Source organism: Neltuma alba, unplaced genomic scaffold, assembly GCF_004799145.2.
Source record: "Neltuma alba isolate B1F8T4 unplaced genomic scaffold, ASM479914v2 tig00003392_pilon, whole genome shotgun sequence".
NCBI lineage: Eukaryota > Viridiplantae > Streptophyta > Magnoliopsida > Fabales > Fabaceae > Neltuma > Neltuma alba.
In genome coordinates, this window is record NW_021633263.1 from 497602 (window position 1) to 562689 (window position 65088).

Here is a 65088-nt window from a genome sequence, read left to right on the forward strand (position 1 = left end):
TTTTTAGCACTATTTTTAGCTTCTTATTAACAATAGCATTTGTTCATGTTTACTGATAAAATAATTAACCACCTAACAGCTACTACTAGGAAAGGGATATAGTTTAACTCATTTCAATTCCATACACAATGCTAAAAATGTGCTATGTCCATTACATGGACGGACCAAACAAGGGGGCGGAAACAGGAAGCATCCATTGGCTCATGTGTGACAGTGGTCTCAATTTATAGGCTTCTAAAAAGTAGTGTAACAATCATAAACACACACATATATTATACCTTCCAGCATTATAGTAGCACAACAATCACAAAACAGCAATCAGAGAGATATCTCGTCAAAGATGGATCGAGTTTTATGAATCAGAGGAAGCAAACAACTTTAGTAATTCGGTCACACACAGAAGCACCGAGTTTTAATCTACCTTTAGATTCCATTTTAAGCCTTTACCATTGCTTCCTCCACTTTAGAACCAACATTCACTGTTTTCCCCAAATAGAACCACTCCAATCAGAGAAGTACAAGACAGAGAGATTTAGGTGGCTTACCATGGTCGGAACAAATATCGGCTTCTTCCTCCACTAATGATGACCTTACAGGTACTCTCCCTCGGGATCTCTCTCTCTAGCCACCCCCTCTTCCTTCTAAAGATTGAAGCTTGTCACTGGTTTATTGCTTCTCATTGCGACCCACAGAAAAGAGGAAGAAGCTTGACGCTATGCACATTCCTCACTAACAGTATCCTCAACGACGGCAATGTGAGACTTGGGAGAACCATATGTAGTTTCACCGAGTGCAATGTGAGACTTTGGAGAACCTTATGGCCTATGTAGTTTTCCCGAGTGGAGAACTGTCAACCAAAGTGCAGTTCCGTTGCACAATATCCTGCCCTCTGATTCCCAAAAAAATTGAGGGTATTTCAGTCTTTATGTTAAATTGTCAAAATTTCAGATTGATACCTCATGCCCATTTTGTCATTTCAGAATTCAACAGTCACTTTCTAGTCATTTTCCCTACTTTTTACACCTTAAAATTACTTCGAATTTTTTTTTTGTTGATTTGAAGTTATATTGTTACAAAATGGTTCTTAAATGAAATTTTTCCTCTTTTTAATTATTAGTTTTATAACTTAGCTAAGTTACGACCCCAAAAAAAAATTAGATCATGTATTTCCTTTCATATATATATATATATATATATATATCATGTTTGATTCTCCAACCACACGAGGTCAAATGTTCTTTTTTTTCATGTAATTTTATAATTAAATAATAATATTTTAAAAACATGATTACTAAAAAATTAGTTTGATCATGTATTTCCTTATATAAATATATATATCATGTTTGATTCTCCAAGCACACATGTGGTCAGATATTCTATTTTTTCACATAATTTTATAGTTAAATAATAATATTTAAAAAAATATGATATATAACTATATATGATTGAAAAACTTGACATAATGAATATAAAAAATTTGGAGTTAGTATTGCCCTACTTTGCTAGATAAATTAGTTTCGCATGGGACAAAATTAAATGACTTTATGAGTGAATGTTGTGATGTAAGCAAGTGATTAATTATAGAATCCAAATCGTTGAAGATTGAGTCTAAATATGAATTATTGCCAACGACTCCATGCAAAGTATGTTATAATCTTGTCTTTGTGCTAAGTGAATGGCGTTGCGCATTGAAAAGGGAAAATCGTTTTGAAAGTACCTATATTTTAACGTAAATTTTAATTTGATTTTTTGATATCTATGTATTTTTTCTTAATTAAATTTTTAACTGTGCTACGGTGAAAAATTAAAATAATTTAATTAAGTGGTCACATACGTTTTTTATTTTATATTATATTTTCATCCAAGGCACTAACAAAGCCAAAATCTGATGTAGGAGACTAATAATAATAATAACTTACACGGAAACGCGTGGAGGATCTTATCTTATCTATCTTTTTTATTTTTTTAAAAATATTATTATATATCAAACGCGGACCTTTTTTGTTTTTTTTTAATAAAATCAAACGCGGACTTTATAAAGTATGTTCATGCCCTATTAATTGAGTGATTCTCTTTAATTTCTTGAGCAAAGTCTCACAAACAGACAAAATTTTAGGAGTCAGATTGAATTTGTAGGCGTAACCTAACGATTAATCCTAGAATTAGGCTTTAACGATTGCAGAAACAAGTGATTAATACCACCTCCGGTTCTAAATATAAGAGCTAGTTGGCTAATTTGAGTAGATTAAGAAAATAAGTTAAATTAGTTAATTGTAATAAATAGATGTTGTGTTTCCTAAAATATCTTTACTAATCAAGTTTATTAGTTAGAACTACCATTATTAGAAAGGCTATCTTAGAAAAAAATAGATAAATATAGGAGATAAAGTGGATTGAGATTTTATATTTAGGACCAAAATAATAGTCAAACGAAATCTTATATTAAAAACAGGAGGTAGTACCATTTTTTAATTGACATCAAGTGATTAATTCATTGACCCCGGGTCTTCTTGAAAATGACATTATATGATTATAATATTACCTCTGGTCCTTAATATAAGACTATGTTTGACTTTTATTTTGGTTTTAAATATAAGACCCCAATCCACTTTGTCTCTCATATTTATACTTTTTTTCTTCCAAAGTAGCCCTTTTAACAATGATAGTTCTAGTCAATACATTTGATTAGTAAGGATATTTTAGGAAAGACAACACCTATTTAAAACAAATAACTAACTCATCTTACTTCTTTAATATCTTCAAATTAGTCAACTGACTCTTATAATTAGGACTGGAGGTAGTATTATATTATTGTTATTATAGACTTTCTGGCTTTAGATTTTATGCGATGGTGTTAGAGTATTAGTGGCACATAAAGAGCAAAAAAACATTTTAATTAACACCGTTTAAAAGTACGTAAGTAAAAAATGACATATGATTTGAATCTTTATGCTGAAATCGCGTCCAAGCAGCCGACCTAGAAATAAAACTACGTGTAAGTATCCCAAAAAAGAAAAAAAGAAGACTTGATCGTGGCAGAAGAATTAATAATAATGAAATATGATTGAGTTTTTCTCGTATTCCTTCAATTTTTCTTTTTTCTTGACACGACAAATTTAATCTTTCAAAGTCATGAAAATTTACTTGCTTTTTTTTTTTGGTGCTGTTAGCTCTTGTTAATAAAGATTTACAATAAAATAACATAACTTGTACTGCTAAAGTTACTTTCTGATGTGGTGCAAAATGATACACCGGTCTTTTTAATATAAAATTTAATTTACAGCATATTTATATTATAAATAAGTCTAATATTTAATATCAAAAAAATATAGGGTTAAGGTGTAATTTTAATAATAAAGTTTTGTATCAAGAGCGTCTAGCACCATTTAACGGGGGTGGCTAATTTGTACCCTTCAAAACTAAATGGTATCAGATGCTCTTAACACAAAACTTTATTATTAAAATTGTATCTTAACTCAAGAATATAACATGACCATCACACTTTAAGATATATGAAACAACTGGACCCAGTGACTTTGGCATAACAAATTAAACAAACAGCTTAGCTCGTGACAAACGATAAAGCTTGTTGCATTAACAAGTTTTATGTTAATTGTCCGGTTAGTGAACGGCTATATAACATACAATACGCTACCTCTAATCTTTAATATAAGAATTAGTTAAAAATTATATTTGATTTTAGGTACAAAACCTTAATTTATTTTGTCTTCTATCTTTTTTCAAAATATCCCTATTAATTATAAAAAATTCCTACTAATGGATAATTTTAATCATCGAATGAATATGATTAAAAATAATAGTTTAGGAATATATTTTTAAAAAATAATAGTTTAGAAAAATCAACACATATTTATAACAACCCTTTCTTCCAAGGAAGTAATCTCCTTGACATTGAACTTGGAGATCATTGTAATTGCTGAAATGGTAGACATGGGACGAACCTGAAGATCATCCATCACTGTGTATGTGACCACTCCTTTCACAAAGCTTCCTTCACCTTCACTTGAATCTTTCACTCCAGTCGTATTTTCAACACTACCCACAAATCTTACAGCGCAGTTCATGCCATATCCACAGCTTGGACGCGCAGTGTTCATAGCATAAGTCATAGCATTACTACAACGCCTCCCACACATGTAGAGATGTAAAGCTCCTGAATTGGCATTAACTTTTTGATAAACACTTGCAGGTAGAAGGTAGCCTGAAACAAATGGAGACCTTGGCTTCAGCACAATGTCCTTGCCTTGTTTTGGATTGTGCAGATAGTCATCACTGAGATTCTCTGGGCTTTCGTAGAGTTTGCCTAAGCCGCCCACCATGCCATTTGTTGCTAGGAGCGTTGTCATTGTGCCCACCGGGAAGCGAAAGAGGTTGAACAGGAAGTCAACGAACTCCTTCGAAGCTTCAGCGAAGAGAACTCTTTCAGCATTAGTGTCTATCAGCGACTTCAAGCTCACTTTTGATGATGACGATGCCATCTTTCCCTGTTCGTCCGACTGCACAAAGCAGTGATCAGTTTCGTGTGATTAGTATAAATAAATGCAAAATGAAGAGGGATAGGTGTATATATAGTCAGGTTTTAAAGCTTAAGATAAAAATATAGAAAACAAAGATATTATTTAAAAGAATAACAACTGACCAAGTGAATTACTAGTGTTATGCTAGATTTGAATTTGATATGCATAGCATATTCTTGAGACAAATAAGAATAACTAGTCATTACAGTACACATAGGCCTATTTAGTTTCTTCTTCTCTTTTCTTTGTGGGCAAGACATATACAAAACTACAGGCCACAAACGCGGATTCATGCTAGCCAGAGAAGAATAAGGAATCAGGCAGGCCAAAACAAATAAATCACATTCAATGAAAAGAATCCAAGGTAAGTCACAACTCACAAAACCAGCGTCACAAGATGGGAGAATAGCGAGAACAATGGCGGCACAGCCTCGAGACTGAACGAATGAGACGAGGGAACCTCAGAGTGACGAGACGAGAGACCCACAACGTCTGATCAAGAACGATGGAGGGCAGTGTCACTTGTGCGAGTGAAGCGAAACAGAGTAAGGAACGATCAGGGGAGGGTGAGGGAAGAGCGAGCGAGCGAGCGAGGGGCGAAGCGAGGAAATGAATTTAGAGAGAATCAGCGCGGGAGGGCTTGAAAAAAACAATTTAATTATCAAAAATTTTTAATAAGAAGTAAGCAGCATAAACCAGTTATTATTTCTTATAATAAAACTTATTATTACATGCTTTTAACTCCTTTCTTGATAGCTGCATGCAATTCCCCATGAATTTATTATACTTGGAGAGAAGTATACAATGAGATCCCAAATAAAAAATATAATTACTAAAAAATCTTAATAAATTACTAGAATTTTTTAATAATTATATTTTTTTTACTTGGAACCTCGTTACAATTTGGCTCTTTTTCAAAAAAAAAAGAAAATAACCAACAAAGCAATGTGGGGAATATATATGCATAAAACCATCAACTAATCGTGTATCAAAAAAAAAAACATCAACTAATCCTGAGTCAAAATCATATTGGGGGCCCAAAATTTTAAAAACAAAAAACACATTTTTACATACTAATATAGACACTAGTCTAGCAACATTTAATATAGATAAAATATAAAGTTTCAACTATAATTTGTAAAGATAGTCAACACTTCAAAAACCAACTAAAATTTAAGTCTCATCTCGAATCAATTACAATATCATCAAACCACTGAAAGAGGATATATCATTAGTCTCAAAAACAAATAATAGTAGATGCTACTCAATAACATTAATAAAATAAGAGATGTGAGAGGATATCTCTAGACAACACCAATTCATATTGATAACTTATAACGTCAATAGCTTTTAAACTATTAAAAAGAGTTTTAACACAATGTTGCTGGAAGAAAATGAAATGAGCTTACGAGCCCCACGTAGTGTGTGGAGAGACTTGTGGCATTTGGTTCTTATTATGCCATATAACAATAACCATAAATCTTTAATACTACTAGTGGTTCCTAATATATGACCCACGTAATTAATTTGAAGAGACTAAGTAAGTTATTAAATTATTTAATTGTAAAACAAGTTACATGTTATATAAAAAACACATATTACATGATCTCTCTAAAATATTTATACATGTCATTAGATTATATATATTTTTTGTATAATTTTGAGTATTCTTAATTCATATTGGGCTTGAGACTAATATTTACCGGGTTAAAATTGTAAAAGTTTAAGCTCTCCCAATAAGTGCACTTTTCGAAATTTGAACTTATATTTTCTTTCTTACAGGGTGAGACCGCTTACTATCTCAACCAACAACTTGTTGATCATTAGATTATATATTAATTTAAAAGTCAGACAAATTAATTTAAATAATAATAAATATAGATATTTTAAATTAATTTGATAATTTTTTAAAAAATATTTTTAAGTTAATTAACTGAATTTTATACTCCTCCGATCCTTAATATAGGGCCTAATTGTTGAGTTGATTTTGGTCCTAAATATAAGACCTATTTCTCATATTTATCAATTTTTTTTATAAATTACCTCTATGGATACTCCATCAACCATAACAAGTAAAAGAGGGAGAAAGGATATTAAGGAAGATGACTATGGTGTTTTAAAAAAACATGTCATATTTCTTATAATTAACTAACTTATCTAACTTCCTTAATCTAATCAAATTAGTTAAATAGGTCTTATATTAAGGACCGAAGGAGTATTAAAGATGAGTTTTTTTTTGGGGATATTTGGTCAATAGTAGACCAAATGCCTATGTAAAATGGGTCCGCTCCGCCTGCGGCCCTAACCCCAAAAAATAACTTTATTAATAAGTTCAGTATAGTATTTAATAACAGGTTTTTTAAGAAATTCAAAAAGTGACAATTTTATAACTTCAGTAACATGGTTAGCAAGTCATGTAATGATATTAACAATATAAAGGTTAATGTTTTTAATATTAGCTCCCTATAAAAGTTGTACAACAAAATTTTTCCACTTATTAGACAGCCATTATAGTCATAAGAGTTGTTAATATTGTTACATGACTTGTTAACTACGTTACTAAAGTCGCAAAAATGCCACTTTTTGAATTTTTCAGAAAACCTGTTATTAAACACTATACTGATCTTGTTAATAGAGTTACGAAACTTGTTAACGGAATTACTAAAATTGTAAAAATGCTACTTTTTGAATTTTCTGAAAAACCTATTATTAACTGCTATACTAAATTTGTTAATAATGTTACAAAACTTGTTAACCGTTTTATTGAATTGAAGTTGTAAAAAATTTTTTAAAAAAAAGTAGGTGCTAAAGTTGTAAAAATTTTTTTTTTTGAATTTTTAAGAAAACCTATCGTTAAATACCATACCAAAGTTGTTAATAGAGTTACGGAACTTGTTAACAGCATTACTGAAATTGTAAAAATAAACTTTTTGAATTTTTTGAAAAACCTGTTGTTAACTGCTATATTGAACTTGTTAATAGCATTACAAAAATTGTTAACCGTTTTATTGAAATTGTAAAAATTTTCAAAAAAAATTGTTGCTGGCTACCGGAACTCCAGTGACCAATTGTCGGCTGGCCATCAAAGCTCCAATGATGGCGGCCACCTGAGCTTCAACAGCCAGCGTCGACACTAGAACTTCAGCGACCGGCCGGCCAGTGGGGGGCTTTTGGTTTTTTAAAAGATAATAAATAAAATAAAGGACAATATGGTTATTTCAACAAATTTAAAAATCCCAAATTGGTCATTGTGCCTAAATTGGGATTTTGCAAATTCAAGTGACTATTTTGGTAATTCCAAATTGAAGTGTCATTTTTGTGTCATTTTTTATTTTTTCTTATTTAGTAAAAGTTACACTCATTTTTGATAATTTTACAAACTAAACTTGTTTATTCATTCATAATCTAAACAATTTTAATTTTTATCCAATCTAACTTTTACAAAAATTAAATTGAAAATGAGCTACTTTTTTTTCTATGGCTAATCCAGATGGGTGCAAAATCAATGTCAATTCCAACAAACGGAATTTCAGTTATTAAGTTATTATATATACACACACACACATATCAAATTCTCACATAACATTATATGAGTTTCAACAAATAAAATAAAACATAGAGACGCGCGCGCGCACACATATATATGATGAAATTCATTATTTCATTATGAAAATAACACACTATATATTAAGCAAATAAAAATAAAGAGACAAGTTTTTAATTATTATTTATTCAAAGAAAAATCAAAGATTTTGGTGGGGTTTCTTAATTAGGAAGGGTTTAATTAATTGGGATTGGGATGATGTGGACATCCCTGAGGATTACAGTTAAAGACACTTATTTTCTAGGCACTGGGGACAATCTCTGCCAGGGCCTCCACAGTATACTCCACAAGGAAGAGTACGGTCATCGTCGTCGTTGCATGAATATTCACCCATTTTTTTTCTCCTGAAACCCAAGCTGCAAATTAAAATAATTTTGATGCTGTCAAATAAATAAAATTAATTAAATTTCTCCTTTCACAACATATTATTACTTCTTTTCGTCGTAATATGGAAGCCAATCGGGCGTTTGTTTTTTCCAAACTATCCATATTTCCTAATTGATTGCATATATGGAAGAGAATTTTCGTCAATGAAGTAATGATAAAAAGGTATTTTAGAGAAATTAACACACATTTATTATGAATAATTAGCTAAACTAATTTTTTTTAATATTCATAAATTAATTACCTAACCTTTATATTTAATACCAGAAATAGAGTGACATTTTACATTTTTTAACCGCCAAAAGCTTGATCTATATGTGTCTTAATATCTTGGATTGTGGCATGTTTATGTTAAATTTGAAACCTCTATTATATAGTGTTAATCATTTAAAAATAAAGAGAAGATCGAGTTTTTACCCAAAAAAAAAAAAAAGATCGAGTTACCACAGATTCATTGACCAATTAAATATAAATAAATTCTATTAAAAAAATATAAATAAATAAATAAAGAGAAAGATGGGGTTAATTACCTGATAATATAAACATCATAAAAATAAAGCAAGCTAAAAAGGTTGAAGCTTTCAACATTGCTATGGAGCTTCCTGCTGCACTATGAATTTGAAAGTGTTGTGTTATATTTATAGTTGAAAGTGTTGTAGTCCCACAAGTTTTTTTTTTTTTCCTTGGCAGTTTTGGAGGCCTTTGACTCTTTGAAATTTATGACTCATTAAGCATCAATGCAGCTTTCTTATTACTCCCTCCTTTCCTTTTTATAAGCAATCTTACACTTTATCACGTAGATTAAAAAGTACGTTAAAGATAATAAATAGTTAGAAATTAAAAGTTCTTTCTTCAAAATATCTTTATTTATGGAAGAAAGAGTATAGGAAAAAATAAGAAAATTATTACAATAAAAAGAATTATGAGGGAGAGAATGTGGATGGAGAGAAATGATAGTTTGAAAAATGAAATAATAAATATATTTGGTATTAAAATAAGTAATTACATAGAGGCAAAATAGAAAGTTTGCAACAAATATTTAAGATAACTTGTAAATGTTATTTATATTTAAGGACAAAAAAGGGATGATAGTTGTTACTTATAAATGGGGATCGATGGAGTAATAAATAAGATAAAATTGTGCTCTTTTTTATCTCAAATATAAGACACAAATATCTAATATTAAGAAAATTAGTTAAGAAAATAATTCTATTAACTAAATTTGTACCTAAGAACAACTTTTTTTTTTTAAAAAAGTTGTCCCTAATTAAATTCTATTGTTGGCTTCCTTCAATAATACTCCCTTCTCTCCTATTCACTTCCTACATTTTTCAATATAAGTTACTTTAACTAATTTATCAACATCAAAAAATGGTAGTTAATTAATTAAATCTATCCCAAATTCAATTTTTTTCAACTTTATCTATATTAAACGAGGTTGTAAAGAAAAGACAAGAAGTTGCATTTAAACATTAATGGCAAGGACAAAATCACAAATTGATAAATAAGCATTAATTACTCTTTAAGTGACTTATATTTTGAACTAAACCATTCTTTAAGAAGTTATTTAGATTACAGATCAAAGGGAGTAATAAGCTTTAAATTTGGAGACGGGCATGATCCATTTTAATTATAAGTTTTAATTTGGATTTGTTTCCACGTTTAATGTATTTTATCAATTTTGTTCTTAATTATTTATGATATCTTCTTTGCCACACTCTTTCTTATTTATTATTTCTCTTACTTATCATATTTATACATAAGGACATATTTGAAAAAAGAATTATATTTTTTTTACATATTTATTGTTTTAACTAATTTTTACTGGTTTTTTTAACTTATAATAAGAATAAGAATAAGTAAATTGAATTATTCATAATGTCTTCATGTTAAAATGTTGTTAAATTTTAAAATAGAGTTAACATAATTTAAAATTTTTCCCAATAAAACATGCTGTAAATGATTTATAAATTAGGGCATGTTTTAAGGCATAGGGTGTGATCCTGTAATAAGTCACTTTTGTTTTTGTGTTTTTTTTGGTACAACTATTACCTCTCATTAATGTCAATGCAGGTTACTTATTATTAGTGATAAACATCATAAAAATGTGCTCCTTAAATCACAAATATTAAGAAATAGTTTAACTAATTAAATATACTCCTCTGATCCTTAACATAAGACCTATTTAACTAATTTGATTAGATTAAAGAAATTAGGAAAGTTAGTTAATTATAAAAAACATGATATAGTTTTTCTAAAACACCATAATTATTTTTCTTAATAGCCTCCCTCCCTCACTTACTTAATTATAGTTGAGGGAATATCCATAGGAGTAATTTAAAAAAATTGATAAATATAAGAAATATGTTTTATATTTAAGACCAAAATCAACTTAACAATTAAGTCCTATATTAAGGACCGAAGGAGTACCAAATAAGGAAAATTTATTATTCAAATTTTCCCTTAATTAAATTGTTGGCTTGCAGCTTCAATAATAAATTGATTTGTTCTTAAATTTTATCTCTAGTATCTCTTTCGTAAGTATTTGACTCCCAAATTAGTGAGTGGTATTTAAAGAAAAAGCCATTTGATGATTCACTATAACACCTTATAATTCTTTTCAATGAAATCATTTGACACTTTATAATGGCACAAAATAACCTGCCACATGATTAAAAAGAAGTAAATCCATTGACACTTTATCATGCACTATCTTGGTTAAGGAAAAAGAATCTTATTAACATTCAAAGCACCAAATAATGATATTCAAGCCGCCTTTCTTTATTCATGCTTCGATATTATAGTATTCAAGGTATAAAGAAACTAAACCAATCCATTTTAAACTTAGTAGTTAAACTCTACTATGATGATGATACCATAGGGGAGGTTCTATGAAAAGTAGCTCAATGCCGGGATGATAAAAAAAACTTATCAACACCTCTCATTCTTATTACTTTTTCACTATGAATTTGAAGACAAGTGCTAGAGGTGTTTGGAATTCAGAACAGTCATGGAGATATGTTAAAATAGTGAAACAAGGTCAACGTAGGGTTTTGGAACCGTTTTTCATAGCACAAAATCCATCCCTAAACCCTGGCTTATGACACAGAAAAATTTTCTTGCCACATCATATGCTCTTACATATATGTTATGTAATGAGCACAAGGGTAAAAGAAGAACTCAATCTCAAAAGACTAGTCTATTAGGAAGAAGAGCCTATTAAACTTATAAATCTCAAAATACTTGTGGGGCTTCCTAATGTGAGACTCATATAACATTGCACACCCTCAAGAGCCGATATTCTCGGTGACTCCACTCTACAGCACTTCACTCGGTCTTCTACGGGTCAGAACTCTCTATAGGTAGTTCTCTCTGGATGGCCTACTCTCAAGGAACATGATGAGCATAAGTCTTAAGGGGAGAGCTTAATCCCAAATGATTGGCCTATTAAGAGAGAGAACCCCTTAAACTTATAAATCCCATAACGCTTGTAAAGCTTCCTAACATGAACTCATAACATACTACCCTGTCGAATCAATGTGAAAAGCCCTTATTGGCCAACTTAGAAAATTATGCTTGCAGTAATAATGATATTAATCAAGTGACAATAATTGTTAAACATCAACGTGATGATAAATGTAACTTAATTTTGGTTTATCATTACATAAACCTAATACTATTAGTTTTATCAATACATAATCTACTCCATTTCCCTCACTTGAAACCTTACATGGGTGTAAATTATTACTCCTCCGGTCCTAAATATAGAATCTAATTTGAGAGTTGATATTGGTCCTATATGTAAAAACTATTTTATATGTTTATCAATTTTTTTTCAAATTAATCCTATTGATGTTTTCTCAACAATTATCAAATAGTAGAAGGAGGAGGAAATTAAGGAAGATGCATGATTAGTATGTTTTAGAAAAAAACAAATTATGTTAACTAATTTAACTAACACTTTTAATCTACTCAAATTAATTAGGTTTTACAGCAAGGGCAAGAAGAGTAATACAATAACTCTCTCAGGTAAAATCAAAGACACGGAAGAAAAAGAAAAGAGGGCTTTCATCATATTGATGGAGTTGAGGAGAAGAAACCCAGAAGATATGAACACACTCAAAGCAATAAAAAGCAGCATCCCCATTGCCAAACACGGCCTTAAGTTCATCAAATAACTCTGCAACAACCCTACGGCTTCACAAACATGTTCCCCATATTGCACTTCATCGTACTTTCTCTCCCACTGATCCATCATCATTCCATGACCTTCTTCACTTTATTCTTTCTTCTTCTCCCTCATCTTCATCTCTCTGATTCGCAGTCTCAGCACGGTCATGTTTCGTCCGCCAGTTTTCCCCACTGGTGTTCTCTTCCTCCGCTTGCTCTCACAGCAACCACCGTGCTGCCAACATGGCGCTGTCTTCTACTCCGGCAAGGCGGCGGTGATGATGCCGATGATGTCCGGCTCCATGAGGGAAAAGCAAGATCCAGTGCCTCCATCACTGAGATTTGATAGAGAGAAAAGAGAGATCAACTATGACTTTGTTGTTGCTTTTACTACGTTTGGAGTGTTGGAAGGTGCTTAAAAGGGAATTGGAAAGAGTGTGCGTGGGATTGAGGAAATGAAACCAAGCAGCGAATCATATTTTTAGGAGAAATTGCGTGTCCTACGAGAGATATACTTATTGGTAACGTCTTTGAGTAAATTGAATTATTCATAATGTCATTCTGTTAAAAAGTTATTAAATTTTAAAATAGAGTTGACGAAATTTAAATTGTTTTTTTAGTAAAAACGTGCTAAAATGATTTATAAATTACGACATATTTTAAGGCATAGGGTGTGATACTGTAATAAGTCACTCTTGTCTTCTTTTTTTTTGTACAACTATGACCTCCCATCTATAATAATGCATTAATGTCAATGCAGGTTGCTTATTATTAGTGATAAACATCATAAAAATGCGCTCCTTTTATCTCAGATATACGTCACAGAAATGACAGATATTAAGAAATTGAGTTAGAAATAGTTTAATTAATTAAATATGCACCAAGTAAGGAAAATTTATAATTCAAATTTGCCCTTAATTACATTGTTAGCTTGCAGCTTCTATAATAAATTGATTTGTTCTTAATTTTATCTCTAGTATCTCTCATAATTATTTGACTCCCAAGTTCGTGAGTGATATTTAAAGAAAAAGTCATTTGATGATTAACTGTAACACCTTAATTCTTTTCAATGAAATCATTTGAGACTTTATCATGGTACGAAATAATGTGGCACGTGATTAAAAAGAAGTAAATCCGTTGACACTTTATCATGCACTAGGAAAAAGAATCTCATTAACATTCAAAGCACTAAATCATGATATCCGAGCCGCCTTTTTTCATTCATGCTTCTATATTCTGGTGTTCAAGATATAAAAGGAATTAAACCAATTCATTTTGAACTTTGTAGTTAAACTCTACTATGCAATACTGCAGGGGAAGGCCAACGAAAAAATAGTTTGGTACCAGGATGATAAAAAATTAACACCTCTCATTTTTATGATTTTTTCAATATGAATTTGAAGACAAGTGCTGGAGGTGTTTGGAATTCATAAAAGTCATGGAGATATGTTAAAATAGTGAAACAAGGTCAAAATAGGATTTTGGAGCCGTTTGACATAGCACAAAATCCATCCCTCCGCCATGGCTTATGACAGAGAGAAAAATCTTCTTGCTATATCATACGCTCTTACATATATGCTATGTAATGAGCGTAAGTTTAAGAGGATAGCTGAATCTCATAAGACTAGCCTATTAAGAGGGAGAATCTATTGAACTTATAAACCCAAAAATACTTGTGAGGCTCTCCAATTTGGGACTCATATAACAATGCACCCCCTTAAGAGCAGACATCCCTAATGGCTCCACTCTATGGCACTTTAATCGGTTTCTTGCCAGTCCAAACTCTCTGCAAGTAGTCCTCTCTAGGTGGCCTACTCTCAATAAAAATACCAACATGATAAGCATAAACCTAAGATGAGATCTCAATTTCAAAAAATTAGCCTTTTAAGAGGGAAAACCCTTTGAACTTATAAATCTATCACATTTGTGAGGCTCTCCAATGTCGAACTCATAACATACTATCCTCAATGAATCAACATGATAATAAATATAACTTAATTTTAGTTTTATCATTACGTAAATCTAATACTATTAGTTTGATCATTATATAGTCTACTCCATTTCACTCACTTGAAACCTTATATAGTTGTTAATTATTACTCCTCCCGTCTTTAATATAGGACATAATTTGAGAATTGATTTTAGCTCTATATGTAAAAACTATTTTACATGTTTTTCAAATTTTTTTCAAATTAATCCTATTAATATTCTCTCAACAATAATTAAACAGTAAAGGGAGAATAAAATTAAGAAAGATGATTAGGATATTTAAAAAAATCATATTAACTAATTTAACTAACAACCTTAATATACTCAAATTAGTTAATTAAGTCTTACATTAAATTAATATCAGAGAAGTAATACAATAACTCTCTCAAGTTAAATCAAAGACACAAAAGAAGAAGGAGAGAGGACTTTCATCATATTGATGGAGTTGAGGAGAACAAACCCAGAAGATATGAACACACTCAAAGCAACAAAAAGCAGCATCCCCAGTGCCAAACTCGGCCTTACGTTCATCAGATAACTCTGCAACAACCCTACGGCTTCACAAACATGTTCCCCCTATTGCCCTTCATAATACTTTCTCTCCCACTGTTCCGTCATTCCATAACCTTCTTCATTTTCTTCTTCTCCATCATCTTCATCTCTCTGATTCACAGTCTCAGCACGATCATGTTTTCGTCCACCAGTTTTCCCCATTGGTGTTCTCTTCCTCCTCCGCTTGCTCTCACAGCAACCACCGTGCTGCCAACACGACGCTGTCTTCTTCTCCGGCAAGGCAGCGGTGATGATGCCGGTGACGTCCGGCTCCACGAGGGAAAAGCAAGATTCAGTGCCTCCATTATTGAGATATCAGAGAGAGAAAAGAGAGATCAGTTATGACTTTGTTGTTGCTTTTACTATGTTTGGAGTGTTGGAAGGTGCTTAAAAGGGAATTGGAAAGAGTGTGCGTGGGATTGAGGAAATGAAACTAAGCAGCGAATCATATTTATAGGCGGAATTGCGTGTCCTGCGAGAAATATACTTATTTGCAACGTCTGAGTAAATTGAATTATTCATAATGTCTTCCTGTTAAAAGTTCATTAAATTTTAAAACAGAGTTGGCAAAATTTAAATTTTTTTTAATTTAAGTAAAAACGTGCTAAAACTGATTTATAAATTACGACATGTTTTAAGGCATAGGGTATGATACCACAGCGAGGTGTTGCGAAAAAAATAGCTTGGTGCCAGAATGATAAAAAATTTATTAACACCTCTTAATTTCATTATTGTTTTCAGTATGAATTTGAAGACAAGTGCTAGAGGTGTTTGGAATTCATAAAAGTCATGGAGATATGTTAAAATAGGGAAACAAGGTCTAAATAGGATTTTGGAACCGTTTGACATAGCGCAAAATCCATCCCTCCGCGATGGCTTATGACAAAGAGAAAAATTTTCTTGCTATGTAACGAGCACAAGTTTAAGAAGAGAGCTCAATTTCATATGACTAGTCTATTAAGAGGGAGAGTTCATGAAACTTATAAACCCGAAAATACTTGTGAGATTTTTCAATGTGGGACTCATATAACAATGCACCATCTCAAGAGCCGACATCTTCAGTGACTCCACTTTACAGCACTTTACTTGGTCTCCTATCAGTTAGAACTCTCTGCAGGTAGTTCACTCTGGATGGTTTACTCTCAATGAAGACACAAATGTGATAAACATAAGCTCAAAGAAAAGATCTCAATTCTAAAAGATTAGCTTATTAAGAACAAAAACCCTTTGAACTTATAAACCCATAAAATTTGTGAGGCTCGGCAACATGGGACTCGTAACAATGAATCAACAATCAAGTGACAATAATTGTTAAATATCAACGTGATAATAAATATAACTTAATTTTATTTTTATCATCACATAAACCTAATACTATTGGTTTTATCATTACATAGTCTACTCCATTTCACTTACCTGAAACCTTATACAATCGTTAATTATTACTCATCCTATCTTTAATGTAGGATATAATTTAAGAATTGATGTTAGTTCTGTATATAAAAACTATTTCACATGTTTATCAAATTTTTTTTCAAATTAATTCTCTCAACAATAATCAAGTGGTAGAGGGAGAAGGAAATTAAGAAAGATGATTAGGATGTTTTAAAAAAAATCATATTATATTAACTAATTTAACTAACACCCTTAATCCACTCAAATTAATTAATTAAGTCTTACATTAAACATCGGAGGAGGGATAATACAATAACTCTCTCAAGTTAAATCAAAGACACGGGAGAAAAAGGAAAGAGGGCTTTCATCATATTGATGGAGTTGAGGAGAAGAAACCCAGAAGATATGAACACACTCAAAGCAACAAAAAGCAGCATCCCCAGTGCCAAACTCGGCCTTACGTTCATCAGATAATTCTGCAACAACCCTACGGCTTCACAAACATGTTCCCCATATTGCCCTTCATAATACTTTCTCTCCCACTGATCCATCATTCCATAACCTTCTTCATTTTCTTCTTCTTCTTCTTCTCCATCATCTTCATCTCTCTGATTCGCAGTCTCAGCACGATCATGTTTTCGTCCACCAGTTTTCCCCATTGGTGTTCTCTTCGTCCTCCGCTTGCTCTCACAGCAGCCACCGTGCTGCCAACACGGCGATGTCTTCTTCTCCGGCAAGGCGGCGGCGGTGATGCGGGTGACGTCTGGCTCCATGAGGGAAGAGCAAGATTCAGTGCCTCCATTGAGATATCAGAGAGAGAAAAGAGAGAGATCAGTTATGACTTTGTTGTTGCTTTTACTATGTTTGGAGTGTTGGAAGGTGCTTAAAAGGGAATTGGAAAGAGTGTGCGTGGGATTGAGGAAATGAAATTAAGCAGTGCTTAAAAGGGAATTGGAAAGAGTGTGCGTGGGATTGAGGAAATGAAATTAAGCAGCGAATCATATTTATAGGCGGAATTGCGTGTCCTGCGAGAAATATACTTATTTGTAACGTCTTTGACAATTACCGTCAAATCTAGCACATGGTCCGCGTTAAAGCTATATTGCCTTCTCCTAGAGGTTATCTCGAGGCTTCAACTTAAATTCATGGTATGTGCATATGGAAAAAAAATATATCATGGTATTAAAACTCAATCCGGTTCGACACAGTTATACCAATAAATTCGATTAACTAGGTTTTAGGGTCAGTTTAATAAAGAATTTTGGATGAGTCGTTCGAGTTGGATTTTGTATTTTTTGAATTCTTAAATGTCCTTGTGTTGAGTTAAAACAAATAGTCTGTTTAATTTCTAAAATGATAATTTTGTTTTGTTAGATTATGTGTTTTCACACTTAAATGTTTTATTTACTCATGGGTTAATGCATTTCTTTTATTTAAATATTACTCTTTTATAATTATATATATTTTTAATTAAGGTGTATTATTTTAATTAATTATGATTGGATTTATCCTAATTCAATCACAATTAAACCACTGACTTGATTGATTTAATGATGGATTCGGTTTTCATTACATTGGCTATATATATATATATATATATATATATATATATCTTACCATTAATTGACAGCCTCCTGTATTTTTCAAGTTTATATCTTTCAATTTAATTTTCAATTTAAAAGTAATAAAGGTTTTTACTTCAAAATTGCCATAGGCGAGTAAAACCAATTACTCAAGTTCCATTAATTTGATTTATTTCTTATTAAGAGAGTTGATTGCATTGAAAAAAGGTTTATTTGAAAAGATAAGAATATTTTAAGGACATTAACCAAATTCATTGAATTGCGCTAGTTAGTCTAATTTGGTAACCCTCTAAAAGTAATTAAAAAACTATTTTTCACACAAGTGGAAACAAATTAAAACTATTCTTACATACTTTTTACACCCTAAAATTACTTCTAAAAAACTATTTTTTTGTTGACTTGAAGTTATATTGTTACAAAATATATAGTTCTTAAATGAAATTTTTCCTTTTTTCTAATTATTATTTTTATAAGTTAGCCAAGTCATATAAATATATATCATGTTAAATTTTCATACCATACATATAGTCAGATGTCCTATTTTTTCATGTCATTTTATAATTAAATAATAATATTTTAAAAGTAGGATATATGGCTATATATTATTAAAAAACTTGACATAATAAATATAAAAAACGCGACGTAGGTATTGATTTACTTTGCTAAACTATTTAGTTTCACGCAGGGACAAAATTAAAAGACTTTTATTCATGAGTGAGTGTTTTGATGTGAATAAATGATTAATTAAAGAATCCAAATCTTTGAAGATTGAGTCTAAATATGAATTAATATTGATCTCCATGCAAATATGTTATGATCTTGTCTTTGTGCTAATTAAAGTGATTAGCGTTGCGCATTGATCAACACCGTAAGTAATAGTGACTTATTGATCGTCTAGTCTTATCACAATTATTCCCAGTTAATTTTTGGGTCATTATAATTTTGACCAATTTTTAATTATGTTTTTGTATTTTTTTATTCGATCCTTATACTTTCACCTGTTTCTATTTTGATCCTTATAATTTTTTGTCTTTTTATATGCTCTTTACAGTTTTACCTAATTTTAATCAGGTTTCTGTATTTTTGATTTTATTGATTAATTTGAAGTAAATTAATTAGATAAGTAATATTGAAAGGTCAAACATTATTAGGAATTTGAATTAATTTTTATACAATTTTAAAAATACTTAATTGAATAATTAATTATATTATATTCTTAGATAATTTCATTATCATAACCCAAATTTTATAATTATGAAAATAAATAAAAGATATAATTGTAAAATAAATATAAATATATGCTGAATTCAAAAATTTAAAAGAATATTAAAATAAAATTATTGTAATAATATTATTGGATTTTGTAGAATAAAAAATCTTCAAGGACTTGATTGAAAAATCAGGTGAAACTCTAAGGATTTGATTAAAAAAAATTTACAGGAACCTAAAGAAAAATAATTGAAAGTATCAGGGCTTGATAAAAAAAAAGACTATAAAGACCTAATTTAAAGTTAGTTGAAATTATAAAGACTTGCATATTAATTATTCCTTACATATATAAGGAAAGTCACTATCAAATGCCAAAGAAAGAATATAATTACTAGAAAGTCTTAATGATATCATATATATGGTTTAGTTAGTGGTACAATTAGAGACCAAAGGAAACCTCTTTTGTTAATTACTCCCTCATCCTTATTATAAGGAGCCAATAATAAATTTACATAAATTAATAAAATTACTTAAAATTAATTATTTCTTGTAAAATAGCAAAATTACTCTCAATACAAGTCATAAGTGACAAAAATTTGATTAATTTGCTAGGAAATTATACAGTTAGTTGGGATATGATGTCTGGTTCAAAAAATTTGGGATATGATGTGAAAAAAGATAATATTCTAAGCAAAACATGCATGTTAACTAAAAACTCACCCAATAGACAGTACAATATTAGAAAAGTAAATAATTGTGCTGATTGATTAATTATAATTATTGACAAACTTCTTTTAGGATGTTTTGTGTAATGAGCAATAAGCTTTGATTCCATCTCTGGCACGCATGGGCAAATTCCATGGCCTTCATTTCCCAAAAAGGGACGGCCAAATGTGAGTTTAAATCTTCCACGTTGAAATTAGAAGATCCAAAGCAAGCGCCGAACCATGAAAATAAAACATGATTATCACAAAAGATTTAGGCGATAATAGCCGTGGAATATTGGTCTATTTACAAAAATTGGTACTATTATATTTTAATAATATCTGAATTTGAGTCTTTCCATTAATGTGAAATTTATAGTTTATAAACATATTCATAAGTGTTTTTGGGGCATGATGCCGGTTCCAGTGAGCTTCAAGATACAACTTATCAAATGGTCATGACCTTTTCTACTAGAATTCATGTCTATTGATTATTTTAAATATAAAATTTATGATGAGCCTTGTTATACACAAATTTATTCATTTTCTTAATCTAAATCTTTATAATATATGAAAAACGTAAACGTGTGAATCCCATTACTGAAACTTTCTCAGCCTTTTGATAAAGAATAAATATGGAGTGGGATGACTTGAACCATACTTTGCATTTACTTTGCGATGTTTTCTTAACAAAGACAATAATTATGTTCAATATTAAAGTTTTTGTTAGTGTTTAGAAAAAATTAGGTCCCCTTTATTTGATCAAATCAATATCTAATCAATATGCCAATTCATCTTTAATTGGAGACGGAAGTGTGGCTAGTAAACCATGTGATGCATGAACGTGTGAATTTTTTTTCTCACATATAAAATTTTCATTTTTAATCTTTCTTAATTTATTCTTATGGGTTTACGGGATAGAATGAGACGGCCTTTCTCTTTCGTGACCCATCCTATCTTGATCAGGACGGAACACAGATATCTTGTTTTTTTTTCTTTTCTTTTAAAATGAATTATATACGGAGCATAAGAACTCATAATAAACTGCATAGAAAAATAAATAAAATAAATAAAAATTGGCAATAATTGAAAATCGGCAAAGAAAAAGCTTCTTGTAATCTTGAAAAACATAAATTAAATAAACTCAAAAGATCCACTAAAAAAACATAATATAATCCATACAGATGAACTTGTAAACAACATAATTAAAGTAATAATTGAAAAAAAATTAATAAAATTAATATATATTGTGACAGGACTCATCGAGACTTTCATTCTGTCTTTAAAATTTTTGTAAAAAGATTGTCCCATTCCAAAATGATTGGGATTGAGACGAAACATTGGGATGGGACATAGCTAAATACTCCAACTTCTCTGGTTCTATTTATAATCCAAAGAGAAAATATTTTCTTAATTTTATTTATAAGTCACATCAATACATTTTTAACATAAATGTATAATTTTACTTTTTATTTATTATTATGTAGACTGTTTTTTTTAGATTTGTATATTAAATCAGGTAAAGTTTAAAATGCTATTAAATTTTAAGATATAGTTAATAAGGTTTATATTTTTTTCTTGGTTGCGGTAGAACACGTTAGAAGTGATTTGCAAGTTGATCACATGAGTATTTATTGATCTTCGTACAGTGTTTTTCTATTTAATTTCTTTCATTTTTTTTAACACGTTTCCGCAAAATTTGAATAGAGGTTAGAGCTTGTTAAATGAATTTGACGAGATCAAGCACTTTTCATTGCAGTATATTTCAGTTCAATGTATATTAAACTCCAAAGATAAGCAGGACGTGACTCCTTGATGGACATTGAACATATTAAGATTAACCCTATGTATTTCATCAAATTAAATAGATCAAACCTATGAAAAAAAGAGAGCAAGAAATAGAAAATTAGAGGAGAAATTAGGGAGGATGTTAGATTTTTCTCCCGTTTAGAATATCAAGAGAAAATAAGAAAGAAAACAATGAGAAAATTAGGTACAATAAGCTCATACATTTTTCTTCTCAAGATTTTCTCTCTTAGTGAAAATTAACGTGAAAGGGAAAAGAATAGTTCATATTGATAAAATTAGATTATTGAGATGCAAGTGGCTTTAATAATTGAGTTTTACTTATGGAGAAAAGGGTCGTTGTAACAGGGCTTGGTTATTTGAATTTGGTATAATCAAGCATTATTTTCATTATAGTGTTGGCTCTCTTTGACTAATTATTGTAGTGTTAATTAGTTGAACCAATAAGTGCAACCGAACTTTAATTTAAAATTTACATTAGTTGAGTTAAATCGGGTTCCAAATAGAAATGGTTATCCTAAGGACATCTTTTATATGTACTTGAACTCAAATTCAATAATTCGTCTTTAAGTGACCATAGTTTTTTTCCCCCAACTAATAACAACATCTGTTATTTTATATCCTTAATATAAGAGCTCATTAAATTTATTTTGTCTTTCATATTTATCTTTTTTTTAATGTAGTCCTTATAAAATGATAGTTCTAACTAATACACTTGATTAGCAAAGATATCTTAAAAAAGACAACATCTATTTATTACAAATAACTAATTTAATTATTTTTTTAATCTCTTCAAATTAATCAACTAGCTTTTATATTAAGAACTAGAGGGAGTATTTAGGAATTTGGTTGCATCTCTTTTTTATAGAGTTTACGATCAATAACAAAAGCGATGAATGTAGAAGCTGGATTTGATGGAATCGGCGTGGCAAGAACAGGCCACTTGAACTTGTTATGATAATTATACAAGCTAAATTATACAAAAACCCTATTGGAATTTTGAGTCAATTACATTTAAGCTCCATGACATTTTAAAGTTTAATCTTAATCCCCAACCTTTTGTTTCTTTTATCATGGACTCATTGTCGTTAAGTTGCTATTATTTTTTTTTTTTAAGGAAATTATCATGTTAGATCAATAAAAGACACATGACATCCTATATAGCACTCTATGCAAGTGAATGATTTTATAAAAGCTCCTTGAATTTTAGAGCAGTTGCATATGAGCCTCTTGTTTTCCAAATTTAAACTTAATACTTCTCTGACTCTTAATATAAGACTTATTTAACTAATTAGATTAAGAAAATTAAATAAGTTAGTTAACTATAATAAGTATGACATTTTTTCTCCTAAAACACCTTAATCATCTTCCTTATATCCCCCCTCCCTCTCATGCATACTTGATTATGGTCGAGAAATTATTAATAGGGATGATTTGAAAAAAATTGATAGATATAAGAAATAGGACTTATACTTAGAATCAAAATTAACTCCACAATTAGGTCCTATATTAAATACTGAGGAGTACGACATAGGGTAACAACAATGGGGTCTATGATAAAAAGCACAAAAGGTTAAAGGGGTTAATGTAAACTTTGAAATAGTTATGTGCAATTAATGACTTGGTAGATTTTGCATAATTTAGCCAATTATATATTTGAAGATTGCCTCGCCCTATTTTTTTTGCCCCCAAAAGTAAAATAAAGAAGTCAAAAGAATTTTCTTAGGCTAATCATGATTCATTGATCACCATCACGATGGAGGATAATGTTTTAAATTTGGCTTAATCTTATCTCGTCATGAGTTGATTAAGAATAAACTTGAAGTTCTCCTTTTATAGCCATTATTTTGATCATGGTGAGGACTTTGATCTCTTGTTTATACTTTCGAGTAGTTCAGCCCCATTTTTTTGGGGGAAAAACAAAGACAAGAAAACAAAAATGGAAAAAAATGTATTTAACACGAGTTAGCCCCCCGGGCGGCAGGGAATGTCTCCATTACATATTCTCTCCACTTACTCTCCATTTAATTAAAATACAGCGTTTTGGGTAGAGAAACAAAATCTGGTCAGTTTTTTTCCCCAATCTAAGTCGTCACTTGCAAATTCAGCTTCTCATGTTCCTCGATCAAAACGGAAATTTCCTTGTTTTGCCTCCAAAAAACTTCATAAAAATGAGGAACCCTTTTTCCTTGTATGTGAGAAGAAATCATCGGAGAAAAAGGATGTTCGCTGGTTTATATACATCCCTTTTCAGTTTTTGGCTGTTGGCTTCTTACAATAGTTTAACCAGGAAAGAAAAAAAGGAACCATTTTGTTTCCATTCTTTCTATATTGACCTTTGTAATTCACACTTTGTATCATAAATCAAGGAAAAAAGTGACAAAATCGCCAGAGCCATTCGATGAACGATGATAATAATAAACATATCAGAGGTCATTTGTTTTGATAAAAGAAATTGAGAAAAATGTCCCAAAAGTATATCAGATGAAACCCAAAAGAAGTCCTAATTTATTCAGACGAATAATCAAAACACGAAGTCAATTATCAAGTTCGATCACCTCAAAAATGAATAAATGGTATATAGAGATAATCAGAATAAGGATCCTCTATTTCAAGAAGTTGCTTCATCTCATCAAACTTGAAAAAGAACGAATCTCATCAAATTATATTCAAAGGCCACTATGGTGGTCAAGGACAATGAAGAGCTCTATGGAGGGCGATGGAGGAGGAGGAATAGAGGAAAACTAGCCGCGGCTAAAATGAAATTACAACGAACGGCTCAGTGTCATTGTAAAAGGAGACAGTTCAGATTTTGTTTTTTACCCTAAATGCTGTACTTTAATTAAATGGAGAGTAAGTGGAGAGAATAAGTAATGGAGACATTCCGCGCCCGTTAGCCCCGTGCTTTTAGCTCGCACAAATTTGCTGATTAACTTTTCAGTTCCGTTTTGACCCGTAATTCCTTCATACAGAGAGAGAGGGGGAGAGGGGAAGAGAGAGAGAGGATACTAGGGATTTTGATCATTTCTCTTGGTTTGACAAAATAAAAATTTTAAGAGGAGAGGAAAATTTAACATTTTCCCTCCTCTCTCCTCATAAATCATAAGCCTCCCTTTTAAAATTAGAAGAATTTGAGAAGAAAATAATATTTTGATTTATATTAACTAATATTTATATTATTTTCTAATAATTTCATGTTACCTTTCAGCCCTTATCAAAGTTTCAACATGGGCCTTAGATTTTCGTCTACACATGGTTCTGCATCTTCGGCTCAACAAACACTTGCACGCTACCTAGCTTGACAAGCACGCGTCCGCATTCGGTTTATGAGCACCGAGTGATCAGCACTCAAAACGTCCGTCTTTTTGGCCAACAAAAGACAAGACGTCCATGTTTTGACTTTTGAGTGCTGGGCAATAAACATATCTTTTTTTCAACGTTTTTGCTTCTTTTTTTTTCCCAATGTACTACTTCAGGTCTTAGTTATAAAAGTCAGTTGATTAATTTAAAGAGATTAACAATTAAGTTGAGTTAATTATTTGTTCTAAATAGGTATTGTCTTTCCTAAAATATCCTTACTAATCAAGTGTATTGACTAGAACTATAATTATTAGAAGGACTATCTTGGAAAAACTGAGTAAATATGAGAGATAAAGTGGATTTGGGTCTTATATTTAGGATCAAAATAAAAGTCAAACAGGATTTTATATTAAGAACCGGAGATAGTACCATTTTTTTAAAGCACATACAGCCTTCCAAAATTTCCCAATGTATTTGCATTTATCTATATTTTTAACTTCAGCCAAACATTACTGGAAGATATCCTTTTTAATTTAATTACTCTTTAACTTTATTCATGTTTAATACTCCTTCGATCCTTAATATAAGATCCATTTAACTAATTTGATTAGATTAAAAAAGTTAGGTAAATTAGTTAATTATAAGAAAAGTAACACATTTTTCTTCAAACACCATAATCATCTTTTTTACTACCCCATCTCCCTCTTCTATTTGATTATGGTTGATGGAGTATCCATAGGGGTAATTTAGAGAAAATTGATAAACATGAGAAATAGGTCTTATATTTAGAATCAAAACCAACTCAAGACTTTTGTCCTATATTGAACACCGGAGGAGTATATATTTTATCACAATGACAATTGATCTAACCATAATAAATGAAAAGTACAAAATTATACATTCATATAAAAAATTTAATGATTTAACTTATAAATAAGACTAAAATTTTTTTCTTTAAATAAATAGGACTATATCAGTATTTTATCATTTAATTAGAAGTATGATTATCTATTACTACTTTCACTCTTTAATATAAAAACTAATTTGACATTTTGTTTGGTTATAAATATAAAACTTCAATTCTCTTTGTTTCTTATATTTATCTATTTTTTTAAGGTAATCTTTGCAATAGTTGCACATGTTAAGTATTTCATCAAATGATAGATTTAGTTAATATACATGATTACTAAAGATATTTTAGGGAAGACAACACTTATTTATTAAAAATAACCAACTTAATTAATATTTTTAATCTATTCAAATTAGTCAATTAGTTTTTATATGACAGATTGGAGATAGTATTTATTTTTATTCTTAACTCTTCTTCTTAGTAAACGGATTATAAATATATAAATTTTTGGGTAAAGTAACATCCAACATTGATATTATTTGTAAGTAGTATCCAATATTTTAATCTTATTTATGGTACATTTAATTTTTTTTATCCAGTACCTTTGAAATTATTTTTCAGTTACATCTAAGACCAAAATATTATTTATGATTTAGAGGTGCTAAACACATTATAAATAAGATTAGGGTGTTAGATGCATCACATATAATATTAGGATACTAGATATACAAATGAAAAATAGTACAAGGATACTAAATACTATTTTACCCTAAATTTTTTCACACATCAATACCATTTTATTTAATTTGGGTACTCTTTTAATAATGTTCGATAAAATGAAAAAAAAATTAAAAAAATGGATCAAAAAACAAAAAACTTGGCTGCCTAGCGCTAAAAAATGGAGGCGTTTTGAGTGATGAGCACTGACTAATGAACACCGAAAGCACTTGCACGCTTCCTATTTTATTTTGCAAGTTTGTAAATCAAGTAGTGGACGGTCAGTTCCCTGAATTGTACGTGATTTGGTATGCTTGGGGACTCAATCGTGCATCTCTTCCTTCATTTATATGGTATCAAATATATATTAAAAAAAAGTTACTATCACATATATTTTAATTTTTAAACGCAAATAAGCACACAAAACAAAAACATACAAATAAGTTATCTAAAAAAGTTATTTCGCTACTCGTACCAACAACACAGAAAAAAAATGAAAGTTGGAAAAAACATACTCAAATTAAACATATTTAATTTTGCTAATTATAAAAAGTTGATCTTATATATTAAATATTTATAATTATATTTTATTAACTACTCTATAAAATTTGTAAAAAGCAACTTAAATAATATAAGAGTGAAGTCGTCCATACAAAAATATTTTTCCTCCCCTCCCTTCTTAAACCATACAAGGTAACATTAAAATTGACTAAAGTATACATTTGGTCTTTTAACTTTACACAAGATTTCAATTTGGTCCCTTAATTTTAAAAAGTATACTTTTTGTCCTTTAATCCTAATTTTTTTAAAAAAAATGATGATATTAAGATCTTAAATATTGATAAAATATTCTCAAATGCAACATATTAATTTTAATTTTCAAAACATCAATGATTGTTACAACAAATCATCATTAAAGCCTAATGATTTTAGAGCTAAAGGACCAAATGTATACTTTTTAAAGTTAAGGGACCAAATTGAAACCTTGTACAAAATTAAAGGATCAAATATATATTTTAACCTATTAAAATCCCTTTCCTCCCCTCCTCTCATTTTAATCCAAACAAAATAATATTAAATGCCTTATCTTCCATTCATCTCTTTTTTCTCTATTGAAATCCCTCCCCTCTCCTCCTTTTTATTGACTCAAACACACCCTTAACCAAACCAGAATGACATAAAAAATGTACCACACAAGAGGGGAAAAAAAGAAAAGGAAAGGAAATATAACCAAAAAGCGGTCAAAACAAAAGGCAGATTCTCTATGCAACATTATAATAGGAAACTTTTCCTATTCCTTCTTTAGAAAACTGGCATATTCATCTTTAGAAAATATTCCTTTCCTTCTCCTCAATTAACAATCTCGTAATAAATACCATATTGGATAATAAATTAATTTTAATTTAACTTATTTTTTTTAACAGTAATTTATATATTTAATTAAACATAAAATCCTAATTAAATAATCCGGCCCAAGAAATGCAGATCCAAAGTCCAACCCTGATAGATAGTGATCCCACTCCCAGGGATGGGAATCCGGAAGAGAGAGTGTGAGGATATACAAGGTTCATGCGCTGCACCATGCCACCATGAAAGTAAACATAGGAAAAACAACTGAATCTGATTGAGAAGAGTAGGAAAAAATATACAAATCAAGATCAACATGAACCTAAACATTTGTGCAAATGAAGAACATAAATATCAAAATACATAAAACTTGCATCCTCGTAGTGGTTGAAAGAAGTTCATACAAAGGCATACATACATACACTTAGTCGCAGAAAATAATTAAGCAGGACTTGCTTCCACTTCAGCCTCATTAGGTAAACCTTTCACTGCAATGGTTATGTGGCAAGTTCGCTTTCTAATTGCATAAGCTCGTCCACGAGCTACGGGTCTTACCCTTTTAAAGGTTTTACCTTCATTGACCTCAGCTCTACTGATAACTAAACTTCCTTTGTTTAAACCCAGATTATGGCTAGCATTTGCTGCTGCGGAAAACACCAATTTCAGGATGACATCACATGCTCGATAAGGCATGAGCTCTAATATCATGAGTGATTCTTCATATGAACGTCCACGAATCTGATCAATCACTCGTCTAGCCTTATCGGCAGACATGCGAATATGTCTGCCTACTGCATATGCCTCTACATTTGAGGTTTCATCATCCTTGCCTGCAGCATTAGATATTCATTTATAAAATGTTTTGCCAAGTTATTCTAGGCAGGAAATAGATAGGGTTTACATTCAAAACATGTTAAAAGCGTACAGAATAACACCCACACCTGCATACTGAAATACCATAAACCAATTCTCTCTGAGATTTTTCCGAGTAGGCATTGTGTGAAAGAGAGTTAAAAAAATACCTCATATCTGTATCCCATTTCTCATACAAATAGGAACTCACAAGTGACACCCTCTTTTATGAAGGAAGGGATCATTGTTCTGTAGTGCTCTATGCACAAGTTTATACCAGTAATGTGTGTGTGTTTTTGGGAGGGGAGTAGTGAATTCCCTTATCTCACAAGGCAGCCAGCATTCCCTGTATTTGCTATTATGCACCTTTAGTCATCTACTGCCGACTTACAATTTAGGCAAAGGGTATAAAGGAGACTGTAATCACTATCCACAGGCCCCACACACCCCCCCCAAAAAAAAAGGAAAAGTAAAAACTCAACTAACTAGGAGGTTCCTTTTTGAATTAATATTAGTTGTGAGGAGATTGGAACATTTCTTTGAGGTCAATCTGGCTAAAATTGAGACTTGAAATCAAATCCTGTAGCACAAGCTCGAGAATGTGAGCTTCTCAATTGTTGGATAGAGCTAGGTTAACCTCTAAAAGGGTGAACCAGAAATCGTGCTCAAGCCTACCCAAACCCAATAAAGAGACCATTCATTATTGCAATGGATTTGAAACAGCATACAACAAACTAGTTTTATCATTTTCCTTTATGAATTTGTACAGACAAGGAAAAAGTTAATGAGAACTTGTGAATATAGATATACAATGGTCTATTCGGAGATTTATTAAAAGGTAAAACTGCACCAAAATGTATTGGGACGCCTGTCATAGGCTACCACAATAAGATATCCATCCCCTCAACATTCTCGAAGCTGGCATGTTCAGAAAAAGAAACTCGAGAGAAAATTTTCAAGAATGACTTGTAGCACGATAGCAACATTAAAAGGAGGTTTAAGAATTTATCATATTAGTATATAATTCAAGAGAAAAGAAAAATTGAGCAATTAAGAACAGGCCTTTTTAACTCGCAAAACCAGTGTTTGTTTCTTCGAAAATCTACTAATTCATGATGGATAGGATCCTTCCTTTCTTCCATTATGATTTCCCGCTATTTAGACTACAAATTATCAAATTTAAGCTGTAACAAGGAAAAATCAACACATTTTACCCAATCGCATACAAGAAAACCGACAAATAATGAGACTAACTGAGGAAGAAAAGAAAAATAACAATGAAACAAAAAAGTACCTCCCGAACGGGCACAACAAACGAGAGGGTCACCAATTGCAGAGTCGAAATAGGTTTTGGTATAGTCGGAAGTTGTGAGGGAAATGCGAGTTTTGTCGTTGAATGGCGAAGAACAACGAATGGAGCGAAATTTCAGGGAGCCGGCGGCGGGCTTGGATGCAGGTATGTGATTAGCCTGCGGCGAAAAGGGGAGATTCCGATGAAGCAGAGGACGATGACAGAGCGATTGAGAGAACGAGAGCGCCATGGCGGGGCAAAAGAGCTCTGCTCTCCGAAACAGTACAGTTTCACTCCCAACAAAATAGAGATAAGATTACCCCTTTTTGCCGCTTTTCTTACCTGACCTTCATAATCGCGAGAATTCACCAATTTAGGAACGAATCAAGGAAACGAAAATTTACCGTTCCGTTGAGTTTGTTGATTTTGATGAGTGGAAAGTTAATTTAGATTTCATTAGTAATCAGTATAATTACACATCAATCAATATCGGTTCTCAATATATATATACTTATATATGGGACAATGTGTGTCAAAAATATATATGGTACATATATAAAGGTGGAAGTAAGCTTAGCTTAGCCTATTTAATAAACAAGTTAGACTCGTATTCAGGCTTATTTCTGAATCTATTTAGGCAAATAAGTTAAGCTTATTTTCGTAAAGTTTAACTCAGAAGCTTACAGGTTTGGCCTAGTGAATTTTTTTAATTTAAATTAATTATATATATTATTAATATAACTATTAGGTTTCATATCACAACATTTATACCTTTTTTTTTTTTTGAGCTGAACAACATTCATACATAAAATCAATATTTTCATTTTCCATCATTCACCTCTACATCTCTTCTTGATCACTCAAGATGGTAATGCTAGCTCACTTCCTCTCACTTGATTTGCATTATTCCTTAGAGCATAGTAATTGTTGTAAGTTTATTTTAGTGATGCTTAAATAAAATACTACCTCCGGTCTTAATATAAAACCTTATTTGACTTTTATTTCGGTCCTAAATATAAGACCATAATCCACTTTGTCTCTCATATTTATGCATTTTTTTTCCAAAATAGTCCTTTTAACAATGATAGTTCTAGCCAATACACTTGATTATTAAGGATATTTTAAGAAAAATAACACCTACTTATTACAAATAACTAACTTAATTTCTTTTATTAATCTCTTCAAATGAGTCAATTAACCCTTATAATTAGGACTGAAGGCAGTATTATAATTTCAATGGGAAAAGTTTGCCATAGTTTATGCAAAAAAATGAAAAGTAGTGAAATCTAGTTTTATATGCCACTTGTTGTACTTGGTTAATTTTAGAAAATGTATCTCTTTAGTTAGTTAACATATGATTGGTTATTCGTATTTCTACTTGTTTGGTCAGCTAACGTCACTACATTTTTTTCTTTTTCTTACTAAGACTCTTATATTGTAAGTGAGAAACATATGCTTCTTAATATGTTTGATGGGTTATATATGAATTTGGAATATAGACATTTAACCCTATTTAAAAGCCTGCATTTTAAGTAGGTTTTTAAAAAAATTTCAGACTTTTTGAATGCTCAAATTCAAATCTAAAAAACCTTATACATTAGCTCAGGCCCAAGATCAAGCTTTATATGTCTGTTGCAGGCCATGCCCACTTAATTAAAGTTTAGCCGAGCCTATTTTCATTCCAAATCATGCGAGCTGCTATTTAAATGTTCATGTAGTTGATTTTTTTGGGCTCAAGTTATGATGGTTTACAATTTTTTTATGCAAAACTTTTAGGCAGCTTGAAATTTAACCCACTTCAGAGTGCTTGATTCAACTTCTTCGAGCTTATAATGTGTTGAGCAGGGTGAGTCTTCATCAGATGTTTACATAGACGCAGCTAGGATGTCTCCCAAGCACCGTGATGAATCCCCCCCTTTTATTGGGGACAGGGTACGGTTCGGTTTTGGATGATAGCTCCATCGAGGACAAGCTCGACTAGGCTTATCTCCCAAGCACTGCAGTAGGTCACGTATTGTTTATTTAATGTATGTTTAGATTGACGTTAGGCAAAATTGACTTTTAATTTAACTGACTTTTGTAACTGAAATTAGAGTAAAAGTCAGTTAGAGTATATTTAGATAGGTGTTTTTAAAAAATCAGTTGAAAAAGTTAAAAGTTATTTGGATAATTAATAGAAAAGTTAGTTTAGTTGTAAAATATCTGAAAAGGGCATAGACTTTATTGAATAGTAGTGTTTGAAATTTTATGTTTTTAATGTGATAATAGTTTAAAAAATACGTAAAATTATTATGATAAAATATAAATATTTTATTTGTGAAATTATAAAATAAAAATATTTGTTACAAAAAAAATTGAAAACACATTGTAGATAATTAATTAAATACACATAATGGACAAACATGAATATAAATTAAAATTCACTTGGTCTGAATAAAAGCTAATTATGCTAAAGAAGGAGATGAGGCAAGGAGAAAATATGAGGATAAATTTGGGGTGCTCATTTTTAATAATCACCGTTTGAAACTACAGTTTGAAAAGTCAGATTTTTCTCCGTTGAGTCTAACTAAAGTTGAAAGCCAGAAGTTGATTGGAAAAGTTAGTCCAATTAAACAACAGTTTTGTCCAAGTTAGTTTGTAACTTTAGTTTCACAGATTCCAAAGTATTTTTACAGTTTCTAACTGCAATCTAAACATGCCCTTGATAGTTAGCCCAACCGGCTCAGTTTGGTAACGTGGAAAACCTAAAGCCTTAGCCTGTTCTGGATAACGAAGGGAAAGACCCACGGTGCTCGCAGAGTCGAGCCAACCTTGCAACGCACTCTTCATCGATGATTCGCCGATTTTGCTGTTTACAGAGCGCTACTTCGCCTCCCTCTCTCTCCCTCTCTACCAAGAAGAAGTCCCTTGTCCTTTTGGGTTCCCCGCAGGTTCTCTCTCTCTCTCTCTCTCTCTCTCTCTCTCTGTGCGCGCGCTCGTAGAGTCTCTCGGTCTTGCTGTTTACTTCAATGTCTTAAATTACCAGGTCTCAGCAACTGTCCTTGATGCCCTTCTCAACGCTTCTAGTGCATCAGATTCTTTATTTGAGGTATTGCTTTTGATTGTTCACATTTCCATTTGAATTTTTGCTGGATGACTTGAGGAGAACTTGGAGTGGGTTTTGCTTATTGGATAGCTAAAGTGCCATTTGCATCTGCCATGTGCTTTGTTTCAATTTGAGTTCCTTCTGGCTTGTGCTATGTTGTATTACCACTACCAAAACATTATTTCTTCTCTTTTTCTTTCTTCTTTTTGCATTTTCCTTCGATAGTTTTTTTGACTAAGTGATGGGTCTTCAATGGAGCTGCATTTTGTCATTATCGATATTTATGGATCATCCCGGGGAAATGGGGATGCTCAGTGGAAAGCATAACTTAAAAGAAAAGGAAGGGAAATCTGACATGTATTATCTTAATCCCCCTCTTCCATGCTTGAAAGCAATTCTACCTATTTATATGCTAAACAAGTGGTATCTGAAAATTTTGATTTTATATTCCAGCATTTAAACTTGACTGTTTTAGAGGCATAATCTATATATTTAAGCAGAGACTAGAAAATTGAGGCATCAATCACTAATTTGGTAGGATTTAGGTTGCAGCTATTGTTACCCAGCCACCTGCTAGAAGGGATAGGGGGAAAAAGCTGCTGCCTTCCCCATTGGCAAAATATGCTCTTGATAGAGGTTTCTCCTCTGATTTTATATTCACACCTGAACGGGCTGGGGAGGTAATTATTAACTTGAGTTCCTTATCTGAAATACAATTTGTGAAATGAGTTTAAATGTTGTTTTGTTGTCAGTAGCTGATGAATTCCATCGTGTATGTAATCCTGGGGATTGGCTACAGTTATTTTTTGATGTGGTGAATGAGTAATATTCTGGGCTTTGAAGGCTGGACAAAGCACTATATAGTTCCTTTCATTGCTTGAGGCAGTACGGCTGGTTAATTTTAATCTTTTCGTAGCGATAAATGAAGGCTACAAAAGATTTCACAGTAGCCTTTATCATTGGCCAAAATCCTAAATTTCATATGAAACACATATCAACCAAAAGGTAAGTTCATAGAAATTCAATGAGGGCTTGAGGCTTATTGAATAAATTGAGGGGTAATTGCTGGCTGCTCAAATTAAAATACATTGTGATGGCAAGGTCTAGTATTTGCAGACATTTGCATCTGGTAATCTAGCTGTAAGTTTTTTAATCCTAGCATATGACGACCACAATCAAAAGCTTGTCAATTCTAGCGTATATTAATGTAGCTATAAAAGCTTTGTTACAGCAGCATATGAAAAATAATAAAAAATGGGTGTTCATGTTTTCTCTCCACGCAGGACAATTTCTTGTCAAACTTGAAAGTTTTGCAACCAGACTTATGCATTACTGCAGCATATGGGAATATACTGCCCAGCAAGTTTCTAAACATACCACCATTGGGTTAGCAATTTTTCTCTCAATCTAGAAAGTTTAACCAATACTTTCCTCTTATATTCCTAGTTAAACATCCTCTGCATCCAGGATAGACCATACTCTCCTTAATTAAATTCAAGTTACAGGTTAAAGCATGTTAAAATTAGACCAATGACTGAATCAATGGGATAAAAGGGTTCTTCACAGTTGTAGCAGAATAATATGGTTTCTTTGCATTTAATTTACATGTAACATTTAATGAAATTTTATACATAAAAAAGAATAAAAAATTAAAAAACCATGTGGTTGTGCCATAGTTTTGTTGGAATTCTTTCATATCGGCCTTTCTGTTCAACATTTTTTGAATGATATGCTTTCTAATTATATATGCGTTTGGAATCCCATACTCTCCTCTCCCTCAGGAGAAGCTGTTCATATTACAAATGTTAAGCTCCACCTATAGATCTTGAAGTCCTTAGTCCTGTGTATATTTTACTTCGTTTTGTAATGCTCTAAAGTAAAAATCAGATTGTTTCTTGCCCAACAATTAAATCTGCAGCTCTAATTACCAAATTCTAAATCACGCATGTAAATTGCTCAGGAACAGTCAATATCCATCCTAGCCTGTTGCCATTGTACCGAGGTGCTGCACCTGTTCAAAGGGCATTACAGGTTTCTATCACCTTTTTTTGTTGTTTTTATTTTCTTATAGTTTTCTCTCATCATTTTATCTTTCTTCTTTTTTTTCTTTTTGGTGGACATCATTTTATCATTGTTATTTTCTATATTAGGATGGTGTCAAAGAAACAGGAGTGTCATTAGCATTCACTGTTCGTGAACTTGATGCTGGACCAATCATTGCTAATGAACGGTTTGAAGTCGATGATCAAATTAAGGTATGTGTTTCTCTTTGTTCCACTTAAGATGTAGTCGTCCAAAATATTTGCATCATTTACTCAGATTAGTGCTTGTATTTGTATTTACTATTTAGGGTACAATATTGGCTAGAATGTTTTACTCAAGAATTGCCCTCACCATAAATTTCTCCCTCCATAACTTTCTCACAACACACTTGTTTGGTGAAACTATAGTCCTTTCTCTCCTCCACTGACTAATCTTTAGACATCTTTGCAGGCGCCTGATTTGCTTTCTCAGCTGTTTTTTGAAGGTATGATTTTCTCCCGCAGTTCTCATGTCTATATAATTGGGGCTACTTTTTTATTTATCTACCTGTTTCTCTCCCATGATGTGGTAGGCTATTTGCAGTCCCTATGCCTGATATAGTTTTACTTTCATCAATTAACGAGTTCTGGATCTTTGATAAGGCAGGATCAAAACTTCTTGTCCGTGAACTTGCTTCCATATTTGATGGATCTGCAAGGGTGAAAGCTCAACCTCAAGATCACAATAAGGCTACATTGGCTCCAAAGGTACAGTTGGCTTGAATTGTGCCCCTTGGCCATGGCGATGGAAATGAATTCTCCTATTGATATTTGATACTAGTTTCATCAGATGCTTTTAGCAATCTGCTACATATTGCTTTAGACTTAAAAGCATAGTGTATCTGAATATTTATTTCAGGCAATGTATGTTTACTGGTGCAAAAATAAATCATCAATTGAAAAATTATTCACCAATTGACATGGACATCAATTATCTGTTTAGTATCACATGAAATTAGATTAATTGAATTTAAGTTTGTTTGTGCTTCAAGTCTTCCTTTAGCACTCCATTACTAATAAAGACTGATGATTATGAGCTCCTTTGTTGGCTATTTCCTTGTTAATATTACTTCTTTTTTTTTGGGTATTTTTTATAAATAATTTACTTAATTGCCTCCAGCTGTTAGCTGCAATATAAGACCACGTTAAAGCATTGAAGGTTTAGGGGAGTCTATTCCGTTGCTTTCTGTTGCTTCTAGTGTATACAGTTGGTGAAACATCTTCATAACTGGGAATTATTTCTAAGCATCGGTGCTTTATGCAGATAAATCCAGAGGAGTCTTGGTTATCCTTTGATCAAGAAGCACTAGTTCTACATAATAAGGTGAGCTTCCTGATTTTATTTGAACTGTGAAGTTATGACGTAGAAAAATTCTAGGTTCGTGCTTTTGCAGGGTGGCCAGGAACTCGAGCAAAGGTGTTAGTTGAGAAAAATGGGGAGCAGAAAACACTGGAACTTAAAATTATAACCACACGAGTTGGTATTCACAGAAGTGTACTTCCCAAAGAAGGAGATGATATTACATTTGCCAAGGATGCATTGGTGTTTCCTTGTGCTGAGGGCACAGCACTGGAGGTTTGTTCTTTATCTTTACTTTTTACCATCAATCATGAAGTTTTTATTAAGGTCTATTTGTCACTTTTTTTTTTAATGGTATAACATCTGTTTGAAATTAAATCATGCCTGCCAAAAGTCTGAGGAGTAACTTTTCCTAAATCCTCAGCAAACCAAGTCCTAGAAACATTGTTATAATTATTCAGTATTTATCCCCCTGAATTGGAGATGGAGATTGGAGACAAATGGCATGTTTCATGGCAATCCTGAAAGTTATCCAGTATCCAAGGAACTTTAGATGACTATTAGGAGATGATATATATTATAGTGGTATTTATGATTGATGTGCTTATAGTATAGGGTTTAGGGTTTTAAACTGGAACATAGTCTGAAATCTCAAATTCACTAGTCATTTGGAAATATTTTAGTTGTTTGAGTCCTGGGATATCTTATTCCTGAATGGCTCAGCATTTTCATTTCATGTTTGGATTGCATTTGTTTGTGTCATCTGCGCAAGGCTTGTCATCGTTCTTAGAAAACACGGCCATACTGAATTTGAAGGGCAAAAAAAAAAAAAAAAGAATCAGATTTCTGTTTTAATAGGTTTTTAGGCCTGTCATTGAGAGATATTGAGAGTCACGTGATTTTCATGTGCCAGGATATTAGTTATGTTTCTTCCTTCTTTCTCTTCCCAACAAATATATAAGGGGTTGCTAGTTCAGTGTTACTTCAAATCATTATGTTTTCTGATTATAGTAATTGTTACACTATCAGGTATTAGAAGTTCAGCTTCCAGGGAAAAAGGTGGTAAAGGCAGATGCTTTCTGGAATGGATTACGGGGACAGAAATTGAAGAGATTAAAAGAGGCCATCTAATCGTAACACAGAGGGAAGATTTTAATATAGTTCTCCAGCTGTTTAAGAAATCAATTCTTTTGAGTTTTACTTGATTCAAGGTTTTTGTTATCTTTACTAATTTTGTATGATTCAAATGCTGTTACTATTTTTTCAATAGCCATCAATGAACCATGAGTTTTTCTCAGGGGATTTACTTTTATTATTATTACCTTGTCGTAAAAGCTTGCTTTTAGTTTCTGTGACGGGTAAAATTGCTTTTGGTTTTTAAACAATTTTGACTAAATTTCTTTTTGGTTCTTGAACTTTATTTGCCACGGAATTAAAATCCCCAACTTGTTGAAAGATTTCTCTTTGTTCAAAAGTTTTTAATATTATTTTTGTCCCAGTTGAATTTAAAAATTCAAAAGTTTCTTAATTATAATAATATAAAATGTAATTATATTTCTAAATTTCATGCATTTGTAATAGTATCCATAAATTTTCTTTTTAAACAAGGTTTAAAAAGTTAAGAAGTAATAGGTAATTATTCTAATAAAAAGAGTGATGGTCAGTTAATCACAAATTTATGTGAATGTGAAAGACCTCTTTGAAGGAGTTGTTTCATATAGGCCTAATAATATTTAAATTGATTCAATAGTAACATATATCATATAAATGTATAAAAAAAAAAGCTTCAAATAATCATTAATAATAAAATAATAATATTTATTCAGTCTATTGCTTTATATTGTATTGATTTTAACACTTCCACATTATATATGATTATTTGTGGCTATGAACAAGAAATTAGGGGGTATAATTATATAAACACTAGTAAATGCATGTATCATTATTTTCTAAAAACTCAGCATTAATTCATCATCTATCATTATTCATTAATCATGGCATCATTTTCTAGAAGCTCATTAGCTTATGAATGGTGGTAGAGTTCCTTGAATCTAACTTATTTTAGACCATACAATTTGTTTATTTATATTAATTTTTTTTGAAATATTATTTTATAATTTATCATATTCGTAGGTTTCACAATATTCACAATGCAATTTATAAGTCAACATTTCACATTGCATTTTATACAAAAATCAAATAATAAATAACGTGTATAATAATCAAGTTGATACTGAATTCTCTCTTTTTGACAACAAAAAGTTGAATCATAGATATATGGGTCGCATATAGAAATTAATTGAGAACCAAGTAATGTGACAGAACAAGTTAAAAAAATGATGGGAAAGTGAAAATGACAGAGCAATTTTCAAAAATGGAAATTAGTTTGAAAGAATCTGAATATCTCTCTACAGACTTTGGCCCCAAAAAAAGGGTTCCAGAAAATGCATGAAGGCCATAGAAAGTCAACAAGGAATTATATTGTGATCATTGGATGGTGTTTCTTCAGGTTTTTGTATGTCTTGTGGAGTTTTGAGAAATTCTTGTTTCTTTATTCTTACTTCTAATACTGTCTTTATACTATAAGTTGGTAACAGAATAATGAATCTTTCCCACTACTAAGCATTTCTCTCTGTTTTTTTAAATCAAATCAAATTATGTTGGGTTCCAAAAAATTAAAACAAATCAGTGAAAAGTCTTTGAAAATTTTATTGGTTAAAAGGTCTAAATTCAAGTATTGGTACTTTCTATATATGAAATCTTGTAAAGAATCGATACTTACTGTGTAAAAACATATTATGTACTTCTAGTCAATAAAACCTCCAAACAGAATTTTTCAAGTTTTTTTTTCAAAAAAAAAACTGAATGTAATTTTCTTTCTATTTACAGGGGTTCGTTGCAAAATTTTGTTTATGGGATGTTAAATATTAAAAAAAAACCTCCAGCTTAGATTCAACCGTATTTGTCTGTTGAATTTATTTACAAAGAAGTATAATTACATGAAAAAATTAACTACTACCTCCTATTCTTAATATAAGACCTAGTTGACTAACTTGAGGAGATTAAGAAAATTAGTCAAGTTAATTATTTATTATAAATAGATATTTTTTTCCCTAAAATACTCTTGCTGATTATAAATATTAGCTACAATTACTATTTGATGAAACATTTAATATGTACAACTACTATAAGGACTATTTTAGAAAAATGAATAAATATGAATGACAAAGTGGATTGTGGTCTAATATTTAAGATCAAATTGAAAGTCAAATAAGCTTTTATAATAAGAAACGAAGGTAGTATAATTATTTTATGAACCAAATAAAGCTCATCTTGAAATTATTGCTGAGTAAGATAGAGGGCTTTGAGGATATACACACAGCACAGATAATGGACGGCCATGATAAACTTATTATATGGTGAATTATTGAAAAAAGAAAGAAAGTGACATTATTGAATGAACGAAATGAAAAGAAAACACAAAAACCCTTTTGAAAAAATTTAATATACGTACAAACTCAAGAATAATACTATAAACGAGTTAACAACAATAGCCCCATCCTCATTATATTCAATTCCTCATTATGTGAAAAAGTTACCATACTTCCCGGAGATTCATCATTTTTGCTTTATATATTTCTATATTAATTTAAATTTTGTAACATTGCTTTTTTCCCCACAAATATGCACTAAGCCCTTTTAATTTTTCTTTTTATTTTTTTTAAATATCAATTGGCTTTCGAAGCTCACATTAGACTTTGACTATTTCAGATTAAGTCTAGTCAAACCTTATGGGTGTAGAATCTTCTTAGTAAAAATTTTCTAAATGCACAAGTTTCAAATTAAAGTTGAGTTTGAAGTTTGAACCAAAAGAAAATTAAAATTGATGTTTTGTGATTTATTTCTAGTGTTGATATTTTATATGTTAATGACTAATCCTTTTGGTAGATTTTTTTTTTTCAATTTTAAATCATTTGATTCAGTCCATGAATCCTTATACTGCTGGTAAAAAAAAATCCTCATATATACTTTTACAACTTGAAAATTTCAATATCCAGTTAGATACATAATTTGATGCTTGGAATATATGTAATAGATGATTTTATCTTTATCGAGCAACATTTGAATTATTTAAATTTAATATAATAAATGTACAATTCTATTATTTTATTTTAATATGTTTAAAAACAAGTAGAATTTAAAGTGTGTGCACTAGAGAGTAAAGTTGCTCCTTTTCCACAATGATTCCTAAATCTATTAATAAGCTTGCATAACTTAGAGGATACAGATGTAAAATTAGAGAAAACTTTCTTGCATAAACATATTATATTTCTGCATGCTTAAAGTAGTCTTTATGTTCTGTCATCAACCTTTTTTTAAAAAAATTATAATATAATTAATATAGGGAATTTTTTCTTACAAGAATTTAAATCATAAAATGATGATTTACACCATGTCTGTATTTTTCCCCCGAACTATATAAAGGACATATAATAATTTAGGAAAGATAACTTATTTAAAATGCTTGAAGATTGGAAGAAGCACAGAAAATGATGGAAAAAATATTACTATGAGTAATTAAAAAATAAAAGCAAACATGTAAGGAAAAAAAAGAGGAGCAAAAAAGCATTATTTATCAGCTCGTGACTTGTTATTGAATTGGCATGTCAAATTTTGTATATCTATTATGTCAAGTTTTTCAATCATGCATAATCATATATTCTATTTTTTAAATATTAGCATTTAACAATATTTAATTATAAACTCACATGAAAATATATATATATATATAACTATGTGTAATTGGAAAACTTGATACAATAAATATAAATAACTTGACCCAAGTATTTTTCATATTAAATTTATATAATCATGAAAAGCAGCACAATCAATAAATTATAAAATGTAATTAAGATCGGCCAATCAAACTAATGAACCAATGCCTTGACTATTTTAGTCAACAATTTAGAAGGTTCAACCGGATTGATTTTAACTTTATATTTTTTTTTCTGTTCTTACTAATCCTAAAAAGACGTCATTTTAAGTTTAAAATAATAGTAGTATATCAACTTCATACTTTAATTACTTTATTTTGTTGGATTTATATAGTTTATAAAATGTTCCATTAACTTGTGCATTAATACCTATTTTATTTCAATATCGAATTTTTCAAGGTCGTATATAAATATATTTTTATATTTTAATTAAATTATACTATAATTATAATTGGATGACCCCAATTCAACTTATATATGTACCCCTTAAATCACTGTTTCAATCAATTTAGAATTTATTTTGAATAGCTTATAAGTAACTTTTCAATCATGATTTACAGAATATACTAAACGAATTATGTCTCGATTTACGTGAAATATATTTATAAATGTTTTTTAACATTATTCCAATAAGTGCTTAATGATTAGTCCAATTTTCATTTACTCAAGGAAACTGTTATATATAAACTAATCATACAAAGATGTAAGTGGGTTAAAGAATATAATCAAACATGGTGTGTCCCAAACTTTATGAGGCAAGGTGCTATATAAAGAATCGCTAGGTACGCCCCACACTGAACTGTGATCTGTGAGTGCTCTCTCTCTCTCTCTCTCTCTCTCTCTCACAAAGGGAAAATGGGGGCACTCGATTACCTCTCGAACTTTTGCACTGATGTAAGAGTCCAGGCCCAGGCGCAAACCAATGCAGGTTCTTTATATATATATATATATATATATAGTGCTTAATGATTAGTCCAATTTTCATTTACTCAAGGAAACTGTTATATATAAACTAATCATACAAAGATGTAAGTGGGTTAAAGAATATAATCAAACATGGTGTGTCCCAAACTTTATGAGGCAAGGTGCTATATAAAGATCGCTAGGTACGCCCCACACTGAAATGTGATCTGTGAGTGCTCTCTCTCTCTCTCTCTCTCTCTCTCTCTCTCTCTCTCTCTCTCTCTCTCCTCTCTCTCTCTCTCTCTCTCTCTCTCTCTCACAAAGGGAAAATGGGGGCACACTCGATTACCTCTCGAAACTTTTGCACTGATGTAAGAGTCACCAGGCCAGGCGCAAACCAATGCAGGTTCTTTATATATATTATATAGTATATATATCTTCTCTTCTTCCTCTTCTTCCCCTCTGGTTTTTTCAAATATGGCTGTTCTGAATATTTGTTGGTTCTTTCTTTTGGTTTCATCAGACTGTTGAGATCAAAGTTAAAATGGACTGTGATGGCTGCGAACGAAGAGTTAGAAATGCTGTCACTCGCATGAAAGGTCTCTCTCTCCTCCCTTTCTCTCTCTACTGAGCATGAAGCAGGGTTAAATGGAACAACTTCTAATTATGTACAGATGTTAATGACCTTCCCTTTGTATATTATCCTTTTGTAAATTACCAGAACAAGTGATTTACAATATTGAGATATACTTTTAAATTATCATTATGGTTATGTAGAATATTAGCGTGTGGAAAGCAGGAAACATATTACAAAATTTTCAAGTGTTCATTCTTTAAAACCTGTAATTAACTTTTACTATATATGTATAATTTATCCATTCTCTCCTATAAAATTTTAACAAAATTAATTTATTTTTTTATCTTGTTTTATTGTCCGTAGGGGTGAAATCTGTGGAGGTGAACAGAAAAGAAAGCCGTGTGACAGTGAGTGGATATGTGGATCCAAACAAGGTGTTAAAGAGGATTAGGAGAACTGGCAAGAAAAGAGCTGAGTTTTGGCCTTATGTTCCTCAACATCTTGTCCATTTTCCTTATGTTTCCGGTGTCTACGACAAGAGGGCGCCGGCCGGCTATGTCCGGAACGTCAATATCGTGACGCCGTCAGCCGCAGCATCAAACACGGCGGAGGAGCAAGTCATGTCCTTCTTCAGTGATGATAATGTAAATGCTTGTTCCATAATGTAACGGGGCAATTTGATGCCATGATCAAGTAATTTTAATGTGGGTAAATTGATTATGGTTAAAATAATTAATATTTTTTTATCTTAATTATTTGTTCGAGAGGTGGTTAATTTATAACCTCTTGGAGATTTGAGTTTAGAAGAATGATTATAGAAAGTGATTATAATTTTATGGTTGAAGCTATAAAAGATGAGAGCAATACAACTAATCAATTCAATGGGTTTTAAACATATTCTCTTTTTATAATAAAAAAATAACGTGATGCAAATTGTCATGTAGAAGATTGGTTGGCCAAAAAAAGTATAAGGCTGATACATCCTATAAAGAGAATTCCAATTCTTTCTTGCTAATGAAGAAATTTATCTAATTATATATATAAAAGATAATTTTATATCTCTTCTCTTTATTATGGACCTTAACCACTTCATACAAATTAAAAAATTTAGTTAAAAGTTAAGTAACTTTCTGAAGCTTGTCAATAATGTTCTCACCAAAAAAATTTAAATACTCAAATATTGAAATCAGTGAATGACGATATATATAATTAGTAGTATCATTGAAAAGGGCATTAAAGGGGGAAAAAATGAAAGCCTTTCTATTATAAACCAGATGGATATTTGTAATATTTATTATATTATATTTTTACTTTTAAATATAATTATACCATCTCTTGTCCTAAATATAAGATCTAATTTGTAGTGCAAATTACGTAATATGTTCAAGTATTATTAGATGTAATCTTTCAACATAAATTGTTTGATTCATAAGGTTTAATTCTTCAACCTTATAATTATCTTTCACTTAATCCAATCTGTTGTTAGTGTTATATTTTTACCTTCATTACTTTTTTTTTTTAGCCAAAATCTTCATGACTTTGCAATTACTATTTTCGTATGATAAGTAAAAAGTACAGTTTTTGAGGCTAGATTACTTTTTCACTTCTGTTCCCCCCCCCCTTCTGATTCCATTTTATACACCAAATGCTTTTTTTAAGATTAAAAAAACCACAAGATGTACTACCTTCGGTTTTATTTATAAGACATCATTTGTAGCATACAAATGAGGTCTTATAATTATGACAAGAGATAATATATATTCTTTTGAATTATTTTTGAATCATAAGTAATATGATTCATTTTAAATTTTACACATAGAAAACAAAGAATCTTCCGTCTTATTGTTAACATGACAATTATGTAGGTATGTCTAAATCTATAATGTAAAGTTGAGCTTTTTATGAAAGAAAATTAGTAATGAGTTGGGAATGTATGATTCCCCGTTGGACTTAAGTGAAATATATATCAATTGGCAAAAAGACTATTCTGCCTTTTATGAGTACCATTTTGTTGAAACAATACACATGTAGTCTACACATGCTTTACTAACGTATATTTTTTGTTTCTCTCATTTTTATTTTTATTTTCTTATTTCTTTCGAGGATTAATATAACGAAATATCTTGCAAGTTTTATCATTTAAGTCCACATATGACCAATTAGTAATACAGTAACATTTTGGGAGAGAAGTATCTAATAGAACAACCTCCCCAACCATAATTCATAATTTGTATAACTAAAAAAAATAGTCATAATTGTAATAAGATGATAACGAGAAGGAATATATTTATATTATAACCAATAAGAGTTAGATAAAGTTATGGTAAACTAAATACGATCTTCAAGTAGTTAAAATCTTATAACTCAATAACACTAAACACTTTCTTAAATTTTTGTTAAATACGAAATTGTGAATTCAAACTTTCTGTGGATATAATGGATGTGTGGGTTAAAAAAAAAAACTTTAAAATAAGATTTTGAATTTGAGCATCATAAATAGAAAAATTCTTGCCAAGAGAGCCCCTATATGTTTCTGTTATTAAAATCCGCAATTTAGATTAATTGGCAGCACCGAATGTTAGATAATTAGAAATAAATGGCGCTAATAGTCTACATCTACAGCTAAATTAGCTCTATTGTATTACTCATCCGGTCCTTAATATAAGACCCATTTAACTAATTTGATTAGATTAAGGAAGTTAGGTAAGTTAGTTAATTATAAAAAATGTGATATGTTTTTCCTAAAATACCATAATCATCTTACTTAATACCCCCTCTTCCTCTTCTACTTAATTATGGTTAAGAGAGTATCCATAGGGGTAATTTAGAGAAAATTAATAAATATGAGAAATGGGTCTTATATTTAGGACCAAAACTATCTCAACAATTAGGTCCTATATTAAGGACTGGAGTAGTATTTTATAGAGAGACTAAACTTTATAAGCATCTAAACTTTGGATCGTTGGAAGCAAATTGAAATTCCAATTTTGATGCCAGTTCTTCATAAAAATTACTTTAAATTAACAAAAAGTTTTGAAATGATAGGCCTACACTATGACCAAATTCTATGGGAAAATTGAAAACGCAAAAGTGCAAATCAAACTTCATAGAATTAATTAATATTACTCAAATAGTAGACATCATTTTCGAAGGTTGTATGTAGCTCATAGAATTTGATTCTTGCTGCCTACCACAAACAAACGGAATATTTCAATGCCAAATTAAATCATTATTTCTTCTCCTAACTCTTACTTTTATTTGAATATATGTATATAGGTAAATGCACATAAATATACAATTTTAGTTTTTACGAAAAATTAAGCAAAAGTCGCATGCTATATACGTATGTCTGAAACAATCAATTTAATTATGCCATATTTTCTTTTTGTGAAACTTGTTTACTACATTTACATGCAGATGTTAAAAATAGTTTGTGTGTGTGTTTGTAAGTATGTTTAATTATTTATTCTACTTTATGAGGTGGATCACTTTATATTTTTGAATCTGGTCTAAGAAACTTCAATCTCACATTTTGTTCTTTGTTTTGAGCCAGCTACATAGAGAGATCATATTCTGTTTTTATAGCTAATAAAGGCTCCTGAAAAAGCTTATATTCAATCCCCCTATCACTGAATTAGTGGAGAAATGGTCCCAATAAAATAATTAAAAAGTTCATTCTTTGACTTATTCTCATTTAATGAATTATTAAATCTTAAATAGTTGTCATGATTTAGACACCGACGTTTTTAGTTAGCTTTAAACTCTAGATATCACTCATTATGTGTAAATACTTAGTTTAAGAAATAAATCAAAATGTGCAAATACTTATAATTTTTTTTTTCTTATGAGCTCATCCCTGATTTTCCCTTTCTTCCTCTAATTTAATAAAAGCTGTAATTTTTTTTGCTAAGAAAAATAAAAGCTGTAATTTGGTCGCTTTTTTTTTTTTTGCCATTTGATCGTGTTAATTAACAAATATTCAATGTTGTTATCTTATTTTCAATATATATATATGGTGCGATTTTTCTCCTCTCTATCTCATTATCTATCAAAATTTTTATAATAATCCTTAACCATTTGTTGACTTAGGTAGTTATTTATTTACTCGAAATCTTCATTCACATTTAAGTTTGACATCCGATTAACATATTGTTAAACTTGATGTAATGATATCAACTTTTAGTTTGGATGGAAATGCCGAAAAATGTGTAGGGCGGGCCTAATAAATTGAACCATATTTTTTAACCTTCAAATTGAATCGTATTAAAAGAACAAGGAAATAACATTAATTCTGTCATTGTAAAAAAAATTCAAAAATTAACATTACTTGCTACTACATATATGAATCACAAATATCTGATCAAAACTTCTCTGACTGAAAATTCCATAAATAACATATTTAAACTTTGGAAGAAACGATGGACAAAAAAATTGAAAAAATTCTTGAAAATAATTAACTACTCTCTCCGGTTCAAAATATAAGCATAAAATTTTTGAATGTGCTTTTTTTTTTCAAGTGTCACTTTATATTTATCTAATCATTTAATACATTTTTTATAATTATATGTTTAGCTTAAAAATAGAATTTAAGATGTCGATGTCCTATAATTAAAATATACACAGGAGCTTTAAAGTATTGTTGGGACATGAATCCCTAAATTTGTGGCTTTAACGCTATTGGGACGATGACATAATGGTGCACATATATAAAACAAACAATAGTATGCATGGATATATGTGCCTAAGCGTGTATGTTTAATTTGTTGATAAATAATGAAATTTGACCTAACTAATCCAAAATCAATCAACTCATATTTATACAATTTTAATTATTTGAGTATATATTGGGTGGGCTATATGGATCGGTATAATTGTGCTCTATCTATCAATAGTCAAATCTCTTAATATATTATTAATCAAGAAGTACGGTTCAATAACTTTATTAAATGTTTTTCTCAATCTTCTTCTATTTTTTTTCGGATGACTGCATATTATCTAATTTACCCTCTCTCATAATTTAATAAATTTATTACTAACTAATCTAGATTAAAGTCATGTTGAATCTTAAGTATTATGTGGCTCTTAATATGAATGATTTTATCTTTCTTTTTTTTCCATCGAATTATTTTATCAAGATTGAAACTTAAGACATATATAAATTCGTTGATCGGTGGTACAAAAACATGTTAGCATTTGAATAATACATTATTAGGTTAATTAAATCATGTAATTACTTGGAATTAATATAACATTTTATGAATTACGATTAATCAAAAGGAAAGAAGAAAATTTACCCTTTTTTTCACACATATCTTCTCTTTTTCTCAGGCAGTGTGCGTGTATCATCGTGGGTTTAGAAAAAGGGAAAATTTCACTGAAGGACCGCTGAAGGCAATTAATTTCCAATAGCCCCCAAAACAATCTGACAAGTCACTGCAGGACCATGGGGGTGAATTGATATTAATTTCAAAACTAAAAAGACAGTGTTGCCCCTCAAACTATTACTCTGAAATTTGAAGTCTTCTCTCTCTCTCTCTCTCTCAACTCCCGATATCTGAAGCCCCTCTCGCTCACTCTCTAAAAATTCTAGTTCATGCAGTGAAGGAGATCGTTCACCTCACTGTCGCTACTATTGCGGTGAGGAAAGATTTTGCCATCGTCATTGCTCTGCTGCAGAGAGCCTTCGTTGTCGCCCTTGCTCTAGCAACGAGAGCCTCCATCACCGCTCCTGCAAGTGTTGGACGAGAGCCTTTTGTGTAGATATGAAGCTGGTTAAACTAGAAAAGCTTGCAGGAACGCAACTCTACATGAATTTATTGCTGAATACAGTTTGTTTTTATTTTAATAAACAGCTATTTTTGTGTACATATGAACCTCAATATGTATTTTTGGAATGGTTCACGAAGTGGTTATGACAATCCGTGAGTTGAAATCTATTTTGTATGGCTATGAATAGATGGAGAATTTCATGATGGTACTTAGAGGTAAACGGCCCTAAGTACTGAACTGAAACTAGCTAGCAACTATATAAATGTGTGAACAAATTAATCGACTTGCAAATGGACGTATTTTTATTGTTAATGCATGTATTCTTATTGCAAAGTTCCTAATTCCACTTGTAAACAGTCACTTCCAGATTTGTGAATTGACGTGTTCAACTTTTTAAATGAAATAAATCTACTTGCAAAAGGACGTATTTCTATTGTTAACGAGTGTATCCGTGTTGCAAATTTCCTAATTTCACTTGTGAACCCTCACTCCTAGGCTTGTGATAAACTTTTTCAATTGAACCAGCTCACTTGCAAATGGATGTGTTATTCTTATTAATATACAAATCCTATTTGCAAATTTTCTAATTTTAGTTGTAAATGATCCCTCCCAGACTTGTGAATAATTATATTCAACTTATTGAATTCAACTAGCTCACTTGTAAATGGACAAATTCTTGCTGTTAATATACTTATCCTTCTTGCAAATTGCCTAGGAAGCACTAGTCACAATATCCCTTGTGTGATAGTCATTTTCTATTACTCATGAGTTCATTCATTATTTTGAGTTTGCATTGATGCGCTTGTGTTAATCTATTGACAGTACTTATTGTTGTGTCACAAGAATAATACACTTCACTAAAGTCTGAGTTGTGGTGACTCATTACTCCAAAAGAAATACACAATCAGTTGCTATTGCAAACTACTTCAACGGATAAAGACAATAAAAAACAAAACAATGACATAATGTGTTAAAATTTGTGTATGGAGAATTTGCACGATTTTTGTTTTAGGGAATATACTATGAGTAGGTTACATGTCAATTAATTACAATTTGTTGTCTTTCCCCACTAACTTACAAGTATGTGATGTACTATTGACAACTCGAATTAGAAAATTTACAATAAGAATATGTTGATTAACACTTTGATGTCATAGGTATTTGGTTGTCATATTGGCAATTAGAATTAGGAAATTTGCAATAAAGATACATTGATTCACAAGAGAAACTTGTCCATTTACAAATGGACTAATATAACTAAAAAAGTCATACATGATTATTCACAAGTCTGAGGAGCACTAATCACAAGTGGAATTAGGTAATTTGCAATATGAATATGCATATTAACAACAATAACCCGTCTATTTGCAAGTGATCTAGTTGAATTCTAGAAGTTGGACATGATAATTCATGTTTGGGAGGGACTATTTGCAACTAGAGTCAAACAATTTGCAAGAAGGATAAGTATATTAACAGCAAGAATTTGTCCATTTACAAGTGAGCTAGTTGAATTCAATAAGTTGAATATAATTATTCACAAGTCTGGGAGGGATCATTTACAACTGAAATTAGAAAATTTGCAAATAGGATTTGTATATTAATAAGAATAACACATCCATTTGCAAGTGAGCTGGTTCAATTGAAAAAGTTTATCACAAGCCTAGGAGTGAGGGTTCACAAGTGAAATTAGGAAATTTGCAACACGGATACACTCGTTAACAATAGAAATACGTCCTTTTGCAAGTAGATTTATTTCATTTAAAAAGTTGAACACGTCAATTCACAAATCTGGAAGTGACTGTTTACAAGTGGAATTAGGAACTTTGCAATAAGAATACATGCATTAACAATAAAAATACGTCCATTTGCAAGTCGATTAATTTGTTCACACATTTATATAGTTGCTAGCTAGTTTCAGTTCAGTACTTAGGGCCGTTTACCTCTAAGTACCATCATGAAATTCTCCATCTATTCATAGCCATACAAAATAGATTTCAACTCACGGATTGTCATAACCACTTCGTGAACCATTCCAAAAATACATATTGAGGTTCATATGTACACAAAAATAGCTGTTTATTAAAATAAAAACAAACTGTATTCAGCAATAAATTCATGTAGAGTTTGCGTTCCTGCAAGCTTTTCTAGTTTAACCAGCTTCATATCTACACAAAAGGCTCTCGTCCAACACTTGCAGGAGCGGTGATGGAGGCTCTCGTTGCTAGAGCAAGGGCGACAACGAAGGCTCTCTGCAGCAGAGCAATGACGATGGCAAAATCTTTCCTCACCGCAATAGTAGCGACAGTGAGGTGAACGATCTCCTTCGCTGCATGAACTAGAATTTTTAGAGAGTGAGCGAGAGGGGCTTCAGATATCGGGAGTTGAGAGAGAGAGAGAGAGAGAAGACTTCAAATTTCAGAGTAATAGTTTGAGGGGCAACACTGTCTTTTTAGTTTTGAAATTAATATCAATTCACCCCCATGGTCCTGCAGTGACTTGTCAGATTGTTTTGGGGGCTATTGGAAATTAATTGCCTTCAGCGGTCCTTCAGTGAAATTTTCCCTTAGAAAAAAGCCAAAAACATAAATGCACTTTTGTTCTTATTTTGACAAAATGAGCAAATTTGTTTCACGTACCTTTATGTGATATGTTGCATTATCGTCTTTTTTAAATAAGGGATATTTTGCTTTATCACCTAAACGCCGCTAAGCATGACAATAATCTTAATTATATCAAATTATTATATATATACAGGCACATAATTAATACTCATCAATTAGTGCATCTTTTGACTATCTTGGCTTCAAAAAATATTCTTATGGCAAAGGCCTTAAATTATTCACAATTATGAAGGATGATAATATTATTAATTCTACGTATTAGAGCTAATTAATCTCTAGTCTTAATTATAACTCGATACTTAGGCTTTTTTTCCCCATATATACTTGTTTTTAGTAAATCTAATGAAGGAGACATTAGAAATTACTAGTGAGTAGATATAACCTGTTTTAAAAAAATTTCTGTCCTATTTTTCAATTACAATTTTCCCAATACTATTGACTTAGTAAGAATAATTTAAATTATAGGCCAAGTTTAGTTGGACTGAATTTATGATCACATCATGCCAGTATTAATTAAAAAAAACAATCAGCAAGATCTTTATTTTTATAACACAAATCGTAAACTTTAAACCATGTGGAGACAACTCCCACGGTTTTTAAAAGTTGATAATGAATCTCTTTAAACTTTCAAATTGTACAATTTTTTATAGCAAAAGAGGCAACTAAATAATATTTCAATGGGAAAAATACACCCCTTAAATCTTGTACGAACAATATTGCTTTGGACTATGTGTAGCATAAAGATAATCCATGAAATTTATGTCATATGAATATATAAAAAATTAAATAGCAAAACAATACTACCAAAAGAAGTTGTTTGTTAAAATATTAAGGGGTCTCATTTCATAAAAAGAAAAATAATTCTAAATTCTGAAAAATATATTTGTTTGGAGGATTTTAACCTTAATACTTCTGACCCGACAGAGATTAATCTCAAATTTAAAATAATAATAATAAAAAAAAAGCAAAACAATACGAGTAAACGTAATAGCAAGAATGACGAGACGATAACGAGTGGGTAAAACAACAACTGTACAAATAGCAGCATTCCTTTTCTCGGGTTAAAAGCATGCTTTTTTCTCTTTTTTTTTTTTTTTTGAGGTACTGAAGGGTTAAAAGCATGCTTTAATTTACATATTCCCTTACGCCCCAGATAGAGTCTTCTTAGCTAATTCGTAGAATATTTTTTCTAAATAAGTGAATTGGTCATAAATTACAAGTTCTTTCACCAAAATACTTTTATTTATGGGAAAGAGGGAGAGTATAAGAAAGAAAATAAAAAAAGATCACAATAAAGAGAATTATAAGAGAGAGAAGATGTGATGGAGAGAGATGATAGTTTGAGAAATAAGATAATAAATATCTTAGATATTAAAATAAGTAATTCATGGGGACAAAATAGAAAATTTACTGCAAAAATTTAGGAAAACTTGTAAATGTTATTTATATTTTAAAAAAAAAAGTAGAGATAGTAGTTGTTACTCATTAAAAAAGAGGGAGAGAGAATAAATATTAATTAGGGCACAATTCTATTTCCCCAAGTCTTCCTAAAGAGGCGGCACCAATAACCGACATCATGGGTTGAGATGATAAATCGGCCAAATGACAAGGAATACATTGGCTAAACTTACTCTAATGTGGGATATCTTTCCAAAAATATTCCTATCATTTAATGATTGTGCAGATATAGGAATACCCTAATAACAGGGGTTTATGAGAGATAAGAGAGAATGGAAAGAACTAAACCAAAACTTTGAAATGGATCTTATACCTAGAATCAGAAAAAATATTTCACACATATAAACGTGCGAGGTAGACCCTTAAACACAATAGTGGGGTTGTAGAAAAATGATGGGTTCATAATTGCACAATAATAATAGTAATAAAGAAGAAGGAAGCATGATTACTTTGATCGTGAGAGAAAATGCCAAAAGGTAAGGAATTATGAGGAGAAACTAGAAAGCACCTTCTTTAATTTTAAATTGGAAAAGCCAAACCGCATTATTGTCATAAAGAAGAATGAAGCTTCTTCTCAAGCAAGCACTTTGCTTCTCACCTTTTTTTTTTTTAATCCCAAAAGAAAAATAGAATAATCGAATCCACTAATAATCAACTATCTAACCCAATATTTCTTCCATTAAAGATGTGTGTGTGTGTGTGTTTGTCTTTGGGATTCTAGCCCTTTGGCACGTTTCACTTTTCACTTTACCACCGCCCAATTTCTTTAATATAACTGTTTACCTGAATTCAATTCAAATTTAAAATCACTAGCTTTTTCTTTAATCTCTTACAGATTATCCAATATTTCATATTACTATCAATAATCTCGTAACTTTGTAACATAAAAAACATTTTTAAGGGGAAGGATATATATATATATATATATATATTTGATCCTGTTTGTAATCTCGATATTATTAATGACTGTTACTTTAAATAAAAAAAATATTTGGTATTACTAATTAATCTGAATTTAAACCATGTCATGCAGTAAACCCTCCTGTATGTATGTTTGAATAAAGTTACATCTTGGTAGGTAATTTTGTTTTGATTGCTTGCCAACAGGCGTTAAGAGTCCTAATTTGATCGAGCGGTGTTTGAATTTTTTGGATTTGAAAGGTTTTAATTTACTTTTAAGTAAACAAGATAGAGAATGAAGTGATTACTTGAATCAAATGTGGATTATTAATTAATTGCAATTGAGTTTAGGACAATTCAATCTTGTTGAAAAACGCCACATCGTATCGTTTATTTGGACAATTCTCATATGTTACCCATCCATGCGCACTTCAGTCCCCTTGCTCATATTTGCAATGTACTGATATTGGCTCCCAAATTTAGAATACTTTTTAATACAATTAATTAAGATATAAACTTATTTCAAAAAAAATTTTGAGTATCTAAAAGTTTTTTAGTACAAATTTACCTAGGAAGTTTAAATTCCTAACCATATTAGCCTATCATTAAAAATGTTAATGCTCAGTTTATCAAAAAAAAATGTTAACACTCAGTGTTACTATTTATTTTAACGATCAATGTTTATTTTTTAACGGTAAAGGCAATGATAAGATTTTAAACTTTTAGGATAAATTTATGCCCCAAAAAACTTTTCTTAAAATTATTTTTGATAAAAATTTCTTTAATGTGTGTAATTATTAGAAATATTTTAAATAAGAATTATAAATTTAAAAAATAAAATGCATTGAGATTTTATATTCATAAACAAAATAAACTTTTTATGTAACTCTTATATTTTTGACTGTACGGTAAAATCAATTACTCTTTTTTGGGTGCTGATAAAATAAATGCCTCAACAGAAAACTACACCATACCTTGTAAACGGCTGTGTAGTACCCCCACCACATTTGGATGCTGGTAATTGGATATTAAGTCTTTTGTTGGATCGTCTATCGGTGGATTCGTGGGCCGTAAAGCTATGGACTTGATCTTTTTGAATTACTCATCCATTTGGGCTCCATTTTGAATTTTGATCCAACGGATCAATATTGGTCTTAGAACAAATCATAGCCGTAAAAATTGGCCTCTTAACAAATTGTTAGTTGAGATGATAAATAGTTTCACTCTTATAAGGAGAAGAATATAAGTTTAAATATAAAAAAACATACTTATTAAGAACGTTTTAATTTTAACGTTCTCTGCTTGATAAAAATTAGTTTTAAGTCTAAAATAACTTGGGGAGATTGCAGTAAAAAAATATTGGCCTAAAATAAATATCTTAACTTTGAAGAAAAATAAGATGTCATGAAAAATAAAGTAAAAATATCATTATACTAATATATTAAAACTGAAACATTAGCTACAAAACAAGTATAGTACTAAATCTGGCATGATCTATGATGATGATGCCTTAAAATGACTAGAAATTATTAGTTCTTGAGCTTAATGTTAATATATTAATAATTTATATAAAGTCAAAAAAGCCATATTATTCATGACTTCTAAAAGGTAGAAATCATAAATTTAAACTGTTCGGAATCAAAACATTAAAAGAATATCATAAAATTAATGTAGTTGCATATGCGTAATGGATATAACAAATAAAAAGGTAAGAACATCTATATTTTGAACGTGCATGCATGTATCACTAGACATTAATTATTATTATTACTACTACTACTACTATTACTACTACTACTATTATTAAATTGTTCATAAATCTTCTTTTGAATAAATTGTTATTAAAATACGCCAACAAAACACGATATGTTTACATATTTTTGTAAACGATATGAAATTTAAAGTGATCTAATTAAACATATAAAATTAGGCTAAGTATTTTATTCATGGGATAATAAATTGTAATAGCAATATTTGAGCATAATGGCAACTTTAACCCATCTCTCTATTTTCAAATTCAATAGTTTTTTTTTTTTGTAAAGATGTGTCATTTCACCTTCTCCTTATGAGGCAGCGGTATGAAGTGAAGTGAATTATGAATGACAACTCTTCTTTTTTCTACAAGCTTGGACTCTTTTCACACTAGCAGATTCTATACCGAAGATTAATAATATCATTCATATATGTCAATTTTAAATAATTATTTATTTTATCCATATATAGGTTGTTCAATGACAGCCTCACAAAATCATTCCGGTTTGATTGGGTAACCACATGGAGGATTGTCTCCTTTGAATTTTTTAAGTTAGTCTAAACTAAATTCTTATATACTTATTGTTGTCTAAGATTTTTTTTTGGTTACCACTAGATGCCGGTGGATTAATCCCAAGAAAATAGATTTTTTTTATATTCTTGAAAATTGAAATATATATTATATTTATGTGTTTTTTTATCATTTTTATTTTTAAGTAATTATATTTTTTAATAATATCATTAGACAATTTTAGATAAGTAATTATGCATTCCTCAAATAATTTTAGTCAAGCAATGTTGTAACACCCTATCTAGAAACTTACCATATTTAATATAATATAGGAATGTCAACACCATTACCATGGTAATTAAAGAAAACAGGTTACAAACTTTATTTCAAAATTTTCTTACTTATTATGTCATAACTATGATATAAAAGAATGGGAGATACAGTTACCAATATAACATATCATGGTTATAAAAAAATTATACTTACTCATTATGCATAACCATGTTAGAAAAGGATTATACCCCTAACATGGTTATAAAAAGCCTTTCATATGCCTGATTGACACAGTTTGTCACAATTAATCTAACAAAATTAAGTTTAACTCATTTTGAAGACATCCTCATAAATGTATAATCATAAATGTTTCAACATTGATAATATAAAAAGAGATGCATAATGATATCCTAGGTGGCAAATAACTAATGACTAAACATTACCAGTATTCGGGGTGTGATCACCAATGAAAGTAACCTCATACCTCCGATTCCTTCCCATCCGTGGCTCCTCTGTTACACTTACCTGAAAATTGTAGATGTAACGGAATGAGACTACCGTCTTAGTAACGAAAACTCCTACCTACCTCACCTATCAGCACCCCTAAGAGGCGCTAAGTGGGACTAATAATTAAGATAATCATTAAATATGTTACTATCACATAACAGATACCAGATATCATAAACATATAAGCTAAAAGAAAATATCAACATATGTGCTTGCTTTACTCATCATTTATTATCATTATTCATCATTCGATTCCTGCCTTATATCCTCCTTATACCCGCCGACTTGAACCCATGGGCTAAGTCTTAATCATGTGACTGATGACTCTGACGAGCTTCCCACGCGTGTGATGTGGACCGGCCAAAGTCGGCACAGCACACGTGGGCCATGGGTTCCTCCAGAAAAAGGGGATTCTGCCCCAATGGGTTTACTGCCCAATATCCTGACGGGGATGCTGCCCTCGGGGGATACTGCCCAGGATACTCCTGGAGTGTCGCAAATGAGGGGATACTGCCCTCTCTAATAGGCCAACCATAGTGCATGCTATGGAGGCAAACCACGTGGTAATATATCTATATCAGGCTCCATCACCACACCTCTCCCCGAATATTAAACGAATTGATCACAGTTATGATAGCTCTAAATTCTCATCAGGTATCTCAAGAACATGTATCTTAAGAGATTCAAAACATACATTAACCATATAAGATACTTAATATCATACCATACAATAGCATTCTTAGATAATCAAGGGCATAAACATATCATTCCAGAAGCTCATGCTAACATATAAAACACGATCAAATAAAATAGCAGCTTGGATAAATCGCCTTAGTGAACAAATAACCTTTCGCCACAACAGATTATACAGTACATCCCAAGTCCATAATTTCATCCAAAAATCACTCATCAAGCTCCTATCCAGTCCTAAAGTTGTAGCAATTCATTCATTTTTCACAAATCACTCCCATCAAGCAACTTCCAAATATCTATAAAGTTTTCTGATAGTTTCAAAACAGCTTTCCTATTCTATATTATTCAAGCCTATCCTAAAGGGTTCAATTTAATTAAAAACTCCTCTTAGAGGAACCGATAAGAGAAAATAAGTAAGAATTCACGTTATCTGGTGTCCAACAAGTGCTTACAAGTTAAAGATTAAGACAATAAACTTGGGATCGTCAAACCAATTATCATATCTCAGATATTGAACCACTAATCCAACCATTGAAATTGATGAAATAGATGTCTCAAACTGGAAGACCAAATTTTGGCCCGATCCAACAGTTTACGGACTTGTACATGGCACTTTACTGAGACAGTCTCAGTTTTGTGTGAAAATATTTAACTTCTTCTTATTCTTCCCTATATTTCTAGTCGATGTGGGACTTCTTACCTTGTTGTTTTATTTATCAGTTCATATATAAATAGTTATATATATATTACACACACTATAATCATAAATATTTTAATTATTTATATATAATTAACCACTATTAAAGTGATGTCAATAAATATTTACTCACAAATTTACTTAAGTCTTAGAGATTAAAATTAGGATGTTACAAATGTAACTTATTAAATGGTATCAGAAGTCCCAATAAGTGATATTAAATCAAATTATAATAATGTCACATATGATGAAATCACACAAACCCAACAAGTGGTATCAGAATCATAAGGCCAAAGACTATAATAATCTAATAGTATCAAATAGTATGAGTGTAAAAAATGCTAGATATCATTTGTTATATTAAATGTAACTGCAAATATTACTCTAATAATATGTGTTAAAAATTAATTCAAAAACTTATGATTATGGGTATTTATTTTGCTACATTTTTTTATAAGATTGCATGACGCACTATGAGTTATAAGTATGTGTGTTAACTTACCGTAAATCCCAATACTGACATAGAAGAATAACAATGAGTTCATGATATCATCTTCATATTCAAATTCAATATGTTTTTCTCATAAAAATATTATACCATTTTAACTTTTTCTTCTAAAACAGCAATATAAACTATAAAGCGGAGTGAATCATAGATGATGATTTTTTTTCATTCATAAGCCTGAATTCTTTTTTTCTATTATACGAACAATTTTCATACTAAATTTTAGATCAAAGATAAATAAAAGGGTTGCTATTCATGTCCATTAATTTCAAATAGTTATTTATTTCATTAATATCTATCAATTTAAATAGTTATTTATTTTATTTATTCATATATAGGTTGTTTAATAGCAGTCTTACAAAATCATCCTAGTTTGATTGGGTAATCACACAGAGTATTATCTCTATCAAATTTTTTTAAGCTAGTCTAAACTATATCCTTACATACTTATTGTTATTTAAGACTTTCTTCGTTCTTATCACTAGATACTGGTTGATTAATCCCAAAAGAAATAGATTTGTTTATATTCTTGAAAATTGAAATATATATTTTATTTATGTGTTTTTTTATTATCATTTTTATTTTTAAGTAATTATATATTTTTTAATAATATCATTAGATAGTTTTAGATAAGACATTACTCAGATAATTTTAGACAAGTAATATACAACTATTAAAGGTATCAGAAGTCTTAATAAGTGGTATCGAAATCAAATTACGATAATGTCACATTTGATAAAATCATACAAACCTAATAAGTGATATCATAACCACTAGCCAAAAACTGTAATAATTTAATAATATCAAATGTTATAAGTTTAAAAAGTACTAGATATCATTTGTTATATTAAATGCAACCACAAATACTATGCTAATAAGATGTGTTTAAAAAATTATTCAAAAATTTATTATTATGGATATTTATTTTACTGCATTTTTCTGTAAGATAGCATGACTCACTATGAGTTATAAGTATGTGTATTAACTTATCATAGATCGCAACAATGACATAGAAGAATAACGGTGACTTCAAAATATCATCTCCATATTCAAATTCAATTTTTTCTTTGGTAAAGATGTTTGTGCCATTTCACGTGCTAGATATCATTTATATTAAATGTAATTGTAAATACTATGCTAATATATGTATTGAAACAATTATTTAAAAATAATGATTATGGATATTCAGTTTGCTACATTTTTCTGTAAGATAACATGATGCACTATAAGTTATAAATATGTGTGTTAACTTAGCATAGATCTTGATACTAACATAGAGGAATAACAGTGACTTCAAGATATCATTTCCATATTCAAATTCAATGTTTTTTCTGATAAGATATTATGCCATTTCAACTTTTCCTTGTAAAACATAATATCAAGTGGAGTGAATCATAGGTGGTGGCTTTTTTTTTTTCCATAAGCTTAGATTCTTTTCTTCATTATACGAATAATCTTCATACTAAATTCTATATTAAAGATAAATGAAAGTATTGCTATTCATGTTTATTAATTTTAAATAGTTATTTATTTCATTCATATGTAGGTAGTTCAATGGCAACAAAACAAAATTATCTTAGTATAATTAGGTAATCACATGGAGGATTGTCTCCCTTTTAGCCCAAACTAAATTTTATGTACGTACTATTGTTTAAGATTTTCTTTGTTAGCACTAGATATTGGTAGATTAGTCCAAAAAAAAATTCTTTTTATATTGTTAAAAATTGAAATCTACTTCATTTATATTTTTTTCATTTTCATTTCTAAGTAATTATATATTTTTTAATAAAATTGTTAGATAATTTTAGATAAGTAATTGTTCATTCTTTAGATAATTTTATACAAGTAATTGTCCACCCATCAAATGGTATTGATAGTCCCAATAAGAGGTATTAAATTCAAATTATAGTAATATCACATGTGATAGAATTAATTACATAAACCCAATAAGTGGCATTAGAACCATTAGGTCAAAGACTATAATAGATTAATAGCATTAAATGTTATAAATATAATAAATGATAGACATCATTTGTTATATTGTATGTAATTGTAAATATTACATTGATAATATGTGTTGAAACAATTATACAAAAATTTGTAGTTATGTGTATTCATTTTGTTGCATGCTTTATACTGAATAACTGTTGAGTAGTTAAACCTTCCCAATTTTTTTTCAATATGTAATAGTAACATATTCTTCTTCAACTCTTGATATATTGAAAAATGATAGAAAATGATACATATTTATAAATTAAAGTAAATGCATATACCTAGTATTAAAAATTTTATGATTTCAAGCTATTTGAATTCAAATATTTAGTTTATTTACTAGCTCACTCGTGTCTTAATGGGTTATGTGCTTTCACTAAATCACATGGCATGGGTTCAAGCTAGTATGACTATGAATTGTGAATTCAAATTGTTAAAAAATGTAAGAAAATCTAAACTTAATCACATAAAAAAGCATGATAAAAAAAGTCAAACTATACGAGCTCAGATATCATTGCAAAAGCCACCCTCATCACCATCTTAGAAATATTGGTGGCGATATTATATCATTTTCATCTTATGTGTCTGTAAATGTCAATATAACATCTTTGATTGGACCAACATCACGAATAACGTTCGAAATCTTTGCACAATAGTACAAAATTATAAATGAATTATTGTTCTATTTCTATCATTCACCTTCCAAATCAAATTCAATAAGGGTATAGAAGAATGGATGAATACTAAAATCTTTTTACTTTTGCATCACTAATAATGATTGTTTTATTATTTCCCTTATATATATATATATATATATATATATATCCTATCAATAGATATAGTTAGAATTTCATTTCCAAACCATAAAATTGAAGAACTTTATTTTACTTACATCACATACATAGATTAACAAACTAAAAACTAAAGTTGAATAAAAACATACAAGTACACATGAATACAAGCGCACTACACAAGTTCATTTGAAGTTGTGAAAGTTTAGCTACAATTAATAGTTGCAAAATTTCATTAAAATGTGGTTTTATTTTGACTCGATCTAATACTCTCTGTTAATCCTCCTGGTACTACTTATGTTTAAAGAACTTTATCAAATGTGAGATTATCATGTTATATGAAATACTTATGTTCAAACAACTTTGCCAGATGTGGGATTATCATTTTATATGAAATATGGTTTGTTAGATAATCAATATATGAATATTTCACAGATATAAGCACATATTAATATATAAAAAACCTACATACACTTAAAATTACTTAAATCATTCTTTTATCCAATAGCATTAATGCTTAGTATTTTTGTATCTCCTAATGGTTTCTTACTTTAGTTTGTAATCAAAGTGAATTTCATCATCTTAATAGTTTCTTATACAATCATTTTATCATTAATTTTCTAAAGCTTTCTGTATGAGTCATGTTGCTATATTATGGTTGGTACACGTATTCAATTTTTTTTTTAATGAAGATTCTTTGAATGAAAAGATTTTGATACCAGAATAATGATAAATTATCAAGAAATGTGAAATATCATACAATGATGAGGGTTCAATAATTTATAATCCATATGTTATCACTTGTATGTCCTTCACGTGCATTTTCACCCTTCACCCTTTGCTCCTAGTAATTAATCAAATGCATGCCAAGAATTTAACCGATTGATGCTATTGATGAGTAACACACACAACATGTAACATCCTAATTTTGGTTAATATATATTAAAAAATAAAAAAACTAAGTAAATATTGATATATATATAATATGTATGTGTATATATATAACTATTTATATATGAATCGATAAATAAAACAAAAAAGTTAAGAAATCCCACATCGACTAAATAATATGAAGATGAGACTCTATGAGCCTATAAATAGGTGGTAGTATGGAAGAATCAAGAATAAGTTAAATATTTTCGCACAAAACTGAGACTGTTTCAGTAAAGTGCTGTGTTATTATACATTTGTTTACCGTTAGATTGAGCCAAAATTTGGAGAATAGACTCAAGATATCTAATATGTTAATTTTAATGGTTGGATTAGTAATTAAACTTCTATAGTGAGAATAATTTAACTCATATTAATACGTTTCTCTAATTTTTTTTTCAAAATAGAACATAGACTATAAATTGAGAATTTTCTATTTGGGTTATGAATCATTATAATGATATAATTCAGAAATTTAGATAATATAAGTTAACTCGGGTGTGTGGTTGAGCGGTGGGGGTTCATCCTCCCTTAACCAAGTGTCGAGGGTTCGATCCTTGCCTTGGGTATGGAAAGCTTTAAAACCCTGGCCAGCTGTCCCACCCATCGAGGTGCCTATAAGCCAGCGAAGGGATTAGTCACCGGATCCACCAGTGGATACCCTGATGTTTCATCAAAAAAAGATAATATAAGTTAAAGAAACTTAAGAATTGAATCTAAGGCATAGTATCCGTGTTCTTACTCCAGATCTTAGAAAAATTTTACATGCTAGAATTCTGAATAACAATTTGAAAACCTTAAAGAGGAGTTATGGGTTAAAATTAATACGTAGCTTACCCATAAAATATCATAGTTCAACGTATATTTTCTATTTGTAGGTATGATATTTGGTTTGACGACTCCAAGTTCAGGGTCTTAATCTTTAACTTGTAAGCTCTTATTGGACACCAGGTAACGTGAATTCTTACTTATTTTCTTCTACTAGTTTCTCCAAGAGGATTTTAATTAAATTGAACCTTTAGGATAGGTTTAAATAATATGGAATAGAAAAACTATTTTGAAACTATGAGAAAACTTTGTAGACATTTGGAAGTTGCTTTATAGGAGTGTTTTGTGAAAAATAAATCAATTGCTACAACTTTAGGACTAGATAGGAGCCTGATGAGTGATTTTTGGATGAAATTGTGGACTTGGGATGTATTGTGCAGTCTGTTGTGGTGAAAGGTTATTTGTTCACCAAGGCAATTATTCAAGCTACTATTTTATTTAATTGAGTTTTATATGTTAGCATGAGCTTCTAGAATGATATGTTTTTTGCCTTGATTATCTAAGAATACTATTATATGGTGTGATATAAGTATCTTATATGGTTGATGTATATTTTGAATCTCTTAAGATACATGTTCTTGAGATACCTGATGAGAATTGAGAATTGTGATAACTATGATTAATTAGTTTAACATTTAGGGAGAGGTGTAGCAATGGAGCTTGATATACATATATTACCACGTGGTTTGCTTCCATAGCGCGCACTATGGTTGACCTATTAGAGAGGGTAGTATCTCCTCATTTGAAACACTCCAGAATATCCCGGACAGTATCCCCTAAAGGCAGCATCCCCGTCAAGATATTGGACAGTAAACCCATTGGGGTAGAAGCCCCCTTTTCTGGAGGAATCCATGGCCTGCGTGTGCTCTGCCGACTTTAGCCATCTGTCACATGTGTGGGAAGCTTGTGAAAGTCATCAGTCATATGATCAAGACTTAGCCCATGGGTTCAAGTCGATAGGTATAAGGAGGATATAAGGCAGGAATCAAATGATAATAATGATAATGAATGATGAGTAAAGCAAGCACATATGTTGATATTTTCCTTTAGCTTATATGTTTATGATATCTGGTATCTGTTATGTGATAGTAACATATTTAATGATTATCTTAATTGTTAGTCCTACTTGGCTTCTCTTGGGGGTGTTGGTAGGTGAGGTGGGTAGGAATTTTTGTTACTGAACAGTAGTCTCATTCCTTATATCTACAATTTTCAGGTAAGTGTAACAGAGGAGCCGCGGCGGGAAGGAACCAAAGGTGTGAGGTCACCTTCATTGGTGATCGCACTTCGAACTCTATTATGTTTAGTCATTAGTTATTTGCCACCTAGGATATCATTATGCATCTCTTATATATTCTGAATGTTGAAACATTTATGACTATACATTTATGAGGATGTCTTTAAAATGAGTTAAACTTAATTTTGTTAGATTATTTATGACAAATTGTGTCAATCAATATATGAAAGGCTTTTTATAACCATGTTAGGGGTATAATCCTTTCCTAACATGGTTATGCATAATGGGTAAGTATCATCCTTTTATAACCATGATATGTTGCATTACTAACTGTTTGTCTTATTCTTTTATATCATGGTTATATGACAATAAGCAGGAAATTTTGAAATAAAGTTTGTAACCCTTTTTTTTAAATTACCATGGTAATGGTGTTGACATTCCTATATTGTATTAAGTATGGCAAGTTTTCTAATAGGGGTGTTTACACACATTTATAATTTGGAACTGCAAAAGCATATCATGTCTCTTTTGCTGATGTTTTAGTGAAAGGTCTTACGGATGGGAAAAGAATTGTTGTTGTTTATTGAAACTAGGAAGAGTTTTTAAGCTTCC

At 30.5% G+C, this 65088-nt stretch overlaps 4 protein-coding genes across 5 annotated transcripts; 2 read left to right on the forward strand and 2 right to left on the reverse strand.

Moving 5' to 3' along the window:
- Positions 1-3860: 3860 nt before the first annotated feature.
- Positions 3861-4499, reverse strand: LOC114741415 (uncharacterized). The gene has a single exon (XM_028929667.1). The coding sequence runs from the start codon at positions 4497-4499 to the stop codon at positions 3861-3863; it is 639 nt and encodes a 212-aa protein (XP_028785500.1).
- A 23898-nt stretch (positions 4500-28397) lies between these two features.
- Positions 28398-30617, reverse strand: LOC114741435 (50S ribosomal protein L22, chloroplastic). The gene is made up of 2 exons (XM_028929702.1): positions 30295-30617; positions 28398-28978 (listed from the first exon to the last, which is right to left on the reverse strand). Exons 1-2 carry the CDS (start codon positions 30539-30541, stop codon positions 28590-28592), a joined length of 636 nt encoding a protein of 211 aa, XP_028785535.1. The 5' UTR covers positions 30542-30617; the 3' UTR covers positions 28398-28589.
- Positions 30618-32998: 2381 nt separating this feature from the next.
- LOC114741434 (methionyl-tRNA formyltransferase) lies at positions 32999-38072 on the forward strand. 2 transcript variants are annotated; one of them, XM_028929700.1, is made up of 11 exons: positions 32999-33221; positions 33317-33379; positions 33922-34056; positions 34660-34762; positions 35337-35407; positions 35527-35631; positions 35858-35903; positions 36065-36165; positions 36722-36781; positions 36836-37033; positions 37787-38072. In XM_028929700.1, the coding sequence occupies exons 1-11, from the start codon at positions 33123-33125 to the stop codon at positions 37886-37888; spliced, it is 1083 nt and encodes a 360-aa protein (XP_028785533.1). In that variant the 5' UTR covers positions 32999-33122; the 3' UTR covers positions 37889-38072. The 2 variants fall into 2 exon arrangements, with proteins under 2 accessions (XP_028785533.1, XP_028785534.1); XM_028929701.1 differs by having other exon boundaries at positions 35870-35903.
- A 4350-nt stretch (positions 38073-42422) lies between these two features.
- LOC114741442 (heavy metal-associated isoprenylated plant protein 21-like) lies at positions 42423-43804 on the forward strand. The gene is made up of 3 exons (XM_028929708.1): positions 42423-42460; positions 42959-43034; positions 43376-43804. Exons 1-3 carry the CDS (start codon positions 42455-42457, stop codon positions 43678-43680), a joined length of 387 nt encoding a protein of 128 aa, XP_028785541.1. The 5' UTR covers positions 42423-42454; the 3' UTR covers positions 43681-43804.
- Positions 43805-65088: the final 21284 nt, after the last annotated feature.

Coding starts and splice junctions, on each gene's coding strand:
- LOC114741442 (XM_028929708.1), top strand. Junction 43,035..43,375: donor TGCTGTCACTCGCATGAAAG/GTCTCTCTCTCC, acceptor TATTGTCCGTAG/GGGTGAAATCTGTGGAGGTG.
- LOC114741415 (XM_028929667.1), bottom strand. CDS start 4,499: ATGGCATCGTCATCATCAAAAGTGAGCTTGAAGTCGCTGATAGACACT.
- LOC114741434 (XM_028929700.1), top strand. CDS start 33,123: ATGATTCGCCGATTTTGCTGTTTACAGAGCGCTACTTCGCCTCCCTCT. Junction 36,782..36,835: donor CACTAGTTCTACATAATAAG/GTGAGCTTCCTG, acceptor GAAAAATTCTAG/GTTCGTGCTTTTGCAGGGTG. Junction 37,034..37,786: donor CTGAGGGCACAGCACTGGAG/GTTTGTTCTTTA, acceptor TTACACTATCAG/GTATTAGAAGTTCAGCTTCC.
- LOC114741435 (XM_028929702.1), bottom strand. CDS start 30,541: ATGGCGCTCTCGTTCTCTCAATCGCTCTGTCATCGTCCTCTGCTTCAT. Junction 28,979..30,294: donor TTGTTGTGCCCGTTCGGGAG/GTACTTTTTTGT, acceptor CTAATGCTGCAG/GCAAGGATGATGAAACCTCA.